The sequence below is a fragment of the Lytechinus variegatus genome, chromosome 8 (assembly GCF_018143015.1).
Source record: "Lytechinus variegatus isolate NC3 chromosome 8, Lvar_3.0, whole genome shotgun sequence".
In the NCBI taxonomy this organism is placed as follows: domain Eukaryota; kingdom Metazoa; phylum Echinodermata; class Echinoidea; order Temnopleuroida; family Toxopneustidae; genus Lytechinus; species Lytechinus variegatus.
In genome coordinates, this window is record NC_054747.1 from 40,698,107 (window position 1) to 40,770,195 (window position 72,089).

Here is a 72,089-nt window from a genome sequence, read left to right on the forward strand (position 1 = left end):
GTTCTAAAGAGGGTGCAGCAAATTGATCTTGATAAGTATGGGAAAACGATTTAATAGGGGGATGTATCTATAACGTTGAGGGGGTAAACTCTCACTAAAGACCATCAGAGGAAAAATATAAATTCGGACAAAAAATGGGATGGTATGGGGTAAAGCCTAGTGAGCTCAAGATCCAGGTCTGTTTTTAAGTGATCCTGTTAAAATAACATAACATCCATGTGAAACTGGACAGTTAATATAATGTTGAACTGGATATTATAGCTTTCATCTGGAATAGTTGTGGAGATGATAGGTACTATGATTACTTGTTGAAACATTTAAACATTGTACAGCCTGTAAAGCCCAATAGAGGCCTTGCTGTGAACAGAATAATAAGAAGTTTATTCTTTTTTTTCCTTTTTTCCTTTTTAATTTTACAAACAGTTTGTATGCACATCTTGGTTTGTATGCGAACCGATTATGTCACCCACTTAGTGTTCCATCATGTTTTGATCTTGAAGCAAAGTATTGCATTCCTCCCTAAACTAACATGACAGAGACAAAAGATGGCGCTAGTCCACAAACAAGGGCAAATGACTGAGATGATTTTTTCTTTCTTTCTTTTTTCTTTCTTTCTTTCTATTCTTTCTTTATTTATAGCAGAACCATACACCCACATTTACTTAACGTCCCATACAATGCACTCCCCACAAAAATAATTATGTTTGTATCATAAATATCGAAATGATGGGGGTGAATTGTGGAACCACATAATCTCAAAATCAGTCAAATTGACTAGATCAGAAGTCAGCTGGGTGATAGCTAATTTTGACGTATATTCTAGTCAGAGATTTTGACTATGTTCTAGTAAAATACGACCAGACAAATGATATTCAAATATGATTTACAGTTGCACCCAGCTTACCAGATTAAGTAGCCATTTCTTTTTTTTATAATACTGATTTTCTTTTAGAGTGCAGCTCTTCAAAAGAATCAAGTCGTGTGGATGATGTTGTCCTCATGACCCCTTTTATAATTGTTCTATTTGAGTTTGAACTACGGACTGACAGGAGTGACTGGAAAACAGTCGAACCCAATATCACCACGCGGTACACATGTGGTTAAGACCGGTATTGGTACCGTTGGACTAGTTATCATTGGCGTAGTCGTTGGAGTTGTTGCAGACGTCGTGGTAGATGGTGTGGTTGCGGGTGTTGTGGTCGGGGCAGTGGTGGTGGGAGTAGCCGTGGTGGTAGGAGTGGCCGTGGTGGTCGTGGTGGTAGTGGTTGGCGGTGGTGTCATGTTTTTAGCTGGTCTGTTGCTTTCCTCCGAGGAGTCACTGCTCCCGCCGGACTCGTCGCTGTCATCTGATTCGGCGGACCGATAGATTCGAGGCCTCCCTGTTGTATTGAGATGATTCAATAAAAAAGAATTATGATATGAGAAACAGTGAATATGGAATTTGATCGTTAGAGTTTTCGATATTCATGCATCATTCGCAAAAGCCAAACGAAAATATGATGAAGTTTCGATGAGGATCAACCACTGTCGAAAAAACTTCGTCAACATCGCCTTCATAGAGTTTTCGCATATAGGCACGCAGAACATGGAGAATGAATCCAACAACTTAGTAAATGTATTGAAAATACAATAGTCAAATCAAAATGAAGTCTTCGTCGAGGGCCGGTGGATCTGATCAGAAGTTTCGTCGGTCGTTTCAGATCTGATGGCTCGATTGTTATCGGGTCCTGCGATCATAGCACCATCTGTACTGTGCACAGCGAAAACTGTGATGTTAACCGGAGTGCATAGATGACCACGCCAGTAATTTTACACCGGGTGTTGAATTAGTGGTGTTAGTTTTACACCTATAGGTGTCATTACAACACCTTTGGTTATTACATTTACACTTTTTAGTTTTATGTTCAATCTTTAGGGTGTAATTTTAACACCTCAGGGTGTTGTCCTCTATTAACACCAATTGGTGTCAGTTTTAACACCACAATTTTTACAGTGTGGCGGACCGTGACATGGATGAGACAAAGTATTGGAGGAGCACTTTGAGAACAGTGCTGTGCCCCTCTGATGATTTGTCTCCTCCGGGTCACTTTCTGAAACTGAACACCATGATTGGCCTTTCGTAACTCATCGCGAAACTATTTGTACCATTCCATATTTTACTGCGATCAGCACGATTGCCACGACTGAAATACGATCACTACGAGCACACCACAATTAAGATCAGTTTTAATCGTGATGCGAATTTTGAAAGTGGGAGCTGGGTATAAAGAAAAATCGCCAATAATTAGGCCTATGTCGTTTGTCCAGGAGTCACCGACGTAACTGCTGGTCCAATTTACCGACCATATATAAAGACTTCATTGTGATTTAACTTGTATTTTCAATGCATTTGCGACGTTTTAGGATTCATTTATCGTCGATGTGCGGAAACTTTCGAACTTATTCATGGGTATCGGGGCATGTTCGCAAATATTGTTTGGACTTTTTTTTGACTGGTCGAAATAAGAAAGAACAATATCGGCAGTCTTGATTGTTACTTTAAAAGGGAAGATGGGGAAAATATTACAACATACTGTATCATACTTCAGGAGACTGTATTTGCTGATTTGCTCCCGATTTCTAGATTGTTGCCCACATCTCGGCGGTGAAACGGTTTCACCGGTGGATTCGGCATCCGCCAGCATGCAGATATCGGAACCATATCTGCCGGATTGCCGCGGTTTGATTTTCTTATTATATATTTCCTATTAAAATATATATTTCCTAATAAAATATAAACAAAAGTTGTAGGTCCTAGAAGGAAATGAGTACCGTACGGCTTGCAGATCGAGAACGATACCTGCCGAAGAGATATTGGTTCTGAATCCGCCGGAGTTGGAACGCGATCCACTGGGCGATAGTGTTCCGAGAACCGGCTCTGATTCCTTCCTGACCAAATTTTAGGCCGCATTCTCCTATATCTGTACCTGTATACTGACACAGATGTTCGCTTATACCCCTCCCTCTCTCTCTTTTAGCATTCACATATATGTGAATGCTAAAAGAGAGAGAGGGAGGGGTATAAGCGAACATCTGTGTCAGTATACAGGTACAGATATAGGAGAATGCGGCCTAAAATTTGGTCAGGAAGGAATCAGTACGCACATCACTAAAAACTCTTTCTCAATATTTCTAGTTTCGCTCTCACCCTTTTGTTTCGTTCCCCATCCCCAGATCCCCCTTTTTCATCAAAATATATTCTCACATCGCCCAGTATATTATGTGATTTCAAGTTCAGTGTTGACCTTTTGGTGTTGGTGTTAGGTCGATTTGAACAGAAGTATAACTACAAACATAAAATGAAGATGGTCCTGAATAGTCTCTCACTGGTTGTTGAGATGTCAGTTAGTGTGATCTGGATCAGATTCACAAACTCAGGATAGATTTTGGAGCTAGGGGAAGCAATTCAAATTTCAACATCAACACCAACACCAAAGGCAACACCGGACGTGAGATCACCCACTGTCTACATACAAATTTCCGCACATCAATTTCAAATGGCATAACCTCCACTCATTGGAAAATAAAGAAAACAAAATAGAATCCCGAAGATACACACTGCAAAAACTCTGGTGTTAATTTAACACCAGCCCGGAATCTATATGTGTCCACACCAGAGACGTGTTGGTCTAACACCAGAAAGGTGTTTATACAACACCAATTAGTATTAACCCAGCATCGGTTTGATACCAAACTGGTGTTGTTTCAACACTTCTCTTGTGTGGACATATATAGATTCAGGGCTGGTGTTAAATCAGCACCGCAGCTGCAGCAACCATGATAACACAACCAATTTGCTTTATGTTATATTAATTTAATTAACAGTATAATGTCCACCATAAGTCATAGAGTTGCAGTTTTATACATATAAGTTATTATGAAAATACGAAATATACAAATAGATACAGCTATGTTAAGATAAATCTCGCGGACTAAGAAATTGGCACCATTAAAGGCATCATAATTACTTCCTTTGGGTGCAATTTTTCACTAAAATAATGTTGCACAATTACAGAGGTACATGACCACGTAACTGTCCTTTCAATAAAATCAATAAATTGTACAAGCATTGCTTTTTAGTGGGTCCCTCCATTTGCATCTTAATTTAATTTCTATTGAAAAATAGTATACTTATTTAAAACCTCCAATGTGTTGCCCAAATCGTGTAAGTTTTATTCACAACATATGTATTATTATTTTTGTTTCTTTGCAATGGATACAAATACTTATGTTTATATATATGGTATACAATTTGTTTTTTTTGATGGAAGTGAAATAAATAAAATTGAAAAATTGAAATTGAAAGGGAGATCAAAGAGAACAACAAATTAGTGATAATTTTAAGACATATTTAGGCTTTGGGACACAAGATCGCCTTTGACCATGAATATTCGTTATTTTTCATCTGACTTAGAAAATTTGGTTGGTTCAGTCGGTTTGATCTCGAAGTGGAGTGCTTGAGTTAAGTTCAGCTATAAATATTGTAAAGTTATATAAGAACATCCAAGTGAAAACCCTCACGGATACAAAAAATAAATCTGGACAAAGGTCACCATATCGTATAAATCCAGATATTAAGCAACCATTTTAACTCAACCTGTCGTTGTGTCTGTTATATATTTCAGTCCCATGACATGTGCTCCGGCAACAAATGCTCCGATGGAAATTCTTTACATGAAGCCAAACATGAATACTAACCTCCAAAATCAAAGGAACACTAGTCATTATCTTTAATATTCTGGACAAAAAATATCTATTACAATCCAAACTTTAATCCCATGTCCAGAGATATTAAGACCGGAGCAAAATGTCGCAGGAGCATTTTTTTTTAAATAACACTAGAACGCTATGGACCTAGGTCGATGATACAACTAAAGTGCTGTAAGCGCCATTCTGGTATGGACACAAAACAGACTAGTATATAGATATTTAGTTGCCCCTTCCTGTCAAGCGATTGGCAAAACTACGCTTGAGCTAAAATTTTGGTTCATAATTAGGTTGCTCATTATTTACTCAAATGGCGGATGGATAAAATTTTTACAAAAATGAAAAAAAAAAATTTGGATAAAGTTTTATGTAATAATTTTTTTTATAACATTGCTCTCGTTCCCTTTCCTCCCCCTTTATTTACTTCAGTGCTGAAATATATCCTACACAAACAATGCAACTGCGGCCTCGTGGATATAATTGTGATAAAAGTAAAATAATAAAAGCAACCCCAAAGTACACCCAAAGACTGTTAAAGGATGGGCAAAAGGCAATGAAACTGTGAAATAAAATGTGTTACATCACATTCCCATGCAGTGTATAAACAGATGAGAGAAATAAAGTTACTGGAACGGAAAAGAGAGTCGTTTGGGACTATTGCAGGGGCGGCATAACAGGGAAGTGGGGGGGGGGGGGCTGAATTAACCCTTACACTTTCACCAGTATTTATGCAACAGCAACAACAACTAAAGAATAACCCCCATAACTGACCATAAAACTTTACTTCATGTGATTTTAGACCCTCTCATTTTCATAACGATTCCGCGGTCCCTGTGTTGGTATATCCAAGGTCCATGGTATTTCGACATTAGTGGGAACTTAAAATATGGTATTATAAATGCTGGATTAGTTTACAGGAGATTTAGCGCAGAGCAGAAAGAGGCTATCTTATGTTAATATCATGAAATGAAATATTGCTATAGTACGTTTACCCAATGAATGTCACCTTGACATGGAATGAAGAGTGAAGATATCTTAGGCCCGTTTCATAAAGACTCGATATAATGTCAAATGCACACTTTCTACAAGTGTACCATCAGCCAATCAAATTGAATGATTTCAGTAGCTTTTAACTGTTATTGTAAATTTGTTATTGTAGCATGTTTTATGGAACGGGGTCCCTAGGGGCCGTTTCATAAAACTGTTCGTATTACTGAAGAGTGACTTTTTAAGAACGACTGGTTATCATTTCATGTGGTTAATGATATTCACCATTACATGTTCATTGGTAATTATTTAGCACCAGTCGTGCTTAAAGGAACTGTCTTATAAAACATCCAACTGGTTGGTTTCAGGGCAGGGTGTCATTAGTGAATTAACTTTAACATTAATTTCAGGCCTATATTATGTCAAAGATGTGTTAACTTTCAGGGTGTTTGTAATGTAAACCGTTTCGTGTTATTTGGCTTACATCGGTTCAAGGTCAAGTGCAATGTACGGTCTAGGGTTTAACGTCAGCAGTTGTTGAACTGACGCAGAACAAGAACGATCGCTAGAAATGCAAGCGGTCTACTCTCAATTATTAAACTGTTTTTCATCTGTCTCTTCTTCAATATGATGTTCATCCGATCTTCTTTAAAAATCCAGTGCTGTTATTTGGTCCAAAGAACGAACTAGGGAATGGCCACCACGGGGCGGCAGTCTAGGGTGCCGTCACCTCGCATGACGCATGTCGTCATGACTGGCATCGTGGTAGTAGGTGGTTGCGTCGTCGGGGCTGTGGTGGTCGTCGTCATGGTCGTCGTAGTGGTTGTCGCAACAGTTTGTGGTCGGTTATCTATCTCCTCGGATGAGCTACTGCTGCTGCTACTGCTACTGCTGCTAGAACTACCGGATTCAGCTGATCTGTCCACTCTCCGTGCTGGTCGTCCTGTAATACCAGAGACCAGACAAGACAATCCTAAATAGACCGCTATCTAACCTTCTTTACATTTTTTTTAACCTTGTTCTTCAAATAAACTTTTAGAATTAATAAATATATATATTTCTATTCCTGACAGCTCTCAATCTTGCCAGAGGGCATTCTTTGTGATACATGTAGGCTTCAATATTATCTTTATTCGTCTGTGGTTGGATGACTGATTAAAAAAATCATTACGATTAGAAAGGCAGTCACCTATCCCGCCTGCCTACGAAGTAACAGTGCCAAGTGCTGACGCCCTCTACGTTTGTTTTTTTTTGGGGGGGTCTTGGCATGTCTTACTGCTCATTGTTTTCACTGAAAATGATAACAAGAGCTGTAATAATGACAATAATGATAATTGAATAATAATAACAATAATGATAATTAAATAATAATAATAATAATGATGATAATAATAATAATAATAATTATAGTTATAATAATAATGATAATTAAATTACAGTAATAATAATAATAATAATGAGGATAATAATAATAAAAAATAATGATGTTGTTATTGTTGTTGTTGTTGATGATGATGTTGATGATGATGATGATGATGTTGATGATGATGTTGATGATGATGTTGTTGATGATGATGATGATGTTGATGATGATGTTGTTGATGATGATGATGATGATGTTGATGATGATGTTGTTGATGATGATGATGATGATACTATCCTATGCTTTGTTACTACAATTGTACTCAACTAATGACACTTTTATTCTCATTTATTTCTCGAATGTATACCAACGACCAGATATTGTTTGTTTAATCATTTCATTTTAGTTCTTTTTGGCGGGGGGGGGGGGGTTCTTTAATTGCTGTTTTTATCCTTCATTCAAATGGATGGAAACGCTATATGCATTATTGGTAACTCGGAAAACACTTGTTTAAAATAGAAGTTGAAGTTAAAACGGAAATAATATCTAGATTTAAATCTAAATGTAAAAAAAGGCGCGATAGGTCAGTCGGAAAAGCGGGGGTTTCGGATTCCGGTGACCCGGGTTCGATTCCCAAATGATGCGCTAGTGCCCTTTGGTAAGGCATTTATCCACATTACCAGGTCCCTCGGAAAGGACTTTAAACCGTTGGGCCCCTGGTTGCTTGCTGACAGACATTCGTGCTTTCTTAGCAGTCAGGTAAAAAACCTCGGTATATATATTAAAAAAACAAAAACAAAACACGGAGAATGTGTTCTATTGCTCGTCCAAATGAGTGTGTATGTAAAAGAGGAGTGAAGGATGGGAATCAAGATACCATTCATGTAATCAACCAATATAGGGCCTTCCAGTCGAAAGATGCACCCTCCCCGGTGAGTTAAGGTATTGAATCCCATCTAAAGCTATGTTAAAGGACAAGTCCACCCCACCAAAAATTGATTTGATTAAAAAGAGAAAAATCATACGAGCATATTACTGAAAATTTCACAAAAATCGGATGTAAAATAAGAAAGTTATGATATTTTAAAGTTTCGCTTAATTTTCACAAAACAGTTATAGACACACCCTGGTTGGTATGCAAATGAAGAGAGTGATGACGTCATCCACTCACTATTTCTTTTGTATTTTAATGTATGAAATATGAAATATTCTAATTTTCTCCTCATTGTGAAGTGAAACAGCGATTAAATCCTCCCTGATCATGTGATATTAGCATTGCTTATATGCTATTATTGTCATATCTGTAAAAAGTGAAATATTGTATAATTCAAACAATAAAAAAAACAAAAGAAATAAGGAGTGATGGACATCATCGACTGTCTCATTTGCATGTCACTGAGTTGTGCATATAACTGCTTTGTGAAAAATCAGCGAAACTTTAAAATGTCATAACTTTCTTCTTTTAGATCCGATTTTGATGAATTGTTCGGTGTTATGCTAGTTTGATTTTTCTCTATTTATTCAAATCAAAATTTTTCTGGGGTGGACTTGACCTTTAATTAAGGGGTCGGTCTTATACTCGAGGATCATTCCACATCTTCGATAAATAGTTCACAAGAACACGTATCGAATTATAGTGGTCTTTGGAAATTGGATGTTTATTCATACTTAAAACAAAAATACGTTTGACATCTAGCGCCCTCTCTCTGATTTTTTTTTCAGTTTATTTGAAATTTAGGGACTCCCCTTTGAGTGCTTACATGCACTTCACAAATTTAGTCAATGGTTATTAGAATTCTTAAAAAAGATACTGTATTCTGAATTTTCAACCCATTTCTTGAGTGAGAAAAAGTTTTATGTAGAGAAAAGACAAAATACACAGATATCAATCACGCACCCCGCAATCTTGTAGTGATGTAAAATGATCTAGTAATGACTTAAAATAGTGACATGCACTTTTATGGGGGTGGGGTTCGGAGAATTACCTGTTCACTGTATCAAGAGCCTGACGACAATTTTGTTTTTTTTTTAGCAAATCACATGAAAATGCATGACTTCAATTAAATAGAGGCTACAAACTCGCATACAAAAATACTGTGGGGGAAATTATAGCAATAAAGGTAAACTTTTTGCGTCACAATTAGTCATTGTTCCAAAATTACAAAATAACATCTGTTGTTGATCATCATCAACCCTCTATAACAAGGGCGTGCGAGGTCTGGTTTTTGGCGGAAATTCATTTTTAACGATGAAGGTTGTTTTTCGGAAACAAAAGGAAATATCATATTTGATATGGAACAGAAAATCATTTGCCATGTTTACGACAGGTAAATCAAGTAGAGCGAAGCATGCAAAGAAAATAATGGATTGCTGATGAACCCGGTCATCAAACCTTGTCATTTGACTTTGATGAGAAAAAAATAATAAAGTCAAATATTATGTTGACATTCTTGTCTGACAAGCATAATATGAGCAACATCCGATTGGCACGCGTTTTTGTTTAGTTTTGAATTAATTTTTAAAGAACTGAGCACCATCACCACCAATTTAATAATTGTGATATAAAAACAACGTAATAGTTTATGTATAATATTTACACCAGAGGATTTTTGACGACGACAGAAAATAAAAACCCAAGGTGTAACAGTGTTCAACACCGAACAGGAAAGTGGCAAAATATACATAACACCGACGTGAGCACCATCAGCACCAAAAGTGATATAAAACAACGTAATTGTTTATGTATAATGTTTACACCTGAGGATTTTTGACGACGACAGAAAATAAAAACCCAAGGTGTAACAGTGTTCAACACCGAACAGGAAAGTGGCAAAATATACATAACACCGACGTAAGCACCATCAGCACCAAAAGTGATATAAAACAACAATTGTTTATGTATAATGTTTACACCTGAGGATTTTTGACGACGACAGAAAATAAAAACCCAAGGCGTAACAGTGTTCAACACCGATTAGGAAAGTGCAAAAATATACATAACACCGATTTAAGCACCATCAGCACCAAAAGTGATATAAAACAACAATTGTTTATGTAAAATGTTTACACCTGAGGATTTTTGACGACGACAGAAAATAAAAACCTTAACACCCAAGGCGTAACAGTGTTCAACACCGATTAGGAAAGTGACAAATATATACATAACACCGACGTCTTGGAGAAATCCATTTCTTTACAGTCAATCATGACTTATTGCCAAATAAAATCAAGGAATGGAATGGAATGGAAACGTCTTATTATCCCTTGTCCGTAAACGACTACATCAACATACTAATAAAATGAATTAAAACTTGCCAATCAAACATGATTGAGTATTAGTCAATCAATATCATTAAAAAAATGATTATCACCACTGAAAATTGGATACATTTTGAAAGATTTATATCCTTGCTGCATTCCCCCACCCCTCTCTCTCTCTCCCCTTTCTCTCCCTTTTTCATTTTTTCTTTCTAATTTATTATGTGGAAAATCACATGTAGCCCATGCACTAAAATATTTTTGTTTCTTCCAAATTTTCAATTTCAAACTTTTCAATTATAAACAGGAAGTATATGACAGGATAACCACATACGGACAGAAAAAAATGAGGAAGCCTTTAACTCCGATGACATCAGAGGAGGTTACCCTTAGAAAAGTTCATCACCTCAGATCAAATAAAATTTCCCCGGATTTCTGTTTTCTCCCGATATCGGAAATGCCAGCGATCAAACTGAATCAATATTAAATGCTTTTTTAAGATTCACATTTAATTGTGGTTAACGTCACGATTACACTTCGGAATGAGTCAGTAAATACTAACTACAATATACATAGAACAAAAAATGGGGAAACAATAACCATGATAACTGAATAAGGGGAATTATGTTACGTGATAAAGAACATGATATTTCCACCGTCACAGGATGTAATTAGTGCATTAGAGAAACAAAAGATTCCAAATATTTGAGGTAAAAATTATTAATTGATATCTCTGAATTCGTTTTTATGGGTTGCGATTTTATTGAAATCACAATTCATCCGGAATCCGGAAATAATTTCGCATTGTCTTCATTTTGTGTTGTTTTTTTGCTTTACTTATTTGGAGAGATTCAGGTATTATTTCCTTGACGAAGTTTAATTTTGTTTTACCAGTTTGCTATTACTTAATTATAGTAAGCCAATATGTGGGCTTAAAAAAATAGCCGTATAAAGAGTCAAATGTCATTATCCTTTACTAGTTATTATTATTATCCTTATTTCTTTTACTAGATTATATAATCATCACCATATGGCTAAAAGTGGAATGAGTGCTTAATTGGTAAATTTGGTAAATAGCAATGATACACAGCAAAAACTGTGGTGTTAAACTGTGTACTTAGAGGACCACATCAGTTATTTTACACCGGTGTTAAATTGGTGGTGTTAGTTTTACACTTATAGGTGTTATTACAACACCTTTGGTTGTTACATTTACACTCTTTGGTGTTATGTTCAATCTCTAGGGTGTAATTTTAACACCTCAGGGTGTGGTCCTCTATTAACACCAATTGGTGTCAGTTTTAACACCACAGTTTTTACAGTGTATGATAATAATAATGATTAATAATAATAATGATAACATAAAAATAACGTTAAGCTATTATAAATGTGGCAGATCTAGTCATTTTCTTTCTTCTCTTACTTCTGATATCCCCACCTCCGAAAATACAACCTGTCCTAAAAAATAAACTAAATATATATTTTACTTTCGAAAGAATTACTTTGGCAGAGGATTCCTATATATTCAAGGTCTTTTTGTTTTATTAAATTTGTTTAATTCTCATTTCGAGGAAATGTAGGTTTCATTGAAATCATGACAACTCGGCCTACATTTCGTTAATAGATTTTAAGGAGTTCGATCAAACCCATTGGGGGCTTTTTCCAGGGGGTGAAAGCTGAAAGAATCCAAGTAATAATGACATAAGATTTGGCATATCGACAATTCTGATTTTCTCAATTTCCCTTCTTTATGAATGGAATGAACTTGAGTGATTAGCTAAGCCAGACTTGCGTGGTTTATTATCGGGACTATGAGTAATATTAATGGAAAATGAAACCTTTGGAACACGATAGCTTGTGTGAAAACAGAAAAATCAAAGAAACAGATTAACGAAAGTTTGAGAAAAATTAGACAAATAATGAGAAAGTTATGAGCATTTGAATATTGCAATCACTAATGCAATGGAGATCCTCAAATTGGCAATGCGACAAAGATGTGTGATGTCAATTGTGAACAACTCTCCCCATTACATAAGTATATATTTCACTTTTATCACATCTATCAGTAGATCATGTGTTATTTCTATAGGAGGGCATGTAATGCAGATTTTTAAATAATACATCATGGATAAAGAGTTTGTATCACCACAAGAAAAAGAAAAAAAGAGACATTTTGAGGGTATTTTATAGTCCATCACAGGGAAAGTTGTTCACATGTGACATCACATATCTTTGTCGCATTGGCAATGAGAAGATCTCCATAGCAATAGTGATTGCAATATTAAAATGCTCATAACTTTCTCATTATTTGTTTGATTTTTCTCAAACTTTCTTTGTTCTTATTCTTTGATTTTTCTGTTTCAACACAAGCCTACTTGTTCCAAAGGTTTCATTCCCCTTTAAAGACGAAACAAAGAGAAAATGATATTCCAGCAAAAATAATTGTTTAGGGTGGGGTTGCTTTTGGCACCATGGGGGGATGGTGCTTGTGCAAGGTGAATCTAAACTGAGACTCATCCCCCAAGAAACCCCCCCCAAAAAAACCCACACATATGCCGTATAGACGAGTGAGATCTCTCTCTTCCCCTTATTCTCTCTTCCGCCCCTCCTCGTCCGTTTCTCTCCCCCTCCTCCTTTTCTTACACGCCGCGCTTCGCGCAACTCATTTCCTGCTAAATTGGTTGAGATCTCCCTCCCTCCTTTTCTTTATCACTCCTCGCATTTTCTTTTCTACTCCCTTGATAACAAATTGTCGTGTATTCGGACCTCTGCCCCCTTTCCCATTGCGCTCCTCATGAATGTGACTCTTCCATCCCTCCTCTTTTTCTTCCTCGTATTCTCTTTTCCAGTTCCCCTTGAACAAATAAAATAAAAGTGGTGGTGCTGGTGGGGGTAGGGGGGGGGTGGGGGTTGCCCCTCTTTAGCACAAGAGCCACTCTTTAAATCCATAAATTAAAAGTCAATCTATAAAGGCCTGGTCACACCGCCCGAGCGTTGTTGGAGCGGTCATGGAGCGGAGAGAAAAAATCATCACCGCTCGCTACCGTTCACCATTTTCGATTTCGATTGTTTTTATTTTGTTTTCGATTTTCCCCCAATTTTGTGAGCGAAATTCGACCCTCTCTCCCTACCGCTCCACGACCGCTTCAACAACGCTTGGGCGGTGTGAACAGCCCTTTAGATTGTGGCCAGGGCCTAATACAAAATTAGATTGAAGATTTCGAATAAGATTGAATTATTACTCTATTGCATTGAACTTCAATCTAACTTTGGATTGGTCCCTGCAGATCGCAATCTATCTCATCTAGTAGTATAGCGAGTAGATGTTACGTGGAAAGGGGGCAATGTTCTCCTCGCAAACCAAAACATTGCGTCGTAATAAATCTTTGCATACGTAATTTTTGGCGGCAAGGGTTTCGTACGGAACAGCTGTGAGACGAGAGACAAGGTCATGTCATCTTTTATAATTGTTTTACAGCATTGAAATCTAGAGCACGCGTCAAGTTCAAGAGCTATACTGTTTTATCTACAATGATAACATGTAAGGTTAAGTGACATATGAATACTCCTAGTACATGCTAAAGGATTAGTAAGGGTGTCGTGTGGATGGACTGATGAAGGCATGGCCATGCTGCAGATTTTTTTCCCATTATTTTATTTAGTCATCAAAATGTTTAGCACAATTACCTGAAATATCTTGCCAAATGTGAATGAAACAAAAACCGATTTCAATCAATATTTTATTCATTTATTCATTTTTTTAAATGAATGTATTACTACATTTTTTTTCCTGGGGGGGGGGGTCTTCATCAATAGAGTGAAATGCTAGAACTGGACTCTTCAGCGAAATGAGTTCAATGAGCTCAAATTTGTTCAGATCTTAATCGATCGCAACTTCTGATTGATTGATTTTTGGTGGGGGCGGGTCTCATTAAAATAATGAAAGGTTAGAGCTGAACTCTTCCGTGAAATGAGCTCAAAATTGTAATGATCTCAGTCGATCCCAACTTCATCTCTGAAGAGAAATGTTTATTTTGATGTTACCATGGTTACTCACCTTGTGTCGTTGATAATAGAAGGCATATTGATAAAAGAAGGGCGAATATCGTTGAAACTCGGAGTACTGCCATCTGAAAAACGAAAAGATAAAAAAAATCGGTCTCAATTGAATGGAGGGGGCTGCAAATGGGGATCCCCTTTGCTTTTTTTTGGGGGGGGGGGCATTTTGTTACAAAAATCAAAATTTCTTGGGAGTATACCTATATGTACTGTAACTGCCTTTTCCCTTCTTTAGGTTTTAGATGTATTTTGTCTCGTTGGTTTTCGGTGGGGGGGGGGGGGGTGTTGTTAAAAAATCAAGTTTTCTTGGGAGTAGGCCTATGTGCACTGTCGCTGGATTTTCCCTTCTTTATGTTTAAGATGTTTTTCTGTTGGTTTTTTTTTGCAGATCAAACAAAAGAGAGGGACTGGTTTCATGTGTTATCCCCCCAAACAAATATATATATATTAAAAAAAATCTTATATTTTTTTGTTCTCTGACTGGTCTCACGCGTAAAAATGTTACATTGACAATGAGCATGACTCTGAGGGCATGGAGGGGGCTGAAGTTTCAAGCTGCTACGAGATTATGTCTATCTACATCGAGATGGAACGTGGAAAAGAAAGATTATCAGGTAAAGGTTATCTGCCAATCAAAATTAAAATCTAAATTGATAAACTTGATATTTTATGACTTCCTGACCGCGGGATTCCCTTGATCAGGGCTCCGTGACACAACCAATGGCCAATCAAGATCATCATTATATGCGCACTCTGTTTAAAATACTGACCGGGAACCAATCAGTGCGGTTGTTTCATATTAGCAATTCATCGCAAACCTTCGTGTTACGGAGCCCAGGTAAATAAATAACTGCGGCCAAGATTTATTAGTTCATTGAACTTAACCTTTATGTTCATGTGAGCTTCATGGACAAAGAAATTATTTTAGTTGTCATAAACGTGGACTAAATTAAGGTTATCTCTGCCTGATCATGTAAAGTTTTGCATATTTATTTATTAATTTTCGTGCACTGTACTTTATTTTGATTTATCATGCAAGCTTACACTCTTAAAAAGGGTTGGACAAAAATGTGCCCCATCTTGTAACCATCCTTGGGCAACATACTGTCCATACAACTATTGGTTAAACTCTGCCCAAATTGGGTAATCAAACATAATAAATGAGTAATAAATTTGGTAAATTGAATAATAATTGCCCAAAGTATATAACTTTTTACCAACATACATTACCCAACATCGTGGACAGTATGTTGCCCAAAATGTTAGATGTGTATATACAACACATGAGACTTGACCAAACCTTCACGGGTTTTTATAACTTCCCTTTTTCCTTTATTGTTTGATGGTAAACTCAGTATATATGTATAATTATGTGGAATACTTGTATACTCTTACTTTTGCTCATTTGTTATATATTTTTTTAAATTCTTATATCGCAATTTAAAATTGGTTATAAACGAATTGAATTGAACTGAACTGAATGGAATAACTAAATCGTTAGTCAACATGCGTTCATGTGTTAAAAGTGTTACATTTATGAGTTGTCAAGGCATTTATCAATTTGTAAAGACATCAATCTTCTATCCGTTATACGTATTGTATTTTGTTTATGAATTGAAGCTGTCAATAAAAACTACCTAACACACAAAAAATTCTTATTAAAGATATGTTCTTCTTTACAATCGATTTAATCATGTTTTCACTTTAGCAGAAAAAGTTTGACATTTTATAAAAACTCGCCCAATTTAATGATTAATTTCAAATATGATGATTTCTTTTTACCTTTCAAGCTGTTTTAATTGAATTATTTGTCGTCTTTAATTGTTTCTTTCAAGTCAAACAACACCTGGGATTACCTACTTGTTTGATATGTTTGCGTGAATGTACCAATATTGATATGCATTATTTCAATAATGTGCTTGATGTTTAAATGCAAGTCAACAACATCTGGGATTCGGATTATCTATGTATGTAATATGTTTGAGTGAGTGGATATTGGTATATTGCATTTACATGATTATCAATATTCATGCGTTAATATCAAATAAATGCTCTTCCATAATAATCGATTTAATCATGTTTTCACTTTAGCGCAAGAAGTGAGACATTTTTTCAACTCGCCCACTTTAACGATTAATTTCAAACATGATAATTCTTTTACCTTTTAAGCTATTTTAATTGAATTATTTGTCGTCTTTAATTGTTTCTATGAAGCCAAACAACACCTGGGATTACCTATTTATTTAATATGTTTGCGTGAATGTACCATTATTGATATGTATTATTTCAATAATGTGCTTAATGTTTAAATGCTTTCCTTATTTCGCCTTTTGACGTTAAGAGCATGGTAAACAATTATTATTTATTTTTATAATTGAACGTAATATCAAATGACAATCATGGTGTAACAATGACGGAAACACTTTCTTTGTTATCAATGTACTATTAAGACCAGGTCAAAGTAACACGTGTTCTTGGGTGTGACATTCAGGGGCGGGTCCAGCTTTTTATAAAGGGGGGTTGGGGTGGTATGCGAGGGAGCGTAGCGACCGAGTCCCAGCGAGCAGAGCAAGCGAGGGGGAGGGTGTGGGAGGGGGGGGGGTGTCCCCCTCCCACAGTAAGGAAAATTTTTGAAAATCTGTGTGAAAATGGCGTTTTCTTGCATCTAAAGCAATAATAATAATAATGATAAATGAAATAAATACATACAAATAGAATAAAATAAAATTACAAGTTTAAAAGAAAAGATAAGATCTAAAAAAATGGATTTTTTTATTTGGGGGGGGGGGGGGGGTTGCAACCCCCCCAACCCCCCCCCTCTAGTTCCGCTTCTGACATTTAACTTTAAACTTACAAAAGATCCACCCGTGTTTGGGTTATTATTATGTGTGAGGGAATGGCTCATGTATGATCGTTTATTAATTTTGTTTTTCCGATTTTGTTTGCTCATGATGTCATCGGTAACTATTTTTTCATTAATCTTTTGTATAGACTTTGTTTTATTACAGTATGTTTCATATGTTTCTTCTTTTGTTCGGTCCCTTTTGTAAACCAGCCTATAGCTCATCTGTGCTTTTACCGTCAATTGCTAATGTGAATAATATCAAATTAAATTGGAACCAGTTTCCTTTTGGCTATCCCATCACTGTAAAAAATGAAGTGCTAATTTAGCACTTATACAGTGCTTGTATAGTGACTGCACTACGAGTGTTGATATTTCAGTTCAAATTTACACTAGAAAATCAGCACTCGTAGTGCAGTCACGATACGAGCCGACCGATTGATCTTTCAATTGTCCATGTATTTGTGTATCATTTGCCAGCAATATGATAAAATAAACTAAACCTAAAATAAATAATTAAAATACATGACTTAATAATGCGATCTTAGCATTCATTATAATATATTCGTACTGCGGAAATAGGGAGCATTTATATATATCAAAGAGATCATCCCGGCTTTGTAAATCCATAGAAATTTAATGCCCATGGATTATCTAAAATGCGCAGATTTCCCTTGTTTACACTATAAAAGGAGTATTTGGTATAAAATAAAACTGAATGCATGCATTAACTTTATCAGTTTGGAGACGATGGCATGGCAATGATTTGATTATAATCGAAGGGGGGGGGGGAGGGGGTATCCTACGGAATTGATACCTCTTTAGACTTGAGACTAATTTTATCAATCAAGAGATAAATTTGAATAATTATCATATATCATTTTTACAAGGTTTCAGATAGAACCTGCTTATGATTTCTAATTTCAAATATCAAACTCCATTTTCACTTCATTCACATATAAATAAAAACAAGAATCCTCGCAAAGACATAATAGTGTTAACAAACAATAATGATTTTTAAGAAAGAGCAGTTTGTTTTATGTAAATCAGATAATAGCAGTAACAATTAATGCATTCTGGATAATTCACCCACGTTTCGACGTCACGTCAGTTATCGGTCAGGGGTTATACAGAGCTACCTTGTGGCATCATAATCATCTTTCCCTAAGAAAGATATAAAGCTGAGGTTTTTTCTCCAAACAAAATAATTTTGTTCATCTAACCATAGAGCAATGTTAATAGCTCCATGATCTAACAGTTTGTAGTTTATAATTTTAACCAACTTACAACTCTTTTCTGAGAACATTTATATTTCAAAAGAAGCACATAATACCAAACACAAAAAAGTTTAAACAAGAAGGTACAAAATCTAACAATTTCGCATTTAGTAAAGTCCATTGATAACATGATAATATTTATCCCAGGGCAGTAATTAGGCCTATATATTCTGAAGTTGAACCAGGTGCCTATGATCTTAATTACACCTGAATGAAATTTGGCTTATTACCCTTCATAAAACACGCAATATAAAATTATAGTAATATGATGTATAAAAACTGAATCAAGATCACTATATGAAACAAAAAACTTGCAGTATATTAAAATGACAAATCTTTTGGAAACGTAGTTCTTTTGGAATTTCGCCAAGCTGATGAAATCAGAGTGCTTGTTGTCTTAAGAGGATAAACAAACAAAGGATATGAGATTCGATCTTTATCCACTGTCTTACGCAACGGGTTGGGATTGGCAGGGGGGGGGACGCCTTTAATTTTTCCCAAGACTACAAAAATACAGTAAAAATCGAACCTACGTTTTATTATTTAAAATAGATCCAAAAGTGCACCAGATCCTTCAATTTCAATTCAGAATTACAACCACCACCACATCAACAGCTTTTCACTTTGTGTGAAAAGCTTTGCATTTGTTCAGTAATTATGTTTCCGTCAATATGATTTCTTTCCTGTAATACATGCATGTACGCATATAGTAAGTCGACTATAATTTCTTCTTTCCAAGGGGATCCACAATTTTACAAGCTTTGCTTTTTAGTGGATCCCCCTCATTTCCATTTCCATTTATGATCTATATAATTATACTGTTGTTTTTTTACGAAGTAAGAATGCCCTTCTGTAAAATTGTATTTGATTTGTATTGTTTTATATTACTTTGTATTATGTTTTGAATGGAAATGAAATAAAAGAATTGAATTGAATAACAAACAAACATCTTCGGAATCAGCTCGATTTTTAATTTAATATGGTATTTCCTCTGACGACCATCACTAGTTGAATGGACTTAGATAGTTGATATAAAGTGTATAATTATTATAAATGTATTTATTTTGTCGGGATGGCGGTATAAATATGGTAAAGAGTGATATTGACAATGTTGATTTTGAAGTTCGGCAATACCACTGAAAAGATTGTTTGAATAACCGTATGTGTTAAAGGTAAATATGACAATAATTGTATTGTAAATAAATCGAAATCCGATTCGGCAAAAATAAATATTGGTTAAACACGTGCTCAAATTGGTTGCCTGCACGGTAGCTTTATTAATTTTAGTGTATGCCGTGGTCGGGATCGAACCCCGGACTTTCATGTGTCTGGTACGAGGAGTGGAACCACATGGCCATGGGACCTCCATTCCCGATGAATCCAGACTTGATCAACTAACATCTGTAAACTCATCTATTACAATAACGGTTACACTTCGTATTTCCGAAGCTTCGTAATTCCGAAGGTTCTTTATTCCGAAGGTTCGTAATTCCGAAACACGTAAATTGCCTATACCTCGATGTTCGTTAATCCGAAAACGAAAAAGGGTTCGTTAATCCGAACATTTGTGGCGTAATTCCGACGATTCGTTATTCCGAAGGTTCGATAATCCGAAAACGAAATAAGGTTCGTTGTTCCGAAGGTTCGTTAATCCGAAAACGAAATAAGGTTCGTTGTTCCGAAGGTTCGTTAATCCGAAAACGAAAAAAGGTTCGTTATTCCGAAGGTTCGTTGATCCGAAAACGAAATAAGGTTCGTTTTTCCGAAGGTTCGTTAATCCGAAAACGAAATAAGGTTCGTTAATCCGAAAACAAAATAAGGTTCGTTTTTCCGAAGGTTCGTTAATCCGAAAACGAAATAAGGTTCGTTAATCCGAAAACAAAATAAGGTTCGTTAATCCGAAAACAAAATAAGGTTCGTTAATCCGAAAAATGAAAACCGGGAAAGCAGAGGCAGAGGCAAGGGGAGGGGGGCGGGGGACACTGTTGCCGTTCAATTATCATATGAGGATGGGAAGGCAAGGGCGGCCGAACGAATTTTCGTTGGGGGTAAAGCCAAAAAATGAAACTCATACGTCAAAATTGGGACTGTGGTGATATTTTCACCTTAAGATTATCATCTGCTTGAAGTCATTGTCTGTTTGATAGTGATTAAGTAGAGAATAACTTTTTTGAAGTGACTTCTTATTATGGCAAAATGTATATTTAGGCTTTATTTTTCGGGAGAGAGTATAATGAGCGAGCGGCTTGGTAAAACAAATTCAAAGGTGAAGTTGTATAACGTTTTTTGTGGTCAGTTATTCTTAAAATGGCATTATTGCGAGGTGTTGCGAGCGTGAATCACAAGCTAAACTTTAGGTTATTTCAATAAAAAATGAAAATTAGTTTTTAAAAATCCGAGCAGATTTCTAAGATGTGCATCTAACTAAAGAATTAACACGAGCGCAAAACGCAAGCTTAAACATACTGACCAGAAAAGGAACCTGTTAAAGAAAGCATTTAGTGACCTCTTTAGGATGCATATTTCACCAATCGAATGAGAGTGCGAAGCGCAAGCTGAAATTTTTCAATATTCCAGCCTGAAAACTTAACTTAACTTGTATACTTTTAAAAGAGTATTTTATTTCGAAAAAACATGAAAAACGGCATATTTATTTTTGAAAAAGGAACTTTCCCATTTTGGAAAATATTAATTCCCCTTTTTTTATTCCATTTTTGATGCCCCCTGCCTCCCTCCCGGCGGATCCAACTTTCGTCAAATAGAGGGGGGAATTTTTTTTTAGCCATATTTTCCTTGATCGGCAGTTTAAAGTTGATTTTTGTTTGTTTCTTTGAAAGGGTAGTCCTAACAGTCAATAATTAGCTTTATCCTTATAAAATAAAGTAAATATGTAATAACATGATAAACCCTTTTTAAATAATGCGAGTGCGAGCTATATTTTTGTTAATATGATGGGCAATATGTTTGTGATCTTCAAAGCGAGATGCCTATGTAACTAAATTTAGATAATAACTGCTAGCAAGAAGCGCGAACATAATTTTTAAATATATAAGCTCTGATCTGATCTAAAGGGGACATTTTAAGAACTTTTTGCAGTTAGCCATGAAGACGATGCGTGTTTTAGCCAATGGCGGCGGAACGTATTTTTTTTTTGGGGGGGGCAAAGTAAAAAAAAGGGGGCCAATAGGGGCAATTTGGTGCAAACGGATATTTTCACCATTAGATTATCATCTGTGTAAAGAGGTTGTGTGTTTTTGTAGTAACTAAATTGAGCACAATTTTTTAAGTGATCACTAAACATGCTAAAGTTATATATTTACGTTTCATTTCTGCGAGCGTAGAGAGCAAGCGGTTTGGGGGAAAAAGTCAAATCTGAAGATGTAAAATTCACCTTTTTGGTCAATACTGTGAAAAGGGCATCCTTGTGAGATGTTGCGAGCGAATCACGTGCTCAAACTTTTGGAAATTTCATGTGGGCCTAGAATGATGATATTGATAAAGATATCATTTACCCAGGGAAGCCACTTCAGTTCTGAAAACTATTCTCCCAGCTATTATTATTTTTTTTTACAAGAATGCTATAGAATGTCCAGTTTTCAGGTTGGAAAATCGGAAAAATTTGGCTCACGTTTCTCGCTCGCAACAAGTATTGTTTATTGAGGAACTCATTCTATTCCTGGTTACAAAAAAGAAGTATGAAATGTCCAGTTTTCAGGTTGGAATTTCACAAATTTTAAGCTTGCGGTTCGCGCTCTTATTTAGTTCGTGAGATATATATTCTATTCATGAGTCACTAAATGCAGTATTTAAAAGATTACTTTCTGAAGCCTGTTGGATAAAACTTTTTACCAGAGAAAACTCTGGTAAAAACTGAAAACTAAGGTTAGTCTGATTTCCGCCAATTACTTTAGCACAGGGCAAAAACTCCTGTAAAAACAACCTGAGTTTTCTCAGGTAAAAAGTTTCATGCAACGGGCCCAAGGTCAGTATATAAACAAATTACAACTCGCCCTCGCATTAATTCTTTAGAAAGACACACATCTTTCTCACGATTACAAAAAATGCTCCGAATGCTCACTTTACGTCTTGTTACATGAAATGTCTACTAGTTTCAGCTTGCGATTCGCGCTTTAAACATCTCACAAGGATCATTATTAGCATTATTTTTATTTTTATTACCAGCAGAAGCTGTTATTAAAAATGACATCCCCTCCAATACAAATCCTATTATCTAGAGGTTGCTCGCACGCTTCCAACACACTTGATCCCCTGCATCTTTAATTAAACCATTTGCTTATAGGCAGCAATTGCTCAGATAAAATCGAAATTAGCCTATGCTTGATCAGGGCGCCATTCTTAATGAAATACATGCTTTGGCCCCAACACACATCATCGATCGTTATTACTATCATTGCATAATATCGTGTAATCTTGTTATGACAACATCGTTTTTGTTACCAAAATGAATTATTTTCATTTTCGGAAATACGAACCTTATTTAATTTTCGGATTAACGAACCTTATTTCGTTTTCGGATTAACGAACCTTATTTCGTTTTCGGATTAACGAACCTTATTTCGTTTTCGGATTAACGAACCTTATTTCGTTTTCGGATTAACGAACCTTCGGAATTACGAACCTTATTTCGTTTTCGGATTAACGAACCTTCGGAATTACGAACCTTATTTTGTTTTCGGATTAACGAACCTTCGGAATTACGAACCTTATTTCGTTTTCGGATTGACGAACCTTCGGAATTACGAACCTTCGGAATTACGAACCTTCGGAAATACGAACCTTCGGAATAACCGAACCTTCGGAATTACGAAGCTTCGGAATTACGAATGTATGCGACAATAACTGGTTGTTATTTGCAGTGTAAATGTTTAACATGTTTAAGTCACTAGGCATGCTATACTTCAATTAGTTTTTGTTTTTTGAAGACTTTTATCATTTCTAGAATCATACAAAGATCATGTAGATCAATGATAATAATCATCAATACCATGAAGCGAGAAAGGGACTCCAGCTAATGAGGATTATAAAAATAAACCAAGTGTCTGATCATTTTTTTACAGAAAAATATAAACTGTAAAAAAAATCAGGAAATTTATCGAAAGCTTGTTCACAACATTTAACAATGAGGAAATATCAATAGTAATAACAGTTATATACGGCTTTTATGGATTTCCTGGTGCTCGTTGTTTAGTCTAATCTAAATACTTTGTCAATATTTTTCCTTTTTTCTGTTTCTTTTATATTTCCCGTTTGCAACTAAAATGAGTATCAATTGGCTAAAATAAATTATCGAAAGAACGAATTGCAATCAACCAATCGATCGAATATGGTTAGATGAGACAAACCCCGAAATTGATATAAACTTGATAAAATGTTGCTTTTCTAAGCCTTAGCGGACGAACTTTCAATAATATACACACACACACACATATATATATAATTCCATGGTTACTCTGATATAAAGATATTTCATGGAATATTAATTTAATTAAACACAAAATAAGGTCATCTGCAGCTAATAATAACTTGATAATGATTTCACTCAACAATCTAAGCCTTATTTAATCACTTACTAAAATAGAATGAATTTCTACTGAAAAATACACACTTTGATATATCAATAATGTTGAAAAGAACTTACTGTGAATTGGTGCTAGGTGAGCTAGTCGCTTTCCAAACTTGAAATAATCCTCCCGAAATCAAGCGATGGTTCAAAATGAAATGAATCACTTGCTTCGACACCAATCAGTTTTATTGTCGAGTAATTATATTCAAGTTCACACCTAATTTGTTCCAGTTGACGCTTATTTGGATTACAGTATGAATTATGACTATATAGGTATAATTATTTATATACCTCATCGAAGCGTGACTCTGCAGCTGGCTGGCGACCGACATTCAAGCGGTGACGTAACGATCATTTTTTTGCGGGAGGTCGGGTTCCGTTTGATTTAGCGGGAAATGCGACTTTTTCGCATGTCTCGATCTCGCAGACGATGTTGCTGCTAACAGAAATGGTTTGCGCGCGCAGATTCTAAATCCGGATCCGGGGATATGCCGAGAGAGGATAAAGTTTGTGGGTGAAAAATGATGACTGTGGAATTAATAAAGAGACATTTTGGCTTCTGTTTGAAACTGGGGGAAATAGAAAGGAATTTGAGAATAAGAAATATAACTCTGCGGTAGATATATTTAACCAATATATTTCGCAATAACTTCTATTCCTTCAAATATAAGAGTTGCCTCGGTCTAGGCATATCATTTTATTTATGGTTTAATCAAATTGTGCAATTATTTTTCAAACAATTTGTTATGAAAGCATTAAGGTTTACATGCACCTGTATTTTTGCAATTAATATGATTTTTTTTGGTAATTTGGGCAAAGGCCTTTATTCAATCCGGTACACGGACAAGTTACCGTTTTTATTTTTCTGCAATATATACATAGCTTTAAACTTTGTTAAAATATCTTTTATCCAGATTTTCATTTCTCTCACGTGCACTCGCACCCAGGCATATGCCAAATACGAAATCATCAAAAGATAGATTAATTGCACTTTTAAGAAAGTAAAATCAACTAAAAATCGACGAGTAAATGGGCATTGCCAAAATAAATGAGCAATAGTTTGTGTGTTCTGAGTTAAACGAACACAAATCAGATTGCAATAAACCAACAGTTTTCAAATATCTATCGACACCAAGGATATCATGAAAAATTTTAATCTGAAAATATCTAAGCTTTGTTGAAAATAAGCATTTAAAAGGAAACAATATATCCCGAGTAGCAATAGGTTCTGAAATAATCCTCCACCATTTGTTTTGTGAAATAGGAGTTTTAAAGATTTTCTCTATACACTGTTAGAAAATTTATCCTTAAAATAAAAGAAGTTCCTGCAGCAGAGTCTGAGAACACCTGTAATCTTACCAAATTGCGTAATCTTACATTATATCATGTAAAATTACAGGAAATTGGTATTTGGCGTATGGAGCCTTAAAAAATTCCTTTAATAAAACACCCGTTTTCCCCTTTCAAACAGACCTGGGGTCCGTTGTAGAAAGAGTTGCGTTTAAACGAAGGTCAAAAAATCAATCGTAGGTCCCAAATGCGTGTTGTTGATTGGATGAAAATCAAGTTGCGCATGATTTTTAGAGTTGTGATTGATTGCAACTCTTTCTGCAACGGGCCCCTGTTCTGCTAAATTGCAGAAAATTCCTGTTTTATGAATTTACAGAATGATTCTGTTATTGCTTTCTGTAAAATCTTTTTTTCCCCTGTAAAATCATGATTTTTTTAACAGTGTACACCCATACAAGTTTACATACTTTCGTTACCTTGTTTATACTATCTATAATTTCCATCCGGCAGTTAACATACTACCAGTAGAAATTATGATAATGTTACCGACATTTTAAGTGAGTTTTTTTTTAAATCATAGAAATAAAATATGAATTTTCCACGAAAATCCGCCCACGACAAGATAGAGCTATGGATATTTAAAGTTTTGATTTGTGACGTCATGCGTGCGAATAGCTTTCAACTGCCCAAATATGTCATGTGATATGAAAATTATAAAATGCAATTTTTTCAGAAAGTTGAATATGATTCCACGTGTGAATTCAATGTAAAAACAGACAATTACACGAAGCAAGATAATCCGGCCACCGTGAACAAGAAGGAAAAAGGAAGTGATGTAATTTATATCACAGGACATTTGGGGTAACTGCTAGCACATGACGTAACAAAACAAAACAAACATTCATAACCTTTTTATTCTTGACGAATTTCTATTTCTATCTTTTTTTTATCCCCTTCATTAGACGTTTAACGAAGGAGTTCGAACTCACTTTACCGTAATAACACAAGATTTGCATAATAGCTTGTTGCTAGTTAAGACATTTTTTTGGCAAGCTTCACACTGAATTGCAGGCATTTGAAATAAATCTAAACGGACTGTAATAAGTTACCAATCGAATTCCGGATTTAGTTTGAATCGTACGGAATCATTTAAAAATCTCAAAGGATTTCATTTCAAATCCCTCGAGATTAAAAACTAAAGTTGTTAGGAATCAAACTAAATTCTTACTTCGATTGTTCAGCCCGATCTATATTTATTTTAAATCTTTGCAATTTAGAGTGTTTAATGGGCATGGCAAACGAACCTCATTAAAAGAGATTTTTAATAATTTTTGCTTGTATAACAGGTCTTCAAACAAATGTCAGTGATGTTATTACTTAAATAAATTACATCTCTATAGCAGGGGTGATAATACCGTTATATCATTATTAACAGAAAAACGCTGTTTTAAATGTTCATAATGTACAAGGCTTTTACTCTGACATTTAACGTATAGAAGGGGGAGGGGTGAGGTCTGCATGCATCATAATGGTAATGCCATTAATAATTCATTCAATTGAGGAAAAAAATATATCAAATAAAGCCAACCCTCCCCTCCATATCAGATTACCTATCACCTCCGCACTCTAAAGTAACATGTTATTCTCTATATTAAACCACTGGTATATATGAGGTGGGGGGGGGGGGCTTGGAGGGGTCACGGACCCAAAAGTTTCTCGACCAAGAAGGAAAAGAAGAATAGAAAAGGAAATGAAAGGGAGAAAAGAGTAAACTATGATATCTTCTCTGGATTTTATGTCAAAATCTATCCAGAAAATTCGATAACAACTTTTCCAATATGCCATGTCTAGCCCCTTCAAGTTTCTTTGTCTGTCTCTCTCTCTCTCTCTCTCTCTCTCTCTCTCTCGCTCTCTCTCTCTCTCTCTCTCTCTCTTTATCTATGTATTTATTCATTTACTTATCTTTTTAATTGCGTGGGGGATTACGCTCCTGATTAAAACCAGTAATCGTAAAGTTTATGCAAATATCAAACGAGACATACAAAGGAGGCAAACTGAATCGTGTTAGCTGAAGAAAGAACAAGTATTTATTTAAAAACCATTTCACCATAGATATACGCTCCGAAACCGTTAATATCAAATTAAATATTGGTGTGACTTTTAAAAAATCTGAGCTAGAAGGTCACACTTGTCACCTGTGTCTGTGATATGTTACAAAAATGAAGCCCAGAAAAATTGCGTTCGAAAGTAATTATTAAGTGCTTCAAAAATTGAAATGTAAAGTGACCGGGAACACCATCTTAATTTCATCCCATACACTTATGTGTACTATTTAGGTGTCTATAAGACGCCTATTTACAAAATCGGGGTTTGCCTTGTAGTTTTAGCTTTTCATCTTGGTTTGATAATTTTTCAAATCGGCTGCTCACAAAGTTAAACAATACCTTTAAGTATTCATACTAAAAATACCAAGTGATTTTCATCACGATGAAATTCCTGCTCAAATATCAATTATGGTAATTGCTCCTCGCAATTTAAGTGTAACTCTAACGCTTGATCGTGTATCTTTTTATGCGACTCATTCACGCAATGATCAACATCCTATATACTCAATTTGTTTCCTATCATGTTATATTCATTCTTTATATTTTACGCATTCCAGATAATTTATGCATTAGCTTCAATTAACAAACAAAGTGAGGCAGAGAAAACCTTTTATACACCTCACAAATGACCATGATAATTAAAAAAAAATGTCTCAAGAGGTATTTTATCCCAAGTAATTTGATAACTGCAATGAATTAATTTCATGTGTCAATTAAGTCAGAAACCTACAATAATAATAATACCCATTATTTATAAGGCGCTTTTCCAAATGGCCCGAAGCGCTCGCAATGTCAGTCTACCTAATTCAAACAAAAACAAATACAGAATGATATACATACATAATAAAAATGAAGTTGCTTAAAACACACACTTTTATATGCTCCACTCATCGACACAAAATCCAAACCAACCAATCGGTTTTACGTCAGGAAATAAATAACTGATTTATTTTTATGAAACACCCCCGGGAAACAAATTCTGAATAAAAAACCCCGCAATCCCAGTATCATCCAAAGTGGTGTGTTCCTGAATTTTTGAAATACATTACAGTATGAATTTTCTTTAAAAATACTAATCAATTAAGACTGATTTTGAAAGGCAAATAACACTTTTTTGTGGTTGACTATTATATGTGTAGATCCTGGCGATACTGGCGGATCCAGGGGGGGGGGGGGGGGCGGCCCGAGCCCCTCCCTTTGAAACTAAAATTTGTAACATAAAATGCCGTTAAGACAGAATAGTGCCCCTCCCCTAATGAAAGTGTATTTATTTTTTATTATTTTTGTACTTTTAAAATTCTTTGTGGACGAAATACCATTATTATTTTTTTTTAGATTTAATTGCTTGTCAAAAATTTCCTCGTAAAATGTGCCCCCTTTCGTGATATCCTGCATCCAGCCCTGCCCGGAGCCCCTGATTTTGAGTGTAAAATTAGATTTCTTTCATGTGCTGGGACATTTCTAAAATATTTGTTAGAGGTAAAAAAAAATCTGGGACACAGGTGGACATATATTGATTTATTTAATGTTGTGGTGGCTGTCAAGACAAACTCTCTGAGGGTTTTGTACATCAATGATATTTTTCAATTTTAATCATGAAATTTTATCTATATAATTGCAATACTGTATTTTGACTCCCATATATTTACCGTTTGATGCAACTTTTGTGCAAATATAGAAGGGAATAAAATCATATTGAATTGAATTTACGGGACTATGATTAGATCGCCAATCAAACTAACAAGGAAAAAATAATCAAAATAATCTCGTCATTGGTGCTTTATTAACACGTGCCTGGTTGCACGTATGCTATTCTTCATTTTTTCGGTGAAAATACTCCTTTCATCTACCATTTTAATAAAGGAATATACAAATTTGAGAGCAGAATGATTCAACACTATCAACCCAAAGACAATAAAAACGAGAACATATAATTTTCTGTGAATTGTATAAGACAATTAAACCCTGGTATCAATCTGATTAGAAGTTGATCGTTTCCTATAATCTTTTCGGTGGAGGTGGTATTATAATCTCACCATGGAGCTATTATTGTTTTATAGCTGCATGGTCTCATCATCACCATCTCTTTCTTCCATTATGTCAGCCATCATGTTGAACAGCCAATCAGAAGCGAGTTCGTCACGTGACAGAGACTTGGCATTGACGTAGTCTTGAAACGGTGGATATACAACCGATCCAGGGTTGCATTTACCACCGCCAGTCAGCCCTGTACAGTCAATCAGTTTGGATTGGGTAGACGTGTCGAAACATACTCGAATCTCGAACAAGTATTGCACACGGTTCTTCGACTATATTTGTTGAAATAAATATAACACAATATGTACAGAGGTATTAACATTAAAACGCAATCATTTTTGTTTGTTTGTTTTATACAACTTTCCGAAACATGTAACGATACTGAGTTGTCCCAAACTCTTAACAGTGTACGATTTTATACGTGTTAAAAATATTAAATGAATTGGGTCTATGACTCCGTACCATTGCACGTAACCATGGTAACATTCTCTCGAACATCCAAGTTATAGGCCTACCCCTCAACCATAGCTCCATGCCTCAACGCATGCATGCAAATACGCGCATTGGAAAGGGATGCTTTCTTAGTGCAGGTATATAACGCACCTTATCGAATTAATGCACCATTTCTGCACTCCAACGAGAGCAGTATTAATGCTACAGTTCTAATAACTGAAATGTCACGTGACCCTATCTGACCAATCAGAGGCCTTTGTCGCTGATTAAGCGGGTAAGCATGAAGAAACATAAACCTTGTGAGTGAAGGAAACTTTTCTTATCGGTAACATGAAGCAACGTGACTTTTGGTCACATGACCAATGAAGTAACAATACAGGACAAGTCCACCCCAGCAAAAAGCTGATATGAATAGAAAGAGAAAAATCAAACAAGCATAACACTGAAAATTTCATCAAAATTGGATGTTAAATAACAAACATGACAAAGTCATAAATTGGATGTTAAATAACAAAGTCATGACATTTTAAAGTTTTGCTTTATATCACAAAACAGTTATATGCACATCCAGTTCGGTATGCAAATGAGGGAACTGATGACATCACTCACTATTTTTTTTAACTATGGAATATTTTGATTTTCTCGCCACTGTTATGTGAAACAAAGTTTCATTTCTTCCTGAACACGTGGAATTCAATTATTTTAACATTTTGTGGTTCAAGCAAGGAGGTTCTAATCGTCAAATTCATAAAAATTGAAATATTGTATAATTCAAACAATAAAAAACAAAAGAAATAGTGAGTGACATCATCGACTCTCTCATTTGCATATCACTGAGTTGAGCATACAACTGTTTTGTGAAAAATAAGCGAAACTTTAAAATGTCACAACTTTTTTATTTTACATCCGATTCTGATGAAGTTTTCAGCGTTATTCATGCTTAATTTTTCTTTATTTATTCAAATCAACTATTTTTTTGGGTAAACTTGACCTTTAAATAAAAAATTGTATCATAAAGACAAAGGCTATTTAGAATTCACTCAGACGTAAGTCATTGAGCGTTGCTTTTTTAAATCAACAACCGTCGCATATTTATATTGAAGCACAGGGGTTAAACCTTTCTATAGATTTAAGTCATATCAACAACCGTAGAGGGCGTTGCACTATTTGCAGTCAGTATTGGCTTTAGTTCGGTACTGACGCAATTGACCTTGTCATGATTTTTCATAAACAAATCGCTGTTTTTTCAGATTCTTGCCTCAATTTTTAATAAAAAAATGATAACTTTACACACTGGTTCAAGACGAGTCAGGATCCCGTGTCAATGGTCTTGACTGCAGTGGGCTTGCTGATTGCGGCCGGGGCGGGGGGGGGGGGCACTATAGTCTAGTGACGAGTGGATACCATACGTGAACACGGTGTTTCTAAAAGCACCCTAAACAAGTATTTTCCATGTTCTGAAAATGCACCTCTTAACAAGTATTGGCATGTGACATCCGGCCTTTAACAAGTATTAGAAACAAAACGTTTCCTTTAACAAGTACCTACGGGGACAGACTCCCCCCTGACGAGTCACAACCCATGCAAGGGACGTACCTCTGCCCCCCCTGACGAAAGTGAAGACCTTTTTTTTGCTTGTCAATTTTTTTTCTGGTACGAAATCTTCTTTATGTGGTTGAAGACCCTTTTTTGGTTGTCACCATTTTTGGCGGGCGATTTTGTCCCCCCTGTGGAAAATCCTAGGTACGCTGCTTGGTATAGGCCTACGTACTACCCCCATGTCCCGCAGGACCCTAAACACGTAGTGTTGGTGCAAAAAGTACATCCTTATAAATTATCATAATCTTTTATACCCTCGCAAATCGGACCATAAACACGTCGTATTCCCAGCAAAATAGATTACACCTTTTTTGCGTTATTTTAGTGTTTTGGCACCCTTTTTACGTTAGGTACGAAATGTGCCCTATCTTGAAAAAAAAAGAGATCGTTTTACGTGTTTTTTTGGTCGCGCATGGTATAATAATAATAGTGTATATTTGTAGAGCGCACATACCGTCAGTAGATGCTCATGGCGCTAGCCGAGCAACAGTTCTCTTTTACAATGTAAAATTTGATTTTATACAAATTTATTTAAATACTACACATGTAACCATGGACAAGTACAATGTAAGAATAATAATTTCACATCTGCTTCATTCACCCCAACCCATCCATCAGCCCATCATCATGCGGAACCCAGTGCCCTCTAGCTGCCCCGTTCACTGACAATTTAAGGGGTAAACCCCTCGTCACCCCCTTTAAGGGGTATCCACTCGTCAATGGAAGTGCCCCCCCCCCCCCCGGGATTGCGCCACACCAATCGACAGGTGACCGACAGGTCGAATATTACGCTACCTCCTTACGTGCTGGGTATCAGGACTAAAAAGACCCTATCATATCGTCATGATACGTCAATCGCGTCAGTACCGAATTGCAGTCCAAACAGTCCTCCCTCTTTGCAGTGTTATCTTCATGATCTTGGTACCCTCTAAGTCGGTCGATCATATACTTACTATGCAGTAGACATTAGGTTCCACTCCGAGTCCCTTCTTGAGAGCTGTTGTGATCCAACTCAGTGGATAATGAAGAGTTCTAGAGGGTAGCACAGGGTTGTTGCCGCTTCCCAAGATACTACGTAGTAAAAAGAAAAGAAACGAACTTCCTAATTTAAGCATGATTTAGAATATCCCATTCTGTTCAACATGTTCAATGGATGTCAGACGTATAGCTGTGTGCTTTTACACCAACTTTATAGAAGTAGACGTATTTAAAAATTGAAAAAATATTTTTCTGACGAAAAGAATGCCGGACAGCAACAAACATGATGTACAAAGGCATTAATTACAATTGTTTGACTCATAGTATTAGCCTTTAATGTACTTGCATAACCCCACGACATTATCTTTATGGAAAATTCAAGGGCGTTCTAACATAGTCTTACAAAAAAATTTCTAGACATTTTATTACTCTTAGAGGGATTTTCGCTCATATTTGGAACATTTAAAGGTTCCTTAAAAAGTTCCAAAAATCCACTTTGGAAGCTTTTAAGGTTTATTTTATCATAGAACTATTTAATTTTCTTAAGCAAAAAGAACCATTTTTGGAGATATACGGACAAACAGGTACCAATTTTCATTTTTTTATGAGTGTAGCCTGATTCAGCCTGGGGTCACATCTTAGGAACGATTTTCGCAACACTCGATTTAAAAAAAATAATGAGAAGAATTATATAATATATAAGGCGTTGTCACACCTTGGCGTTTTAGACAGCGTATGCCCGACGTATCAAAATTTCTCTAAAATGTCGGCATACGCTGAACTTTGTTGTTGTTTTTTTCAACTCTGGGCGTATACTTAGCGTATTCATAACGAGTTGGACGTACACATAACGTATTAGTAACTTATATCGAACGCTTCGTTAACTTATAAGTAACGTATTCCAACGAATGCTTAGCGTATTGCTGGCGTACACAACTTATGCCCTACGATAGCCTAACTTAAGGCGCTGTCACACCTTGGCGTTTTAGACAGCGTATGCCCGACGTATGAGGAATTTGGCGAATACGCTGGCGTACGTCGAATACGTTACGGGTAAGTTTTGCATACGTTGAGAGTACGCTAAAACACGCTGGTATACGTCGTCATACGGCGAGGTCGTCGAAAAATTTTGTGCTTGCACAAAATTTTTCGACGTATGCCAGCGTATGGCTCATACGTCCCGCATACGCGGGCCATAAGTTGTAGGCAAGTTACGCGATCGTTGATACACGTTGACACACGTTACTCGTAAGTTACTCATAAGTCGATGTACGTCGAGATAATGTCCAGCGTACCCTAAAACTTACTTCTAACCTATGAGTAACGTGCTTTGAACGTATGTGTAACTTAACTCCAACGTATATTGACGTATGAAGACGTGCTCCGGATGACCACAAAACTTACTGAACGTGTTTATAACTTACAGCTACCGTATAATGGCGTATTGACAACGTTTATAGGAATTGGTATACAAAGGTGGGGCTCACAGGAGTTTTCTTCGGCATGGCGGTGGTGTTGATACGGTGATGTATCGTGCGGTTATGATTTGAATAGTCGAGGGCAGCCTTTTTATAGGCTATGACACGTGTTCGTCAGCGATACGCTGCCGCGCGCTATGCGTAAGTTAGGCTATCGTAGGGCATAAGTTGTGTACGCCAGCAATACGCTAAGCATTCGTTGGAATACGTTACTTATAAGTTAACGAAGCGTTCGATATAAGTTACTAATACGTTATGTATACGTCCAACTCGTTATGAATACGCTAAGTATACGCCCAGAGTTGAAAAAAAAAAGTTCAGCGTATGCCGACGTTTTAGAGAAATTTTGATACGTCGGGCATACGCTGTCTAAAACGCCAAGGTGTGACACCACCTTTACGCATAGCGCGCGGCAGCGTATCGCTGACGAACACGTTCGTAGCCTAAAAAAATGCTGCCGCTCGACTATTCAAATCATAACCGCACGATACATCACCGTATCAACACCACCGCCATGCCGAAGAAAACTCCTGTGAACCCCACCTTTATATACCAATTCCTATAAACGTTGTCAATACGCCATTATACGGTACCTGTAAGTTATAAACACGTTCAGTATTGTTTTGTGGTCGTCCGAGCACGTCTTCATGCGTCAATATACGTTGGAGTTAAGTTACACATACGTTCAAAGCACGTTATAGGTTAGAAGTTTTAGGTACGCTGGACATTATCTCGACGTACATCGACTTATGAGTAACTTACGAGTAACGCGTGTCAACGTGTATCAACGATCGCGTAACTTGCCTACAACTTATGACCCGCGTATGCGGGACGCGCGTTTCCGTTTTACACCCTGGCGAAGGCATTTTCCGGAAAAGTAGCCAAAAAGCGACTAGTGAAGAGTCTACACACGTCGCTGGTTGCATGCAGCGTGCGACACAGGCGAGTCCACCACACCGCATGCAATTTGCACAGTTACTGATCAGAGCACAGAGTTCCTCGGCACTTCATGTACAGAGAGAGCGGCAGTCAGGAGTGAAATCCGAACATGCTTTTGCAGTCGCGTTGTTTATGATAGTTTTTTTTCTAAAAATAAATTATTAACTAAATGAATAGAATGACAGACAAAATCAAAATAAACAGATACTTATAATGGAAAGACAAATTGAAGTTTGATGGATTGATACACTTATAGCTGCCGAAAGATAGATATAGAAGACTGATAAATAGATAGAGACAAGATAGACAGACAGATAGATAGAAAGAGAGAGGGAGAGAGAGAGAGGTGGATAAATAGATAGATAGATAGATAGAGAGAGAAAGAGGGAGAGATGGATGGACAGATAGATAGATAAAAAGGGGAGAGACAGAGAGGTCGATATATAGAGGGAGAGGGGGAGAGAGAGAAAGAGATCGAGAGAAGGATAGATAGATAGAGAGAGATGTTGTAGATAGAAATATGGACGGACAAAGAGAAAAGACAGACAGATGCTAGAGAAGGAGAGAGATAGAGAATTTGAGAGACAGATAGATAGATGTTAGATAGATAGAAAGATAATGAGAGAGACAGAGACAAATTAACAGATAGATAGATACTCTAGTTAAAAAATAGATAAATAGATAGAGAGAAATAGAGAAAGACAGACAGATGGATAGATAGATGGATAGAGAGATAGATAGAGAATTTGAGAGATAGATAGATGTCAGATAGATGAAGAATGAGAGAGAAGAGCGACAAATTACCAGATAGATACTGTAGTTACATAGGTAGGTAGAGAGAGAAATAGAGAAAGACAGACAGATGGATGGATAGATAGAGATAGAGAATTTGAGATAGATAGATGTTAGATAAAGAATGAGAGAGACTATAGATACTGCAGTTACATAGATCGATAGAGATAGAATTTGAGAGATAGATATATAGACAGATAGAGAGAAAGACAGACATCAGCAAATCGGCAAGGCAAATGATCAAGGCAAACATTCGTATTGAACCTGGTGGGTGTTTCATAAAGGTGTTTGTAATATACGAATGACTTTACGCACGACTGGTGATCCTTTCTTGTGCTATGTGATATCACTGTGTAATTGAGTTATGACCAAAGAACATGTTCCAGTCGTGCGTAAAGTCGTTCGTAACTTTACGAACAGCTTTATGAAACACCCACCTGGAAAGTACAAGTATAAGCTCAGCTGCATTTGTATATGTTCTGCGGATAACTTCGGTGCGGACTTTGGATCGCGCGCCCAGCTGATAATGTAAACAAACGTAGACGTAGACTCTTCACTAGTCGCTTTTTGGCTACTTTTCCGGAAAATGCCTTCGCCAGGGTGTAAAACGGAAACGCGCATGCGGGACGTATGAGCCATACGCTGGCATACGTCGAAAAATTTTGTGCTTGCACAAAAATTTTCGACGACCTCGCCGTATGACGGCGTATACCAGCGTGTTTTAGGGTACTCTCAACGTATGCAAAACTTACCCGTAACGTATTCGACGTACGCCAGCGTATTCGCCAAATTCCTCATACGTCGGGCATACGCTGTCTAAAACGCCAAGGTGTGACAGCGCCTTTAGCGAGGGTTGATTGACAAAATTGGAAAAAATGGCCGCAAGTCACAATTGGGGGAAAGGGTCATTACTCATAATGTAAGATTTTGGATTGTCATATAAGAAGGAACCACTGGTGAAAAACTCTTAATGTAAGAAGTTTCTTTTTCAGTCTATCAAGGAATCATAAATAACTGCAAGAATAGAATAACAATTAATCAAAATCACAACAGAAAAGGTGTTTAACGTACGATTTGATGTCGTATTTATCAAAGAGATCGAGGGAGCCTTCGAAGTACTTGAGCTGCGAATTAAACTTCGCCAGGTTACCCGCGCACGTGCCATGCTTTACGTACTCATGTTGCCTGTTAAAGATAAATTAACAGGGAAATAGAACAATAATAAATCATATCCGTTTCAAATTTTATTTGGCACTTTGGGGTTGATCTAGGTCATGGTTATATACATACAAGACAAAAATAAACGATATCGTCTTGGAAAATAATAATGACAATTATTATAACAAATAACAGTGATATTAATAACAATGATAATAATGATGATAAAACAACAATGATAACGAAATAATGTTGTTGCTATTGATGATGAACGAAATATTATCAATATTAAAGTAGTAGGCCTAGTAACAGTAGTAGTAACAGTAATCATGGTAATATAATATAGTTGTAGAAGGAGTAGTAGTAATATTAGTACTAGAGGTAATAGCAGTGGTATTAGTACTACTACTACTAGTAGTAATAGTAATAGCATTAGTAGTATAAGTAGTTGTAGTAGTAATAATAATAGTAGTACAAGTAGTATCAGTTTTATTTATTTATTTATTTACCACTTGTGGGATGGAACACCCTATCAGCACATGCTGTTTTCGAAGGGGTCCATCAGTATATAGTAGTATATATATAGTAGTATATAGTAGTAGTAGTAATAGTAATAGAAGTAGCAGCAGCAGCAGCGGTAGTAGTAGTAGTAGAAGTAGTAGTATTAATAGTAATAGAAGTAGAAGTGGCAGCAGCAGCAATGGTGGTAGTAGTAGTAGTAGTATTAGTAGGATTGGTGGTGGTAGTAGTAGCAGTAGTAGTAAAAATAGTAGTAGTAGTAGAAGTAGTAGTAATTTCAATTTCAATTAATTTATTTCCATATTCAAATTCAAATTGTACAATGTAAAAAACATGATAAAATACAAACAAGAATCAATTAAGAATGACAAAAATACAAAAAAAAGTAGAAGTAGAAGTAGTAGTCGATGCAGTAGTAGTAGTAGTGGTAGTAAAAGTATAAATAGTAGTAGTAGTATAGTAGTAGTAGTTGTCGTAGTAGCAGCAGCAGCAGTAGTAGTAGTAGTTGTAGTCGTAGTAGTAGTGGTAGCACTAGTAGTCGTAGTAGTAGTAGTAGTAGGAGCAGTAGTAGTAGTAATAGTAGTAGTTGTAGTAGTCGTAGTAGTAGTAGAAGTAGTAGTAGCCGGGAGTAGTAGTAGTAGTCGTAGTAGTAGTCGTCGTCGTCGTCGTCGTAGTAGTAGTAGTAGATGAAGTTGTAGTCGTAGTAGTAGTAGTAGTAGCAGCAGCAGTAGCAGCAGCAGCAGCAGCAGCAGCAGTAGTAGTTGTAGTAGTAGTAGTAGTTGTAGTCGTAGTAGTAGTAGTTGTAGTCGTAGTAGTAGTAGTAGTTGTAGTAGTAGTAGTAGTAGTAGTAGTAGTAGTAGTAGTAGTAGTAGCATATTAGAACAAGAAACTGTCCACGTTAACCCAACTCAAAATCCAAGAATATTCAATTAAATGATTTTTATTCAATATATTCCTCTGTTCCATTACGAGATTGAGATAAGATACATACCAGAATTGGTCATTTGTTTTGGAGCTATATGATGGCCACTTCTCCTCCAACTCGGATCTTTTTGTCTGCAAAATGATATGAATGGGGAAAAGGTCTATTAATGAAAACAAGAATTATGATATACCTTAATGTCTTACAAAGAGGTAATACTCATTTAAAACACACACACTCACAAACACACACACCTTCACACACGGTACTATAAAGATGTATTTTTTTCATATCAGTATCATCTTTTTTTCTCTAATACTCTGAAGCGCCTTCGGCATCTAATTAAAATAGAAAGTGTGCTTTATTCAAGTCTTATTATGCATTGCAATCATATTTTATTATTTATATTGTATCATATTAGATCATATTTATATTGTATTATATTGTATTATATCACATTATATGATAAAGTACATATATAATATTATTACCTGAATGAGGCATTTTGGAGACATGATATAAACGCGTATTTTGTCTGTCTAACTGATTAACTCAACATAAACTACGTCACAATGGCTCGGTCAGCGATCAGCTGAATGACGAGTGACCATAATATTCGTACACTCCTCCCAGAAAAGAGTACAGTAATTTTCCTACTGCACCTACGTACATTAATAAGCGGTCCATAATATCCGTATTCCGAGCTCATCAATCCCCAGCGCATTTGTGGGTGCGTATAAAGAGATACGCTTCATAAGGATCCGCGCACCAACAATATACGTCATAATAAAGACAACGCTGGATCCGAGCGCTTGTAAATACGTCATAATGGTAAAGTGCAGAATTGACACTGACACTAGAGGCTTGACCAAGGTAAGTCCAACAATTTAGTTATAAATCTATCAATATGTTAATTTAATGTACCAGAAAGAGGTAACAGGTAATAATAATAATATTGACTGGCGTTACTTTCGGGAGATACCAAAAATATTTCCCTCACTAGACCCATATTGCCCTCGTCTTCGACTCGGGGCAATATGAGACTAGTTTGGGAAATATATTTGGTATCTCCCTCAAGGCCAGTCAATATTATATAATTATAAATATAACATATATTTTTTGACTTACAGAGATAGCAGCCTGATTGTACATTCCTCCGCAGTCAATTGTCCGCCCTTGCGAAGGTGCCATGTTATTACTGTACGGCCTGTCATTTTTATTTTCAAAAATAACCCAAAGTATTTGTGTAAAGCAACGGATTGAAGTACTAAATGTAAGGCAATCGATTAGACATATTTAATAAGCAACTATCCTGAATTTATTGCTCATGAGTACATTTAACAGACACATTGATGGGAAGTTACTTCGTATGAAAACTTAAAATCTAAAATTACAATTACTTCGGTCATTGATACAAAGTTGACCCTAATCTTTTTAGGCTTTCCTGAAAAAAGAAATACCGATTATAAATCTCAGGCAAAGTGTAGTTCAAGGCTTACAGTTTTGCTAGGGAGTGGAGCACTATCTTCTGTATAATTTTATTCAATGTAGAATGATTTTCGTAGCTTACGCGCTTCGCGCGCGCGGTCAGAGAGATTGATCAAACTTACCATAAACCGTGTATTGTCCATATCTTCTTAGCTGTGCTCTTGAGTGTACATGGTCCCTGTGATAAATCGAAAACAAAATACAGGATAATAATTATGATCACAATGATTGTACTTACAATAATAATATTAACAATAATAATGATACTACTACTACTACTACCACTACCACTACCACCACTACTACTACTACTACCACTACCACTACTACTACTACTACTACTACTACTACTACTACTACTACTACTACTACTACTACTACAACTACAGACTATACTTCTAATACTGTTACTATTACTAATACTACACTTTAAAAAATGAAGTGCTAATTCATCACTTATTTATTTATTTTCCACTCGTGGGCTGGATGACCCTCTTCAGCCATAGGCTGTTTTTTTTTCTGCGAACACTTAAAGTGTTTGTCTATGCAATCACTTAAAGTGCTTGCATAGTGACTGCACTAAGAGTGCTGATTTTTTAGTTCAAATCTAAACTAGAAAATCAACACTCGTAGTGCAGTCATTATACAAGCACTAAATTAGCGCTTCATTTTTTTTTACAGTGTACTACTACTACTACTGCTACTACTACGACTACGACTACTACGACTAATACTACTACTACTACTACTGCTACTACTGACGATAATAATAATAAAAGTAATCATAATAATAGTGATTATAATAAAAATAAAGAAGATAGTAGTAATAACAACAACAATAACATTAATAATAATGATAGTTATAATAATAATATAAATGATAATAATAATAATTATTATAATAATAATATTGATACAAGTGTGGTTATGACACGTTTATCGATTATTCATTGTCTTCAGCGCGGAATAAGAGGTATCTAGCTGTTAACGTATTACAGTATATAAATTACCTTGATTCAAAATAATCAATACTAGTATTTTATTAATATATTTTTCTACAGGGTAATTTGTAAAATAAGACTAATCCTTAAATCTAGATTTCATCATTTCAAATAAAGTTGAAAATTGTTATCTAGATTTAAGCAATAAAATAATGATAATAGCAGGGCCCGCTGGTAGAAGAGTTTTCGAAGCTGAAGTGGATTCTCTGAGTAAATATACCTACATCATTATTATTATTATAAGCAATAAAGATAGTTAGACTTTGATTTTGTAAACAGAAATCCGCATTGATAAAATGGTTAATGTATATGGAAAAATTATTTTAAAAGACAGATACAGAAGTAAAGCACAGGGGTGGAATAATACTTATATGTATACCTTTACACAAAACGTTGGGGCCCATGTATAGACCAAAGCGAGTCCATCAAAATTGGCTTCCTCCCTGATGAGAGAGAGATAAAGAGAGAGAGAGAGAGGGAGAGGGGGGGGGGGGAGATGGGAGGAAGGGGAGCGAGGCTCCAGGTTAATTTTTATAATTTATTTTGAAAAATGAATGATTAAAATATTATTCCATTATCGATCAATGTGCAATTAGCATGGCTAGAATGAGGGCTATTTTCTTTTTATTAACCGTAATTTTCTTTAAAAATGTCAAGATTCTTATAATTCAATTTAATGTCATTATAAGAATCGAGACCTCAAGACACTTAAGAGAAAAGTATCAGTGTGACTTTATTTTTTATCTTCTTGATGGTTTTATTAGGGCGCTGTCATTTAAAGACCGGGAGTACAAGAAGATGAAGAAAGGCATAATAAGTTTTATATTGAGCATAGTATAAAACCAACTATGGGTAAAGAAAAAAAGTACACAAGAACTCGAAATAATACTTACCAAACTTGGTCGAAAAGTCCTTCAAAAACATCGATTTCGTTGGTGTGAACAGAGACTATCCCTACCATAAGAACGATGGCTAGACTCAGTTTGGCCATTGTTGGTCTTCAGGTATATCAGTTTATTAGTCTCAATCACTTTTCGTTTCTTTCTCGCTTTCGATAGCTCTTAAAATATTGAAGCAGTGGTGAAGATTTGAGGTGGGGGTCGTCTTTATAACCCGATCGGATTTTGATACTCATGTAATAAGATATATATAGATGTGATAATGAGAAACCACCATACGGCATGTAACCTTGAATATAAGACGAATGTTTTTTAACATCCATCTTAGAAATGAAAATGTGGGTAAGATTATTATCAAACTCTGTCATCTGAGTCCGGATATATCTTCGGCCTTTATTTATTCATTTTATCTATCTATCTCTCTATTCATTTATTTATAAAAAAAATCCTATCGGATTTTGATGTTCATTTTATAAGATATATATGTGATAATGAGAAACCACCATACGGCATTCAACCTTGAATATAAGACGCATTTGTTTGAACGTCCATCTTAAAAATGAAAGCGCGTTGGGTAAGATCATTATCAAACTCGCGGTTATCTCAGTCCGGGTTATATCAAGTATATCTTCGGCTGATACACCATATTGCCCCTGTCATCCCGAAACCCCAAACAGATCGACAGAATCGTTCATATTAGGCCAAAGCACACCTTGCGACTGGTCTACGATCCGATTTTGGAATGAATCACATTTTGCTCATTTTCTAAAAATGTGAATGAAAAGTATTTGTTTTATTTTAGGTTCAAAGTAAGTGAAAGAATACTAATATAACAGGTTTGGATGATTGCAAGTCTTTAGTTTGGAGTGAAGGTCAAATTAGATTCAAATCGTAGCCAAACATACGATTGCTATGACGTCACTATGCCTAGATTTTTTTTTCAAATTTAATAAGGATGATAGCATAATCACGTATTCGCAAGATGATTTACAGCATAAGGCAGTAGGATATTCCATGTTTCAATATTAGCACCAAATTCTACTGCCCGTCCGTATTCTGAAGTCAGGTTTGACTTAGAGCATGGTCTAACTGTGTGCTGACATTATGGGGGTAAACGTGTCCAGATTTTGTATTAAGTTGTTTGTTTCTTATATTTACTGCGTTCTTTCTTGATTCATCATATGAGAGCCAAATGAGCTCAAATATGATATACTGTTAGTAATTTATGCAACAATTGGCTATCCTTTCTTAAACCAAAACTTTAAACCTGAGTTAAAGTTAAGCCCGACTTTAGAATACGGGCCACTACGTGTTATTCCAAAATAGGAGGTCGCAGAGCAATCGAAAGGCATGCGGAGGCCTTTATTTTCTACGAAAGACCATCGGTTTGGAGTCTGTTTCGTTGGTGTGACTGTATTTGGGACCCCTTACGCTTAATTGCAACTCAAAAAATATTAAACGCAAGTCCTGATTGTGTGCCTGTCATTGGTTGAAAGTCGGAAGTTGTGAATGATTTGTTAAAGTTCCATTTAATCGCAAACTATTAATTGTAAAAAGCGCCCCTGATTTCGCATTCACATTAATCAAACTGATACCAGCAAATCGTAAACACAAGGGTTAGCGATTAACCGTTCATTTGAAAGAACGATTCTGATTGGTTACACTTAAGTCCACTGATCAAAATGTGATTGCAACGATGATCTTGATAGGCCATTGTATTAAGCGTTACTATAGGCCCAGATAGTCACACTGATGAAACTGATACCAGACATATCAATTTTATTATTTTTTAAAATACCGCTTCGATATAGAATCGATCATTTTGGAGCGTTTTTTAGTCCTACTGAGTCATTTGTGGGGGGGGGGGCGGAATCCGCGCGCAAAACATTTCGGACAGGCGAAAAGTGAAGATCACATGACTTTGATAAAAAAAATAATTTATCAAACTTACATAAAATGACTTTACACCAAATTATGAACGAAAACATTATTTAAACTCTTTCACAATTGGGCCTCTAAAGAAGCTACGCTGTATCATTTGATATTTTAATATTGTTGTCGGCTACGCGGTTCTGGTTTTTCTAGCTGTGAACGGACAGAATAGATTTTGGCTTTGTTTCAGACTTTTATTTTAGATTGACAGGAACCCAATTAACAGGCCTATCTAATTTAGTTGTACAGTGATTCACATCCACATTTGGAACATTGTCCGTTCCCATCTCAAAGATGTGATAACATTAATCTTAGGGAGTAAAACATGTTAAAACAAAATATACAGAGGGATTAATCTTTAATGACTTATTTTGATGAGCTGTGAGGTTACACGCAAGAGAATGGAATCCTCGGGGGGGGGGGGAGTGAAATGTATTGCTGTACAAACGCGTGGCAAAATTATTTCAAACACCCTCTAAACGAGTTTTCTTATGTGGGCTATACCATACAATACCGAGTGTTTTTTTTTACCTGACTACTAAGAAAGCACGAATTCCTGTGAGCAAGCAACCAGGGGACCAACGGCTTAGGGTTCTCTCCGAACAACCTGGTAATGAGGATAAATGCCTCACCAAAGGGCTTTATTTACATATTATGGCACCTTAACAAGTTGTCGCCACAATATGACACTGGGAAACAGATTGGGGAAAAAACATACGCTGACCACGTTTGGCTAGTCTTAAAAGGAAAAGCGTTGGGAAAAAGATACCCTAAACAAGTTTGACCATTGACAATGCAGTCTTCCAAAATACCCTTTTTGAAAATCGGCGTTTTTTATACCCTTTGCACGCGTGGCCCGCGTCCAAAACTCAAATAAAAACAAACCCTGTTAACGCGTTTGGGTCACGGGGGGGGGATCCTAAATTACCCGTGTGTGCCCTAAAGAGGCGAGCCTACTCTATCACCCGACACCGGATCCCTTCCCGGTCTACTGCTGAATTCGCTAGATTGATCACATAGGCTATATCCTGCTTATCGGTCATATATATGAATTATAGGTGTAAAATTTACCCCTATATTTTGAAAATAGATTAGGCCTTCACGAACTTGAACTAGATATGTACAGAGTATCATCTTTTGGTGAAAAATGAAGGGGGGGGGGGGGACAAGGGCGAACAATTTTTTTTAGTATTGTGGTGAGCTGGATAATCTTACAAGATATTATTTGGGTGAAACAGAATAGGGTCCGCTACAGCCCCCGACTTTTTTTAAAGGTCAAGTCCACCCCAGAAAAATGTTGATTTGAATCGATAGAGAAAAAAATCAAACCAGCATAACGCTGAAATTGTCATCAAATCGGATATAAAATAGTTATGACATTTTAAAGTTTCACTTATTTTTTCACAAAACAGTGATATGGACAACTCGGTGACATGCAATTCAGACAGTCAATGATGTCCGTCACTCACTATTTCTTTTGTTTTTTATTGTTTGAATTATACAACATGTCATTTTTTACAGATTTGACAATGGGGACCAACTTGACTGAATCCTATAGTTTTAAGCAATGCTACACAGCAAAAACTGTGGTGTTAACCGGTGTACATTGAGGACCACACCAGTTATTTTACACCGGTGTTAAATTGGTGGTGTTAGCTTGACACCTATAGGTGTTATTACAACACCTTTTGTTGTTACATTTACACTCTTTAGTGTTACATATGTTTAATCTCTAGGGTGTAATTTTAACACCTCAGGGTGTGGTCCTCTATTAACACCAACTGGTGTAAGTTTTTTTAACACCGCAGTTTTTACAGTGTAGTTCCACATGTTCATGGAGGAATTAGTTGTTGTTCCACTTGACAATGAGAAAATTAGAATATTTCCTATTTCATGTCATAGAATACAAAAGAAATAGTGAGTGGATGACGTAATCAGTCTCCTCATTTGCATACCGACCAGGATGTGCATATAACTGATTTGTGAAATTAAGCACCAGCAAAAAAAAAAATGATTCACTGAGTGGACGCGCAAAGTGCACTCAATTACCATGTATACTGACCTAATATAGATATTTTAAAGGCTGTGCTATTAAACAGATATCTCAATGATCAATCAATACGAGCGCGAAGCGCGAACTGAAAATATTTTTATATTCAGACCTTAACAAAAGGGACATCATAAGCAAATTTTTGTAATCATACGTACCTGTCTTACTAAACAATGGGAACCCAAAGCTAAATCTGAAAGTTTTGATATAATATTGACCTCAAAGAGGGATATTTCATGACTGTATTTTACGAATTCATGAAGATCATACATATCTCATTATAGTCATCTTATGCGAGCTCCAACCATTGCTGATTTCGTTGGAATTACACCTTAAGTACTTTTTGTAGTCGTTGAAATCATGAACATGATACGTATCAAATATTGCGAGCAGGATGCGCGAGCCAAAAAAAGATGGACATTCTAAGGCTTGTTTGTAGGAAAAGACCATACGTATTTTTCTAGCCAAATGATGCTAGCGGGAAGCACGAGCTAAAATTTTTTGATATTCAGACCAGAAAAGGGGACATTTTAAGGGATGTTTTTTTATGAATTCATGAAGAGCAGACATACCTCACAATCCAATAATGCGAACATAAGAAAGGCCAGGAATTTTTGTTTTCATATTCAGACCTTAAAAGGGGGCAATTACTTCAAGTAGGCATGAAAATAAACATATGTCACTACATACAACAATAAGAACGATATGTTTTAGTACAACAGGATAATATATCTCATTAAACGGAAACAATGAGAACAAGAAGGCATCAGGTCCCATTTTTATAAGTCTTTGGTATGACTTGGCCGGGGATCGAACCCACGACCTCCCTTTCATGAGGCGGACGCTCTACCACTGAACCAACATTGGGATGAATGTTTGGAAAAGCGAAACGGAGGAAGTGGGACTGTAGGTGGGATTCGATGACATTTGCCCGGGGGGGGGGGGCCACTTCCATTCACGAGTGGATACCATGCGCGACCATGGGGTCTCGAAAAGCACCCTAAACACGTAATTTTCATATTCTGGAAATGCACCCCTTAACAAGTATTGGCGTGTGAAACCCTACCCTTAACAAGTCTTGGAAACAAAACGATACTCTTGACAAATATTCCCTGAAATGAACCCCTAAACAAGTACAGGAATGTTTTATTGTTACGGGTCCTTCGGTCGTCGGCTTTACCTTATTTGGTTTAGTACGACCCCACCTTCTACACCTCGCGCAAATCGGACTCTAAACACGTAGTGTTGGGGCAGAAAGGACATCCTTTATAAAACATTTAATTTTGTTTTATCATCCCCGCAAAGTCGACCCTAAACACGTAATTTTCCTAGCGAAATAGATACCCTTTTTTCATTATTTTTGTGTTTTTGACACCCTTATCACGTTACGTACGTAACGTGCCCTATCGTGAAAAAGACATCCTTTTTACGTGTTTTTTTGGTCGCGCATGGTATCCACTCGTCAAATGTAAGTGGCCCCCCGGGGACATTTGTGGCTTATCCTTGAGACGATATTAAGGCGCATGTGCTCAGCTAGGTAGCAACTTTCCCGGGTGCAAAACAGACAAAAACACCGAGATAAGCTAATTTAACAGGGAAACGAATGAATTTCATACCGATTGACTCAATATTTAGTAGGAAGCCATTTTGGAAAAGGTCACTGTTGTGGTTTTGTATAAAGGTACGATAGATGGGATAGGCGAGAAGATGGAGAGACGAAGTGGAAGGAAGACAGGCTTATACCCTAGCGTTCGCCCAGGAAATCTCTTTGTAGGTCAACGAGATTCAGTGGTGGTTAAATGAGGTAGATTGGCAAGGGACATTTTTTTCCGAAAAGGAAGAGTAAATGAAAAATACATAGAAAAGAACGGAGAGTTGAAATGAAAAAAGGATGGTAGGAGGGGATGATTGGTAAGATGAGAGAACTGAATACCCAAATTGCCGCTAATTGTAGCGGATCAATGCGGCCGGAACGGCGTAACGAAAAATATGCGAAGCGTTGGGACGGATTTCTTTCTTCTTTTTTTTCTCGATAAGAAGAAAATGCTATGCCTTGGAACGGAAATTTGAGTGTAAAATTTGGGGTTCCCTCCGCAGCACATACACAACATCCATTATATACCGAGGCCCCCCTCGGTAGACATGAGGGGGATGCTTGCACCTGTAAGTAACCATCGGGTGGCCATGCAAGTGTGGTAGATTGATATACTTTTCAGTCTGCCAACTAGTTGTGATGGTGACGAGGGTTAAACATGTTAAAGGTCATGAAATGATGGGAGATTAGGTAAAACAATGGGACAAGTTTTCTGCCACATGAGATATCATCGTGTCGGCAATTAATAATAATAATAATATAGGATATTTATATTGCGCACATATCCACCTTGTTAGGTGCTCAAGGCGCTCCTATATTACCAGGCTAAGCGAGGCGTTCATAGTGCACACAGCTTTTTAAGGAATTACTTCCTATCGGTACCCATTTACCTCACTGGGTTTCTTGCTGAAGGAAGTTACGCCATGACTGGGATTCGAACCCACGACCCTCTGTTTCAAAGTCCGAAGACTAATCCACTGAGCCACAACGCTCCAGAAATAGCTCTGGTAGGCCAGGTTATCACTGTCCACCTCATCTTCCAATTTTCTAGTCACACTGGAAGATCACATTGGACACCAAATGGCATATGGGTGGAATTATTGATCCTACTAGAACCATGTTTGAGGGCATGAGCATCACCGGAAAGATGCAAAGAGCCACGTACTGGAGTTACCATCCTGATGGGAGGCAAACCACTTGAGTTACTATCACCCAGCAATAAGCCAGTTCGTAGTTCCTTTCTGCGCATGATCAAAAGATTCTACGCATGATCAGAAGAAGGTTATTTGTACTAAAGTGACATGTGCTTTAAAATCTAATGAGATAAGCACCAACTTTGATGTCTTGATTATTCATATATTCTTTTGAATTGTCGTTTTCATTTACATTTTCATTTTCATTTACATCCACAAAAAAAAACAACAATGCTTCCACGAACGACTGGTATTTCACAGTTTGTCAAGTACATTGTGCAACATGCTAAGATATGCATTCAAAGTAGGAATGCAACAAATACCTTCATTAAGTGTTCATTGGTGTGCTATTCTAGTCACCTGGTCTATTCAATTTCTTCATCCTGCTATGTAAGGCAACTTTACGTAATATCTTGCTTTGAAATCTGCCTATCATGATGAAAGAAACGAAAGGTCATTTCACCAATATTGCCCATGAAGTAACTACGAACTGGTCTATCACAAAATAGTGCCTCCTGTCATTCAAACAGTTACACCATACAACATGTACAATGTAACAAGTTATCAGAACCCCAAGACGTGATTAAGTCACTTGGTGGGAAAATGTATCCAGACACACAAAGTTTACTATATAGAAACAGTGCTATGTTAGGCACAAATTAAGTTAAAAGTCAAATTTTTCATTGTGTTCAAACAATCGTTGACAAATTTATTTTGGTGTACGACCAATTGTGTCAAAATGCATCACGTTTTAGTACTACCCCGAGCAGGAATAAGCAATGATAATCTTGAGTACAAGGTGCTTTATTTCCAAAATATATATTATTTGTGGGTAAACTAGAATTAAAAATTTCACGTGTCATACGGGACATCTCTGCGCCCCATACGACAAATAGCATTTTCACTCCTTATTCACCATAAACAAGTAATTTTTGTTGGTTGTCATTTTTCAACAAGAGTACCCACTTGTACTTTGTCATTGCCACAACGCAATTTTTATTTGTCACGCTATGGCCATGAGACAAGAAATTAGAGCCTAAATGCCCCTTGCGTCGCGCATGGAATCGTCCCTTATGACTTAGTACTTGGAGACAAACTTGATCTCCATACATGCAATAGCTGCTGGTTAGTATGATTGATGTAATATGAAATGCGCTCTGCTCTTTGGCTAAAGATGAAAGTGAATTTACATTGACCAGTTGAGATGAAAATGCTGTTTCCCAGGTAGAATACATAACGTCGGAACATATATTGTAACTTTACGAAACAAAATGCACTGTAAAAATTTCATGGATCAAAAATAATTCAATATAGGGTGTGAGCTGTAGACCGTCTAATTCTAAGATTTTGAATTATGAATATCTTTAAGACTCCAACAATTTAAAATCATATCTAAGAGAACAAATTTCAATTATAAATCTAATGTTTTGCAGGTACTAGTAATTCGCATCTGGTCTGGATTTGTTTTAAATCATTTTGACTAAGAATGTAAGTTAAGTAGGACCATTCTCCCTCTTTTGTTTTGAGAGTATTCACAAGGGATATCAATTTTCAATTATATATACTGTATAGCAATATTCAGAATGTGAATCACAAATGTATTTTGAGCTGGGTCCAACGTTTATTAAAAAAACCTGTCATTCTAATAATTGAAACACAATATCAACAACAGCTGAATGAGAGTGTTATTTATCTAAGCACCAATAGACTTGATAACATAGAAAAATTGGCCAATTGCATCATTCATATTACAAATTTGTAATATAATTTACTTGTTCATATCCATTCTTCATGTTATACGAAGGTCTGGTGCTTTAAGGGAGACCACTGGGCTGAGGGACATATCAGAACTAGTAACTCGATTTTCTCTCGTCTTGGAGACGTCTCTGAAGACTAATTAGGTCTCTGGAAAGTCGGAAGTAAGAAACAGATTCCCCAGTCTAGTGGTCTCTGCAATGTCATCATTTGCTAGGGAAAGTTATTTAATTTCACTTTTTCGTGTTTTTTTTGTGTGGGGGGGGGGGGGGGGGGTTGCCTCCGTAACGTCGTAGCGACGGAGATGACCTTGTCTAGACGAGTCACGGAGTTGTCTCCAAGACGATTTACTTTGTGATTGTCCATAGTAGTTCATGGGTCGCTTCGACGTCTAATGTAGTCCAGATTGGACCTTTTTGTTTGGAAATGCCCTTTCCCAAAGCTAACATAGAGGGCACATGTCTCCAAAACTCTAATCAGCGCCAATCCACGGGGAGGGAAGATGAGTGGATTGGCGCTGCTGATTAGAGTTTGGGAGACATGTGCCCTCTATGTTAGCTTTGGGAAAGGGCATTTCCAAACAACAAGGTCCAATCTGGACTACTTCTAATGCAGCTATTACACTGGCACGTGACATTGTGGGGCACGAAAAGTTTACGCAATTACACGAAATGTATAGGGCCTACGCAGTATTCATGAATATTTTGCGGACTGTCACCAGGTACTTATCCAGTATTATATTATACAAAAGCATTCCATGGCCCAATTGTCTTGGAAAAATGATGCTTGTGCTTGAACCATACAGTTCTCTGTCATAATTAATGCTGGATATACTATTGGTCACGTCATTCAATATTCACCATCATTCATTGGAGCATAAAAAAATCGAACTCCATTAATTGCCGTTCATTATAGCCAAACTGTGCATGCGTATACCTTTGATAGCAATTCGGAGACGAGCGCAAACTATGCGCAAACTTTTGTTTAACTTGTCGCAAACTATTCGTAAACTAGTCGTGAACTAGTCTTGCCACTGCGTGACACTCGTATCATAATACTTGGCCCGACGAGGTTGCGTGCATTTTATGAATTGTCCACGCCGAACTTTGTCGTGCCATTATTTTATTTTTTTTAATTTTGGCATGACATTTCAAGCATTGTCCCACTGTCCCACACTGACCCGGACAGGTCACGACATGGAACGACGTGGCACGACTCGATGCGTGAACTAGTAGTGAACTATTCGGGCCAGTGTTATAGCTGCATAAACCGGTGGAATTAGCCCTTTCGAAATACACAAATATTTAATGCAAAGGGTTATATTTTAAGCTTTAAAACTTACAAATGAATAGATGAACTGATAACACAATTAAACCTTGCGTTTTCAGTGCAGAACTACAGTTGTCTGATTTAAAGTAATGGGCGGGCTGGACATATTTATATCTAAATAAATTCACAGAGCACAATGCTGAAAATTTCATCAAAATCGGATAACAAATAACGAAGTCATTGAATTTTAAAGTTTATCAAAATATTTTATGAAAACAGTTATATGCACATCGTCATGAATATTTATTAGGTTGGCTGATGATGTCACATCTCCACTTTAATTTTTCTTATGTTATATGTTATTACATGAAATCATAAATGTTTCATTTTTTTCTACATGTGTAAATGATGTGTCTCCATTACAATGAAATAAGTTGCGGCAATGAATAACTAGAGCACTTAATCAGTTGTCAATCCAATTGTTTTAGTTCTTGGTAGAAAAAAATTGAATGCACTTAATTTCATATAATAGACCACAAAAGAAAAAGTGGGGATATGACATCAGCCCTTCCAATAAATGTTAATAAAAACATGCCTAAAACTTTTCACCGGAATAATGCAATTATTTAAAATTCAATAACTTCGTTATTCAATTCAATTCAATTCAATCTTTATTTCGCAAAATAGGATAAAAATACAAAGAAACATCAAATAATGTGATTAGATAATAAAATACATTGCGTGGCTTTCCATGAAGGTTATCAGAAACCTGTAAGGCTGGATCGCCAAAACATAAAAAAAGACAACAATATTAATAGAGAAAACCAGAATATCATATCATTGTAGTAAATACAATGTAGGAAAAGGGACAGAGAAAAAAAAAGAATACAAAAATTTGTTATCCGATTTTGTTCAAATTTTCAGCATTTTGCTGTGTGAATTTTCTCTCTTTATTGAGATATAAATATTTCCAGTCTGGACAATCCCTTTAATGTGATACTAATGAGCTTACAATTAAAAGACAATATAGATGAATACGACTTCAGAGCAATGTTACCTATTTACAGCCTTACCCTACAGGCTTCTACAGAAACAAAATAAATTGGTTTGTAATTAGTCAGGTACGTTGCTTTGTCAGTGGATAAACTATATGTATGTATAATTGAAACTTCCAGGTAGAAAATACCATGAATACCAGCAGCCGTACCGAATTGATTCATAGGTTGCACGGTTGGTAGGAGAACAATGAAAATCAAGCATAAACGCCCTATAGCCAACACTAGCAATGTGAACATTCACACTCAAGCGTTTTTCCCCTACACAAGACCATCTTGGTCACTGTACACAATTATCAACCTTATTTTGTCTAAATAATGTCAATGAAAAAAAATTAAGAGGAGAGGGAGTTTACTGGAGGATTTCCATTGTTCCCCTAAGTTCCAACATTTGGTTATTAAGGCCGCAAGACGGCATATACTGTACGTAACGCCGTCTGCATCCCAACATGTGTTTTGTAATTGTTCCTTTCTATGATGAATAGTTCACAATATGCTTTTGAGAATGACATATGACTTCATATCATATTTTGCTTGATTGGATTTGCGGATAGCGTAACTTGCAAGCTCTGTTTGGAAATGAAACCCTGAAATGCCCATAATTTTAGCTAAGAAATTTTAATCTTGTCAAAAAATGTGAAATATTAAGGGCTACGTATTTTGACAAATGATTTTTTTACAAAAACTTAACCTCTTGATCTTATTAATCTCCTTTTAATAGGAATTATTTGTTTGCAATCAAGTATAGTTTTGATACAAAGTCAAACATGAACGATTCCAGGGGAAATGAGCAAATCGTGCTGACAACATTAAAACACACAACTTAATTTCCATTGATTTGTTTTAAATTTGATATTGATCAATTTCGGCAGTCATGGCAGTTATAGTTGATTAAAAAAATTAAAAAAAGGGAAAGGAAAGAAAAGAAAGGGACTAAACCTGACTGGGCGTGCCGTTCACCCACAGTTTAAGGGACAAGGCCCCGTGGGCACATCATTCACAGGTCACCATCTCCCAGCCAGACTACACTAGATCTAGATTAAATGTAAAAAAGAAGAGGAAAAGGAAAAAGGGACTGTACTAAATCTGACTGGGCGTGCCGTTCACCCACAGTTTAAGGGTCAAGGCCCCGTGGGCACATCATTCACAGGTCACCATCTCCCAGCCAGACTACACTAGATTTAGACTAAATGCCATGACCATAAGGAAATTGAAACTACAGGTACATGATTAGGCAGGATGAATGGTCCAAAAGGAAAGCATTTCGTTATTTTGTATGTCTTGGAGAAATCCAGTTTTAGAAATCCTGCAGCAAAAGATGGAGGTTCTTCATATTCCTTAGGATCCTGTTCTTGATGTGTGAATCAATGTTGACGTATCGGATGTCCTCACACAATGATCCTTCTCTTGGAGAATGTAAATCAGTTCAAGAATGTAATAAAGATATTGGGCTATGTAGCACATTACACAAACATCACAAATCTATTCCTCAATAGACAATTCCATGTTATGCACATGCTAAAACAGTCTATTCTAAAGAGCCGAGTTGGTGTGCTTCAACGATGGGATGAGGTTTTTGCCTCTTTACAGTGGCAAATCCGGGCAGCTGATTCGACTGTATCCGGTCTTTTTTTTTAGCCAGATTCAATAAGTTAATGGCCATTTTGCCATCCGAAGCCCTCATTATATTATTTGGTTTCGCAAATTCTGACAAATTAGACCCCCTCCGATAATCAAAGAGCAAGAGGCTGGAGCCAAAATATGTTTTTTATGGCATTGAGCAAATCTATGTGAGGTGTATCGAGACTGGGTGATGGTTCATTAAGTGGTTCGTTAACAATAGACGTTACGGGCAAATGGAACATGTTTTGGGATGATAATCTGATTCTTATTCATTTAGATGTAGCGTAAGAATAGTTAACACCAGTTGCGCGTAAAGGTGTTTGTAACTTACGAACAATTTTATGAACACCACCCAGGTTCACAGAATATATTCAATTCATATCAACAACAAGAATCATCTAAGATTTTTCTTTTATCTCATTTGTTTTAGCTAAACATCAAACGAAATGAAGCAAAGTCACATAACCAGAAACACGGTTAATGAAACATTTGCTAATATTCAGAAAAGATGGTTTTGAATCCGCAGTCTTCTAAAACCATGCTTTAGGCTGATTTCATTTAAATATCTTTTTATATGCAAATCGATTTACACAAACCATGGATTCATTAACGCCGACACTTTAGCAATAAGCGTCATTTCAGCGCCCCGTGACAAAAGCGCGCATTCATACTAGACTAAATTAAAAAGCGCATCTTTAAACGAGATCCGCTTGTAATATTGATTTAGACCGAGGATTCAAAACTACCTCTTTTAATTTGGGCCAATTTAGTAGTGACTAATTGATAAGTTTTAATGAAATAAGCCAAATGGACTAAGAATGAATACAGTCGACGCTCCACAAATAATTTAACCTTTAGTGATTTCAATCTGACCAGTAGAATACTGGAATGTACTTTGACAGGTTTCACGTAAATTTACATATATTTGACATGTAAAGAAATTGACAGTTGATTGTCGATATTCATCTATTTCACAGCAGGTTCGATAATACAATTATATGTATATAAATGTATATATTCATACATCACTGTTTATACATGAGAAGAAGTATATACGTACATATATCAATACATACGCACATACACACACATATATATACATACATATATATATATATATATATATATGGATGAAGATATGTCTACATAGAAAGAATATATATATATATATATATATATATATATATATATATATATATATATATATATATATATATATATATATATATGTGTGTGTGTGTGTGTTTGAAAAGAGATGTACATGTATCTATAATTAACATATCAAACAAAGGGTAGCCCAATAAGTACAAATGTCTTTGTTATTTAGGGGCTCTTTGAAAATACTGCATTAACATACAGGCATGAACATAGAAATTAAAATAATGTATTAAAATATACATAATGTGCGTATATACAAATGTATAAATATGTACTATACAACTGTTCATATACATACATCACGGTTTATGTACAAATAAAAGTTTATACGTATAAATACTAAAGACATGTCAATATAGAAAGATATACATATAAATATATTGATATATATATATATATATATATATACATATATATGTATAAATATATATATATATATATATATATATATATATATATATACATATATTTAACTAACATATTAAACAAAGGGTAGCCCAAAAAGCAAAAACGTCTTCGTTAGTTTGGAGTCCTTTGAAAATACTCCATCAATATAAAGGCATGTACATAGAAAATGAGATAATGTTTTAAGATATATATAATGTGTGTATATACAAATGTAAAAGTATATATACAGATACATTCTTTACTATCTTTACGTAAATAAGTATGTATGTACATATACTATCGATGTATACACACATATGCATACGTCAATGTTTATATATATACAAATACATATATAAATGTAAACAGGCATCCACTCTTTAATATGACTACTGTGTCTTGTACCGAATACTTATAGGCGAAAAAATTACAAGACGATTTGACGTTGCTGATAGACCACAATTTAATCCGAGCTTTCGGCCTTAGGCCTTCTTCATGGGTTCTGGGTCTTTGGGGTCTTTCGAGCTGACTCGGAGGTGTGCCGTGTCGTGGCACGACACGGCACACCTCCGAGTCAGCTCGAAATTTTTTCGCCTACATATACATATATATATATATATATATATATGTATATATACACACAAACACAACTATATATGGATATATATATGGGTGTGTGTGTATATATATATATATATATGTATATATATATATACAAAGACATGTACATATATAATTAACATATAAAACAAAGGGTAGCCCAATAGGTACAAATGTCTTTGTTAATTATGGGTCCCTTGAAAATACTACATTAAGATACAGGCATGTACAAAGAAAATAAGATGATATATCAAGATATATATAATGTGCGCATATATACAAATGTATAAATATATCTACAAATGTACATATACAAACATCACTATTTATAATAATTTAACGTTAATACGTACATATACTAAAGATATGTACACACATGTATATAAATATAACTATATATATATATATACACGTAGAATATATATGTCTACATAGAAACATATATATATATATATATATATATATATATATATATATATATATATATATATATATATATATATATATATATATATATATATATATATATATATATATAAATATATACATATACATATATATATATATATACATATACAAATGTATAGTAAGATATATACATATATGTAGCCAAATAGGTAAAAACTTCTTAGTTAGTTTAGGGTCCTTTGAAAAGACTACATTAATATACAGGCATGTACATGTACATAGAAAAGAATATAATGTATTGGGATATACATAATGTGTGCATGTACAAATGTATATACAAATCTACATATACATACATCACTAATTACATATAGATAAATAGATAGAGATACTGTATCAAAATATACATAATGTGTGTATGTACAAATATATATACACAAATCTACATATACATACATCACTATTTACGTATAAAAAACTTTGATATATACATATACTAATGATAAATACATGTACAAAAATATTAGGGAAAAATGGTGGCCAAATAAGTATAAATATCTGTTTTAATTGGGGCCCTTTGAAAATACTACGTTAATTTACAGCCGTGTACATATAGAATAAAATAATATATTAAGATATTCATGTATGTATAGATATACATCTATATGGCTATATATATGTATAATTACCAATTTGGAACATATTATTAGTATGAGACTATTTGAAAAGCATTACTTTTACTACATTGTATATGAAATACAAAATTATATATATATATATATATATATATATATACTCATACCTTTAAACGTCTGCTACCGGCGGTTTCACGCCCGGACTTGAGGCGATCTTCAGTCTGCCTGAAGATCGCCTCAAGTTCGGGCGTGAAACCGCCGATAGCATACGTTTAAAGGTATAAATATATGCTCTGCTTTATAGCATTGAGCACTTTGCACAGTCATCGGCATCTTCACATCTATGGATATATATATATATATATACACGCACACAAATGCATACATATACAAACATATCTATTTATTCAGCAACAAAAAAGATGGGATAAATTATACATGTACAGCAGCTTTGGCAAGTCTTGTATTTAAAATATGTGATGAAAGGAATGAAGAGGACAATGGTAGTAGCTCCATTCAAGATTCCCAAGAAATATCTACCCTTTGGAAAAAAAGGTGAGGCCGAAAAAATGTCTCTGCCGTGAATCGAACCCGGGCCCCCAGCTTGATCTAAGCTACGCCTACCAAATACCACTGTTCTCTTCAGTCATTTCTTTCACAGCATATATAAACACAAGAATTGCCAAAGCTGTTGTAAATGCATAATTTGCCACATTTATATACATTTATTGTCATAATCTACATATATATAAACATAATGGCTAGAGGTGGACCTTATATGTTCCAAGCTATTTCGAATGAAATATTACAAATCAAGCCGCTGACGGTACCCTGGAACGATCTCCGCATGGCCGTGCTCCCTGAGCAACTTGTCGAGTGCAAAAAATGATATCACAACAATAAACATCACCATTCAGATTCAATAACCATCATTATCATCGTTATCGTCAGTGTAAAGAAATATGTTGTTTTCATAATATTTGTTCCAACGTATGTATTCATACAGCTTTGAGACAACAGCCTTTACTAAGTACAAACACATTCATCTCCAGAGATGCACAAAGCGCAAATAAATTATTAAAAATTAGTAAATTCGGCATGCTCAATATAATTTTTTCAAAAGAATATGACTTAAACGTTTTAAACATAACTTTTAGTATTTGTTATTAAAGTATGAAGTACATGTATGAAACATTCAAAACAAAAATATGTTCAACATGGTCGACTACATTTCTTAATTCAAAGAAATTCCACGTACCTTTTATGAGGCACCTGAAACATTAGAGTTCTTTTTAGATTTATTTGCGCTGGGGCGTTTGAAATTACCATTGGTCGACGTTTCCTAGGTTTTTGTCAGCAAGGATATTTAAATATTCATATTGTGTGAAGATTTTTCCTCCTTTGAGTGCAATATATAATACTTTATTACGTTCGATTATTGTATTATAAAAATTGCAAGGACAACGCAATTTATTCCATTGGATTACTGTACATGCGCCAAAAAGATGATAGCAAAATATACATGGAAAATATTTAGTTTCAAGTAAGTCTAGAGACAACTTTTTACGGAAAATATTTCACAAAATTTTGTTGAACTGTAAACATACTTCCAGTGTTCCTTGTGTAGGTGAATTCGAAGAAATCTTGAGTATTTTTCGCAAAATGTATATGAAAATAATAATAATCCGCATTTGTATACATGTAGCGCTTAATACGACGTCTCTAAGCGCTTTACAGACATATAATTACACCGGTCATCGGATCCTTGCATGACCACATACAATGTATGCACCTTCTCCACTCCCTGGGGAGCATTCCAACAATTTCAACAAGAGTGCCAAGACTCAGTTGCTAGGCATACTACATATAGGCTTTCACATCCTACCGGGTACCCATTTAACACCTGGGTGGAGAGTGGCAAAGTGTGGATTAACGCCTTGCCAAAGGACGCTAGGCCATGGTGGGATTCGAACACACGACCCTCTGATTACAAGGCGAGAGTCAGAACCGCTACACAAAGGCGCTTCCACAATGCCTCTATTTGGTAGAAGGGATTGGAAAGAAGGCGAGAGAAAGAATAACAAAGATAGGATAGGGATACAATAAGAAGCGATAAACGCTTTCTTCATGTTCAAACCTTTAATATAGAGAAATCAAGGGATACAGGGAAATAATTGTGCTAGAAAATATATTCTGAGCAAGGTTCAACCGGAACCATTAATGAAGAGGGTCTGAAATCATAATTACAATAAGACCGAACACTGGAAAAGCTGTAGTAGAGTAATCAAGAAAAAGGGATGCAACATAATTCTTCAATCTGATATACAGATGTAAAAATTTGAACACAATTTCTAACAGAGATAAATATGAGTGAGGATTGGGAAAGTCGTTAAAGGATTGTTAAAGAATAGGTGGAGGAGGTAGGATAATGGGAAATGATGAAAGACATTGGGTCAGAAGCATAAGAAGTAGCAATTGTTTATGCTAGGCTTTCGCTTGACTGCATACGCATAAAATGAGGGAGCAAATGTATTTGCTAGTAGGCCCAAGCAATTGCTAACTGCTTGGTAGCATTCGCTTGACGATCAAGCTATTTCTAAAAAGTGTATACATAACGCGAACATTTTTCTTGTGCGTTTAAGCATTTGCTTTGGTTTGTTCATGCTCCGTCAGAGTAGCTTAAGCATTTGCTTGGTCAGGGCGATAAGATTCAAAACCGAATAGAGAGGGGTGATGTTAAAGATAAAGTGATGGGTAACGGATAATGGAAAACGGAATGATAAAGCAAGACATAAATGTAATATTTGTAAACTTTGATACTACTATGTGGTAGAGAAACAAGTAACAAATAACTCAAAGTGTTTCTCAATAAGAAATTGTAACACAGAGCAGTTAATAAATTCCTTTTTTGTGAATACAACGTTGGCCTGGAATCAACTCCCTAACGAAGTTGTCAGCAGTACATCACCAGAGGTGTTTAAAGCCAAGATCGAAGAAAGCCACCTACGTTTCGACCAAACTTATTTGCGCCCTCTCCTATTACCCGATGCATTATACCTAACGGTCCTGCACTGTATTACATCCAGATCCAGAAGGGATAGGACACGGGCTATGAAGAGGATGGATGGGAAACGGTATATGAAGACGAAGGATCCGGTATATAACATACACTCTAAAAAATAGAGTGCTAATTCAGCTCTTAAAGAGCGTGTACAGTGACTGCACTTCGGAGTGCTGATTTGTCTAGTTCAAATTTAAACGAGAAAAATCAGCATTCCGAAGTGCAGTCACTATACACGCTCTTTAAGAGCTGAATTAGCACTTCATATTTTAGAGTGTACCTTTGTTATTATAACCCCGATCGGTCAGTGTGACGTCAATGATTCATTCAATAACGCCATTAAAAATAGTTTCTGAAACAAAATGTTAATCTGTTGAGCAATGAAAATGCTTAATTTAATTTCGTGTTTTATAGCTTAGTTTATTTTCATTAGTTTGTTTTACGTTAGAGAGGGTCTTTCAGACATTACATACCCCTGTTGCAAGAGAGAAGCTGGTAAATTCCTACACAGGTGTAGATCTGAAAGATCTAGATTTGGCAGGAAATTTTGTCATGATTCTTTAAGAATTGGGTAAAAGCAAATATCAATGAAGACGTCCACAATCAATAAATATAGACAACCTTGGTCTAACATTTGTGTCCGTCGTTGGGCATAGGCCTATAGGCCTATTTGTTTATTTGGCTTTACTAAAAAAAGGTCTATTTTTCATGTCATTATGTGTCAATACACCGTACTGTCGCGATAAATCTTTTTTTCTTTCTTTTGACAATTGATGTACTTTTGAAATGTCATCCAATCAGTTTAAATCCATTGGATTTCGTAGTTTATATAAGATATTGTCATGCCGGCTGTTTACTTTATTTATTTTCCGAATAATTAGACTCTTCAAAGATTATGCGTTTTCCTAATGATGTCTTGTATAACAGGTTAAACCAGAAATCTCTTTATTTCAAATTGTTTAAAAAATACTCGACGTATACGAAAAAACTCAAAAAATTTACAGCAAACAAATTACTTATTCTCCTGGCATCATGAAAAAAATCTGATATGTGAAATAACATGATAAACCAATGGATGTCATTTCATTCAATGGCGGATCGGGGGGGGGGGCACATCCAGCCTGTGCCCCCCTCCCCCTTGAGAACATTTTTAGCGAGTGTGTCCCCCTAGTTTGAAAACGTGGACCTTTTATTTTTTGCTTCCCAATTTACTACAATAGTACCATTGGATATTTCATTTGTGATTGGTAAAATGGAATATTGCTTTCGTTCATTGATGAGCTATTTTGCTATAAAATACTGTATTACTTTTTTTTAATTCAGCTGTCAATTACACAAAAATCTTAGCATTACCAACACATCCCTGGCTTCACATACTTGAGGCTGTGCGGCAATCCGGTCTGCGCATCCGGGCCGACCTCCCCCGGGCCTATTTGGCTCGATTGTTGTCTCGACGCTGCTCTCTAGCCAGACGAGGTGACCTTCGTCGAGGGTGGAGTCGCTAACGCTCCTCCTCCGTCGCCGCCTCCAGTAAAGCCGCTGACGGTACGCTGGAACGATCTCCGCATGGCCGTGCCCTCTGAGCAACTTGTCGAGTGCAAAAAATGATATCACTACAATAAACATCACCGTTCAGATTCAATTACCATCATTATCATCGTTATCGTCAACATCATAATCATCATCGTCGTCGTGATCGTTATAATCGCTACCGTTATCATATCGCTTTTTTCTATATTTATTTGAACACTATTATCAATATTGTTATCACCGTTATCATTATTGTCATTATGATTTTCATCATTCTTATCTCTTTAGTATTATCATTATCACGATTATTATCATCAACATCATCACCGTCGTCATCATTACCTAAATATCAATATTTTATCATACTCATCATATCCCCACAATATGCATTTAACAGAGTCAGATGAAATACATTTTAGGTGAATTTTTGAAATTTAACGAAAAATACATATCCAAAATTAGGGTAGAAATACTGTTTAAATTTGTGTGAATTATGAGCAATGGTGCTTGAAAATGTATTTTCTTTGTTGGCATTGTCCACGTTAATGCCCCACCCCCTTGTGTGGTACATACCGTGTTGCGTGCAGTAGAGTGCGTTGCCGGCGTCCCCTCCTAGTCTATGACTGCAGCGTCTGCGATCTCGACGACGACGTCCAGGACGAATTCCGGGCACTTCGACATGCGGACTGCACCTGACCGTTGCTGGCTGTCTTTAAAACAAATTAATAATCAAACCAATTATTAAAATATGAATTATCTTTTCAATGACTATTTCGATCTTGGATGTGATGAATGGTAAAACTTTTTCTTTAATCATTTTAGTAATGAGTAGTTTTTCCTGCCTATTTTTCAAATAAATTTATTAACAATTCTTTCCTACTCTTAGTCCCCCAACTTGAAGACGATCGACGTTCCTAATGCATTCCACCCCGCGCTCCACAGAATACATGTAGGGGAGACCGGGATTAGTTGGAACATGGGGTAAGTTGAAACACTAATTTTCTTTAAAGCCTGTAAAATAAAGTTATGCAATACTGCCCTCAATTTATTGCTATTCAATAATACAACAGTGTTGAATTATTATTGCAATAAATTGATGGCAGGATTACATAAATTCATTTTACAGGCGTCAAATCTCGTACGTCCACATGGCACGTCACAGAAAACGAAAGGTCTTGAATGTTTCAACTTACCCCGCGTTCCAACTTACCCCGGTCTCCCCTTCTCGTTTCTCATTGTTGATCGCTATTGTTACGGACGCCGCGTCCGTATAACGTTAGCGATCAACAATGAGAAACAATATGGCGGTGTAAACATCCGGGCAAGTCTCCACCTTCATTTCATATTATTTTTTTCTAATTTGAGAAATAAATTCTTGTTTGAAAATGAAATAGATAGCGTAGAAATGTCGGAAATTAAGTTATATCCCATTTATTTGATTTAGGGCTAGATCTTAATAGAAGGAAAGTAGAATTCCCGGGGCGGTGAAAGTGTGAGGTTTTAGGGGCGGTACGTGTAGGTAAATGCAATAGAATCCCTGGCTCCATGGAGGGTAAGCATACGTTAGTAAATGATTTTTACACTCTAGGGACCTCCTTGCTCGGAAACGGGGGGAAGGGGGGGGGGGTGCTACTGTTCAAATAATTTCCTTTGGGTGTTGTCTGTATTATTCTCCATTTGTAGCACCACCAGGTATTCTGAAAAAAATATGTAAAAATGTAATTTAAGTGACCTCAATTTTAGAATGAAAATCTGTCTGACTTGTTTTCATTCTTTTCAAATTTACCTCAGCGCCCCGCAGTCAAAAATCGTTTCCAAGGTCCTGGCTGCAATCACTTGTTCGCTGCTACCATTCTGCCTGTGGGGAATCTACAGGTAGGTCTATGATATGCCAATGTTGTATAGAGCACACACTTTAAAAAATCATGAAAATATCAATTTTGTGACCCAAATTACTAATTTCCATACACTTGCAATTTATTTTTCATTATTAACTTGGGAATAATTTTTGTATTCATCAGAGCTTTCAAAAACTTGAATTTTGGGCATATTTTTGTGTACGCCCTCTATTGGTGGAAAGTAATACGGCAAGAAAATTTTCATTTTTTGATCTCTATTTTTAATTAAGAAAAAAATGATTTAAAGTATCAAATCTAAATAAGAGCCAAGTTCTATGAATATTAAGTGTAATGGAAACTGTCAGTGTAAAAAATCAAGCATTTGCCCCAAACAAAAAGAGAGAAAAAAAGCCAAACATTGCCACCCTTATTTTGCCACACATGGAGATATAAATGAGAACAAGGTTATATCATAACCTTGTTCATTGAATGAGTGGCTGGAATAGGGAATGGTCATGTGCTTGGTTCTAAAGAAAAAAAAAGAAGACACTGACCTGACGTTTCACCAACGAAATTCCTGTAAGCCTTTGAGTGGCTGCCTCCTATACCGGTCACCCTCGTGGATATCCTCGATGCAACATCCTATGTACTGGTTTATAGGTATAAATAATTCAGCAACGTAGAAATCACGAACAAAGCAAATGCTAAGAAATCTCCAAACGACATGTCTAAGACAGAGTCTAGCAGAGATGTAAAAAGAGTTATGGTTAGAAAGTACCCTTGGAGCGTGGGCCGGAACCCAGGACTCGTCCGTGTCCGTGTAGTAGACATATACTCTCCAAATGGGGTAGAATAGAATGGGGTCGCAATAGCCCTCCAAATAAAAGGGGGAAAACTAGATTATGCACTTACCTCGATTATATGGATAAAGGTCTATCGTGAGACACGGAATCCTGACATCGAAGCACAAAGTGGAACCTCAAAAAAAGGAAAAGTTAGACCTCTGTCGCGTTCGCTCTTGGTATCGATCGGCCATTTTGTTTTCAATTTTGAAAGGAGAACGAACGAGACAGAACATTTCCTCTTTTGAGGGTCCAGTTTGTGCTTCGATGTCAGGATTCTGTGTATCACGATAGGCCTTCATCAATATTATCGAGGTGAGTGCATAATCTATATTTACCCCTTTTATTTTGAGTGTTATTTGCGACCCCATTCTACTCCATTTTGGAGAGTGCATCTCTGCCTCGTATAACACGGACGAGTCCTGGGCTCCGGCCGATAATAGGTCTTGAATGGGCTATTTGAAAATAGATCACGTGCTTCAACATAGCGAACCAATCAAATTCGCACTTTGAGTCGGGTCGTGTTCCTGAACAAATAAGCCGTCAAGCTCGGCAATTAAGAATAATGTTATTGTAACACTGGAATGGCATGAACAATCACCAAACGTTACTTTGGTACAATAGTAAAAGTACCATGCGTAGCTGCTCTTAAGTATCCTTTTTTTTGCAGTTACATAATCGCAAGCTCGCCCCTCCCTTAAAATGTATGTGAGAAAAAAAAATAAAAAGTTTACCAAAAGTAATTACATAATTAAAGCATAAAAGCTAATTGTTTTCTGTCATTGATAATCGATACCTTGACAGATGTGTGTGTGTGTATTTTAGTTTTGTCAGACGTGTATCAATCAGATATGATTATTTACGTCTGGGACCGACCTTTAACGTCACCATCCGAAAGACGTGACCAGGGCTCGAACCTCTGCATCAATTTGTAACTTCCCCACAGCTTGGATTACAGGCGCACGCCACAACGCCCAACAAAACAGTTATCAAACAAAAGGTACAAAATACAAAGAAATACTTAACAAATTAAAAAAACGATGGAATATATTAATATTCACTATGATGTTACATTCTAGGGGCCGGACAATCATTCATAATGGGCAAATGCTATTTGTACCAAAAATGATAAACATTTGAGCTAAAATGGTTATATTGTAGCATAATAATCCAACTGTGCATAAATTTGCATAATTAATTAGCCGCACACAAAAATATCAAATTTCCTCGAATGGTACACGTATGTATGCAGGATTTTGCAGTATCCATGTCTGTCAAAGCGAACAGAGTTAAAGAACATTGTCGAAATAATATGGTTAATGGCTAATTTGGCTGCCATTTTGCTTATGCAAATTAGGTGGTCAAAACATGAGAAATTATCTTGGGAACCGATCTTATCAGATTCAGCATATTTGAATTGTGTGAAATAGTCCGGTCCCCACTTTACCCCTAAATGCTTCTAAAAGTTTAAATAGGTCTCTTTTTCAGAATGGCTCTACTATGTATCCCCCGCTTGTCCGATATACAATTTGCGAAATATAATTTTTTAAATTACGAACGGCTTCATGGTAGACTTGTTAAGAAGCTGAACGCTGAATTTTTAGTACAAATATCCCGCTTGGTACAAATGTACCTTGGGTCAAAATAAATTGATTCAATTAAAGACGCACTCTGTATCTATACAAATAAGTTATGTGTACAAATTGTATAATATGTCTATATTGAAAAAAATCTTGAAATAATACCAGAAATAAATGGGAAATAAATCGTGATAACATTGTGTATAATTACCTAATTAACATGAATTATGCAAATTCAATACTAAAACTAAAACACTTTATCTTTCATACATCCTCAAGCCGCTACAGCGCTTTGAAGGAAAAGGAGAGAACAAAAAATGTAGCAATAATAATAGAGCCCTCTATTGGGGACGGAACACTGTTGTAAAAAAATTATCAAACGAGTATCTTTGCCAATGATGTGTGTGTTATTCCATGTGCAGAATTTGACGTTGCTGTTGGGCAGTTCTATAAGATATGTACGCCCGACCCCCTATACGTGGGACCTTAATGAACATTTTCTGTCTCTTATTTCTTGCTCATTTGACAGGGTGTATTCTCAAAGGACCATGACTTCATTGGTCAGCTTGTGAAGTAAGACTTAAGAAAAAATGGGAGTCGAACGTACAAAAAGGTTGATCATTTTGTGGAATTGCCCTGTATTCAATATCATGACAGTAATATATCAACCTGCACTTACAGATTTTTCTTGCAGACCTGGGTTCCGTTACATAAACGTTACTAAACTTGTTCATCCAGTAGTAACTTGCATGGAATAATTTTGATTGGCTGTTGATCAGCGCTGCCATTGAATGGCAAAGCTACTACACAACAAAAACTGTGGTGTTAACCGGTGTACATAGAGGACCACACCAGTTATTTTACACCGGTGTTAAATTGGTGGTGTTAGTTTTACACGTATAGGTTATATTACAACACCTTTTGTTGTTACATTTACACTATTTGGTGATACGTTTAATCTCTAGGGTGTAATTTTAACACCTCAGGGTGTGGTCCTCTATTAACACCGATTGGTGCCAGTTTTAACACCGCAGTTTTTAGAGAGAGGGCCCCTGGTGTGTGTTTAACGACTGGTGATCTTTTTTTATGCGCTAAATCAACATCAATTAAAATTCGGTATCATCTCTATGTTTGGTATATATCATTTACCATGAGAAATGATAATCAGTCTTTCGTACAGTCGCTTGAAGATAACGAGCAGCTTTATGAAACACACACCTGACAACTCTACACAAAATAAACCTCGTATCCACTCACATCCAACCCCCACATTCGGAATGTCAAAGACAAGTTCGCTCCTATGAAACTTTTTTTTGCTTGCAGGGGAAAACTTTTAAGCTTAAACTTTCATCAAAATCTGATGTGAAAGAACAAATTTGTGTTATTTTTTGTTTCAAAATTCGCTTAATTTCGCAAAACGGTAATGCAGAAATCATCTTTCATTCGGCATAAAAATCAATTTCAAGCCTTTTAGGGTTTTAAAGAATTTACCTTAGCCGAAAAAAATCTTTGTGCAAATGCTTCCAAGATTTTTTAATAAGACACAGCATGGAGAGTTTCAGTTTTAATATTTGTTTTATTCAGTTTTACATAGAATGAAATAATTTGTAGATAATACAAGATAACCCCCCCAAAACCATTAAAACCATCAATAATTCATGCGGTATAATATAACGCACGCGTTTCTACAAGTTTATTCGAGGACTACGCCATCCATATTGATCCGTTGGTAGCACAAGGAAGTATTTCCTAAACCTATCCATGGATATCGCTTTTATTCAATTTGAATTTAAATTTGACGTCGAAACATCCATTATCTTGTATTCGTAAGCTAAGTAATACATTTTACGTAACAATTTAGAAATCATTATATTTCATCTGCCGAGGGGCCAGACTCGATTAATATTCATGGTATTTCCTGATTTCTATTATTCTTGCTTTTCGATGTATTCGTAACTAAGTGTCTATAAACTCGTAAAATGGTTATTATTGTTGCATTGGATGATTAATTAATCAATTCATTAATACATGAATACGAGAATGAACTTCTAATAGGTAATAGGAAAAGTTTATCTGGGCTCCGTAACCGGTAACGCAAAGGTTTGCTATGAATTGCAACTATGAAAGAATCACACTGATTGGTTCCTGGTCAGTATTTTAAACCAGACGCGCGTGAAACACTGATCTTTATTGGCCAGTCAATTTAGCAATTGATCGCTAATCTTCGTGTTAAAGTTGATCTGGTGCCTGGGCGTGAGTGGTCCGGGTGTGTGGTATCGTGTGGTGTTTCGTTTGGGTCGATGTTTGACGATGGATCCCGCGTCCTCCAAGCCTGGCCAGTCAACTACTTTCCGTGCTCAAACTTCTTCCGCATGCCTCCATGACGTTCATTGGCTGCAATCCCATGTTTCTGATTGATTTTGGAAACCTTCATCGTATCTTTAGCCATCTATTAACGATAGAAGCAGATAAAGCATGCATTGTAATAATGCACAAAAGCACGGAAGCGTTAGAGCTTTGAAAATTAAGATAGTTACTAGAATTTCAAGGTTTTTTTTACTTGTGTGGTCATAAACGAGCAGCTGCCCCATATGTTTTGTAATTTAAAATGCATAGATTTCATTTTCTAATGGTTCATGATGGTTTTGTTTTTATTTTCTTTTAATATGCAAGTGTGAAATTGTTTCTGTTTTGATTTGATATGCTGAAGGTAAAATAAAAACCCATTCCTATTTTTCAAAGAAAATGACATTTCATTGATTTTTACCATACAATAGGAAAGAATGCTGGTCGCATATGACGTAACACATCATATAAGTAATATTCTAATAACTTTTGTCATTATTTGATGAATTTTCCTTAAACCTTTATTTTGCTATTTTTACAATGAACTTTTTGTCAGGGTGATCGACTTGTAGAGATGGTGAGACATGTATCCCGCCAAGCCTCATAATTTATTCAGGCATCGTGAAAAACTTTATATTGTTTGTAAATATTAGTTATAAGTTTAGTTACGACCATTCCCTCCCATCCCCGGGCCCGGGACTAAAAACAACAAGGATCAGCTTTTGGCAGGAAATTAGAAAAAATGTGGATGAAAATAGTTTTATGCCCCCATGTTGGCGAGACCTAAATCCGCCCCCGGGGGAGGGGGGGGGGACCCCTCCCACAACCTTCATATATTCTGTCGCTTTGCTTTCTCTATATAATATCTATTTCTCATAGGTCCATGATCATATTACCCATTGATAACGTGATATCAAAATTTGGTATGAAATTAATCTAAAGAATACATGTATGTTTCATTGATACTGATAATAAGAACTAAGCATCAACAAAAAATGTTTGAAGTGCATGTAGAGCCGGAAGCAGAGTCCCGTAAATAACATAGTTTTTCAAGTTCATTAGAGATTAGGTATAATTAGATTTTTTCTTATAGGGCTAATTATGTTTTTATCATAACAAATTGAAATTAATCACAATATTTCCAAATGATTATTATACACAAATACAGAATTGTATTTGATTATATTTGTGTCACTAATCAATGAAAACTTTGTGATCTAGAATTAGTTGGTTTTTTTCCTGACATGCCTGACGCAAGTAAGATAGATCTGAGAGCGTCTCATATTGTCTAATTTGTCAGATCCTTCAACTTCCCTTGATTTTGAATGGCTAAAAAGCGCTGTTTCTATGGTTTCTGTCAGATGAAACAGGACTTGTCGGATAAAACATCCGACAAGTCATTTCATGAAACGCTCTCTGGGCAATAATGTGCCTTGAATAAAACACAAGCAGCATGAAGAGATTTGTATCGATTTTTTTTGTTAGGATGTGCATGCATGTTGAATCGACAAATTGTCAATTCCTTCCATCAACGATCAACATTTCGTCTAACAACTTTTTGGTCCGATAACCATTAGGTCTAATCATCACTTCGTCTAATCACCGGTTCGTCTATGACCATTACGTATCATAACCGAGTTGGTCTAAATATCCATATTATTTTCATTCATGAACATTATCAAACCAAATGGTACATGGAATAAATGGCTATTGGACCAAAATTATTGGTTATTGGTAGAAATTACAATTAGACCATGTGTATAGTGGACAAACTGGGGTTGACCATATGACAGTAGACGAGTTGGTAATTGAACGAATTGGCATTGTATGGGCCAATTGAAAATAAACCTTAATAATCTTACCCCTTCATATGCCTCTCGTTTGATCATGGGACTCTCTTTGCGTCGACGAGAATTTAATCTTAGGCGTTTGCCATTGACGGAGCTGAAGAGAAGTAACACTGCGAAAAGACACAGGATAGCTGTTCGATTCATCGTTAGATTTGGTTTTAGAGCAACACCCAGAAACGAAATATCTATCAAGAGGTCTGAGAGGATACTGTACTACAGCCTTCATGGATTGAGTCGATCTAGTTTTATCAACAACAGCGCAGTGCACATTTATATGTTTTCGGATCGATGATTTTTGTCCCAACTGAAAAAAAATAGACAAAGGGTGTGCCAAATTCCATAAGAACTTGACCTTTTCTTCACTTATGAAAAGAGTGACGTCATAATATCGCCGATATTACGCTATGTATAACCACTCAGATGAATATTCCTTAAAAGAAAGAGATAGATAGAGGGGGAGGGGGGGTGGTGGTGGGGGGATAGGGGGAGAGAAAATTGTTTTGGTTGTTCTAGCTTATACGGCGTGTATTATTCAGCAGTGAATATTTGCGCCAAAAATGGAATGCTTCTGGTAGTCTCGCCTGCATAACTCGATCCAACATAGCGGGAAGTGCTGACTTTGAAAACAACTATTTACAACTACTTATATGAATATGTTTTGAAAGAAAGAGAGAAAGAGGGGGGGGGGGGGAGAGAGAGAGAGAGAGAGAAGTGGAAAGACTCTGCTCGCCAGCAAAACCTTATTCAATATAGCTGAATATGAAAATGATTGACAAAGAGAAAGCGGCACCTATATCTCGAAGGTATGACAAAGCTTCCACCAATAATTAAGGAATAAATTTTACACCCCCACTCAGAGACGCAAAAGAGCCTCGAAATTCGAGGTGGCCAGAAATGACGGGTGGAGCAAAAGGATTTTTGGAGCGAGCGAGCGAGCGAGTGAGCAAAATTTATACATTTTTCATATAAGAGAGCTTAAAATTGAATATATTCTAATATAATATATATATATTTAACTTTCTTATTTCCTTTATGTTTTTTTTGGTCGGGCAGGTGGAGCATGACCCCAAGACCCCCACCCCCATCTGAACTCCAGTGCCACCTCAATAAATGACAAGTCCATCCCCAACAAAAAAGATGGTTTGAATAAAAACAGACAAATCAAACGAGCATAACACTGAAAATTCATCAAATCGGATGTGAAATAAGAAAGTTTGAGCTTTTGAGGTTTTGCTTAATTTCACGTTAATAGTTATATTCACATCTTGGTCGGTATGCAAATGAGGGGATTTCGATGATTTTTTTTCTCTTTTTCTTCAATCATTTTCTTCTGGAGTGGACTTGACCTATGGAAGGTTCGAAGGAATCAGAGATCAGAGGTCGTTATTTTTTTATTGTAAAATCACATTGGTAGCCTTCGGACTTTTTGATGAGTAATGCTTAATAAAACCAAATTGAATTTGAATTTAAACAAAGATATGTGGACCCCGTTTCACCAAGAGTTGCGATTGATCCGATCAACTACAACTATGGAAATCCTCCAACTTCAACATCTAAAATGCAAATTTGTTCAAAATATTTTCTGGGTATGATGTATATTCATTTATTA

At 36.1% G+C, this 72,089-nt stretch overlaps 2 protein-coding genes and 1 long non-coding RNA gene across 4 annotated transcripts; all 3 read right to left on the bottom strand.

Annotated features, from left to right (window-relative positions):
* Positions 1-950: 950 nt before the first annotated feature.
* LOC121420501 (integumentary mucin A.1-like) lies at positions 951-24,457 on the bottom strand. Of its 2 annotated transcripts, none has more exons than XM_041615164.1 (3): positions 24,192-24,457; positions 14,412-14,484; positions 951-1,379 (listed from the first exon to the last, which is right to left on the bottom strand). In XM_041615164.1, the coding sequence occupies exons 2-3, from the start codon at positions 14,482-14,484 to the stop codon at positions 1,036-1,038; spliced, it is 417 nt and encodes a 138-aa protein (XP_041471098.1). In that variant the 5' UTR covers positions 24,192-24,457; the 3' UTR covers positions 951-1,035. The 2 variants fall into 2 exon arrangements, with proteins under 2 accessions (XP_041471098.1, XP_041471099.1); XM_041615165.1 differs by lacking the exon at positions 951-1,379 and adding an exon at positions 6,314-6,676.
* A 3,790-nt stretch (positions 24,458-28,247) lies between these two features.
* On the bottom strand, positions 28,248-41,985 carry LOC121420502 (ribonuclease Oy-like). The gene is made up of 8 exons (XM_041615166.1): positions 41,769-41,985; positions 41,255-41,318; positions 39,997-40,052; positions 39,515-39,593; positions 38,456-38,520; positions 36,859-36,972; positions 32,554-32,671; positions 28,248-29,820 (listed from the first exon to the last, which is right to left on the bottom strand). Exons 1-8 carry the CDS (start codon positions 41,864-41,866, stop codon positions 29,566-29,568), a joined length of 849 nt encoding a protein of 282 aa, XP_041471100.1. The 5' UTR covers positions 41,867-41,985; the 3' UTR covers positions 28,248-29,565.
* A 16,279-nt stretch (positions 41,986-58,264) lies between these two features.
* Positions 58,265-64,988, bottom strand: LOC121420504. The gene is made up of 3 exons (XR_005970771.1): positions 64,417-64,988; positions 62,598-62,734; positions 58,265-58,301 (listed from the first exon to the last, which is right to left on the bottom strand). It is a non-coding gene; the product is annotated as an uncharacterized LOC121420504 (long non-coding RNA).
* Between the last annotated feature and the right edge of the window lie 7,101 nt (positions 64,989-72,089).

Coding starts and splice junctions, on each gene's coding strand:
- LOC121420501 (XM_041615164.1), bottom strand. CDS start 14,484: ATGGCAGTACTCCGAGTTTCAACGATATTCGCCCTTCTTTTATCAATA. Junction 1,380..14,411: donor TCTATTATCAACGACACAAG/GTGAGTAACCAT, acceptor TCAATACAACAG/GGAGGCCTCGAATCTATCGG.
- LOC121420502 (XM_041615166.1), bottom strand. CDS start 41,866: ATGGCCAAACTGAGTCTAGCCATCGTTCTTATGGTAGGGATAGTCTCT. Junction 32,672..36,858: donor GATAAATACGACATCAAATC/GTACGTTAAACA, acceptor TTTACTACGTAG/TATCTTGGGAAGCGGCAACA. Junction 29,821..32,553: donor AACCTAATGTCTACTGCATA/GTAAGTATATGA, acceptor CAACAAATATAG/TCGAAGAACCGTGTGCAATA.